The sequence below is a fragment of the Ammospiza nelsoni genome, chromosome 3 (genome assembly GCF_027579445.1).
Source record: "Ammospiza nelsoni isolate bAmmNel1 chromosome 3, bAmmNel1.pri, whole genome shotgun sequence".
Classification (NCBI taxonomy): domain Eukaryota; kingdom Metazoa; phylum Chordata; class Aves; order Passeriformes; family Passerellidae; genus Ammospiza; species Ammospiza nelsoni.
Genome location: NC_080635.1, coordinates 25997922 through 26070010, shown reverse-complemented (window position 1 = coordinate 26070010; position 72089 = coordinate 25997922).

The window sequence follows — 72089 nt, the reverse complement described above, 5'->3', positions numbered from 1 at the left end:
CTCAGAAATTAAAAAAAGATTATATTTCATAATCTCTGCTGTTTTGGGTTTTCTCATGCTGCTTGCTTTGTTGGTATTGATAACATTTGTCAAATTTCTTGAAAGTTGAAAAAGTGAGTTGAGGAAACACTGAAGAAAATTTGGTAATAACTGTAACTCTCTATAAGCATAAATGACAGCAAGTCTAAATATTCTTCACTTTTAAGTGGTCATTCTTACACCTGGTTCTTTGGTGGCATATTGTAAAGACGGGTTGACTGTCAGTCATTTGGGACCCTTGTTTTGGAGCAACTAATAGGAAAAGAAAATACATTATAGTTGAAGACTCTGGGGACAGGGGTACCAGAGAAGGTACCATAGCTGATGCCTTCAGGAAGTACAAGGTTTCTGTTGCCGTCTCTGCTCTGATGAGAGTTAAGAAATGCCATGTGTTAATGTCAGAACCCATGTTTACATTGGTGTCTACATTTTCCCTGACTCTTTATCCTAGATGTAAATATTTTAGGAATCCTTAGGGTCTTTGCTAATCAGAGTGCAGTCCATGAAACTGAGAAATGGTCTTGCTTCACTAACAAACCCAGGGAAAGGGGCAATTTGATCTCCTGGAGCAGGGGGTAGAATGCTGGTCACCCCTGGGGCAGAAACTCCTGTGTTGGTGGAAGGCAGTCCTTGCTGCCAATGTTTGTACTGGGCAACTCTGCTGCTTTTTGTTTTATCAGCTCGTTTTCTGACTTCCCTGCTTATTGAGATGTCTTCCTGAAAACTACTGCATTCAAATGGAATAATTTACAAGAATATTTGTAAAGATTCCCTCTGAGCCATCGCTCAGCGTGGGCAATAACAGCTCTTTCTATTAATATGGGGGAGTTTCCCCAAGGCAGCTATTCATACTTTACAGAAATGTTTTTGCAAAGTCCTGCACAGTCCCTTTTTTATATTGCAGTAAAAGTTTGTGGTTTGAACCTCTTAGAGGATGCTTACATACAGCAAGATGGAAGTTCCCCTCATGTGAGTGCTGTTAGTGGCCTGACAGGTTCTTTGTATTTTTCTTGTAAGGTCAAAGAAGTACAATGAGGTGCTATTTGGCAAAGGTGCTAGTTAAGAAAAAGGTTTATAAAGTGTTATGTAATCCATTCAGAAGCAGTATTTCCTTAGCTGTCTTCTCTAGATCTAGGAGTAACTCTGTTTAAAATCTTATGAAGCCTCATACTACACAAGTATGACTGCTCAAGTTATTAATGAGCTGTTGAACCCAGGTACTACTCTATTTCAATAGGCAGTCTAGAACACATCCCCTCATCTCCTTTGGTTCTAAATGAGTGCAAACTTTGGTTCTAAATTAGTCCAGTTTATCTCTAACAGATCAAAAATAATGCTCAGGCACAAACTTTAGACAATTGTCTGTTACTTTGTGGAATGACTCCTTAAGAGAAAAAAACCCCAATACTAAACCTGCTTTTCCTAACACTTGCTTCCAATGGATGTCCCTCTGATTTCAGCAAATGTGGTCCTTATTTCTCTTTATGTTGTAATCAGATTGTCTTGTAAATCAGATAGTAAATATAAAGTCAAAAGGCTCATTTGGAACAGTGTGTCCCAGAAATGCAACTGCAAAACCAAGATAGTGCAAACCTGAGTACTAGTTGTGACTGTGATAGTGATCATCTCTGATCTTGGTTGATAAATTTCAACTCTTACCCCTTTCCTGTCTTCTAACTGACTTGTATACATCAGCCTTTTTCCTAAGATTAACCTAAATGTACCTAAGGAATGAAACAATTTTAAGAAAAAGTTGCAAACTATGTGAAAAAGCACTAAATCTCTTTTAATCCATCTGGCTGTCATTTGTTTAATGTTTTCTTCCTGTCTTCTCCTATGCCCTCTCACTTTTTTCATGTATCAGCAAAAGAAGTGTAAAGCTGAGACGAAGCCTCGAGGTTGCCCCTTGCACTGCTACAAATTTCCTCTGAAAAAGGAGAGTTGTCTTGAGATTTCCACAGTGAATCTTCTGGGTACATGTATCTGTCTGCCCTCTGAATTTAATACTAAGTGAACTGAGAAAGAGCTCACAAAATCGGGAGCAGAATCACTGTGTCTGTTATGACCAACAACAATCATCTGACCCCAAAATCAACCAGTTCCTTTTCATAGCACCTTGATCCCTCCAAGGTTTCCTGCTATGGTTTCTACCTAATTACCTTGAATCCTGCCTTCTTACAGGAAAGGATGGCAGAGGCAGCTTGGCCAGCACCAGCAGATCCTGCTGGAACTCTGCATTGTCTGAGCAACTTGGCTGTGGAAACACTGGACTGGGAAATTAAAGGAACACTAGTGTTCCCTTGGTGCTGTGCTGGTGGGGATTGTGTCACAGTTCAGAGGGGATGTATCTGCACTCTGCTCTCTGTGCATACCTAAGAAATAGCACTGCCTGAGATTTGACTGTAGAGCTGCCTATTGAGAGGTATCAGCTGGTTAAAATGCCATTTCCTCAATATATTCTCAACAGCTCTTTTTTTGTCTGTTCTGGTAATATATTTACAGCATATTTCTGCTAGGATGAATGACTCTTGGTTTTGAAACAGCACATTATTACAACCAACTTATTTTGCTGAAAATGTTTTTTTCTGAAGTTCCTACTCCTGTGAAATATTAACTTTTTAAGGTGGCCTAATTTGCCTCCTGTCACAGTAGATTTTACTCCAGGACTGCTAATTTGGCATTTGGGGGTTCATTTGGACTGTCACTTGTAAAAATGAGAGACAAATGAGGCCTTTGAGTCTATTCCAATTTTAATTTTTATATAAGTGCCGCAAAAGCCCATAGCAACCAACTCCCATCTCAGGTTTTGTACTCAACAAAATATTTCTAACATTATATGTACCCACTTATCAGCTGTATGCTGTGAAATCAGGCATAGCTTAACTGGTTTTGCAAGGTGAATAATTGCCATATCAGAATCTTAACTCTGTAAGACATAAATAAGATAAAAAAGACAGTTAAAAATTTATATAGATTTTCATTTCAAATGCCTCACGAGAGGTCTGGGCCGCTTCTGTCAGCCTCTCATAGCAACAGCAGTGAGAGAGAGCATTTGGCTCTAACAACAAGATGATCTCATTACATAGGACAGCAATATAGAGAGAAGAGACAAAACACTCTGTACTAATTTTAGGTTCCACTTGAATCTGTGACATGTATTTAAACTTGTCTTCACAGCATCCTCATTTGGGTTGAATCTCTTCAACAACATCTGATTTGAACAGATCCTCAGTGAACAGCATAACTTCTTGCTGCTGCTTTAGCTTCCTGTTTGCTAGTGGAAGGCTTTTACATTTATTTTGGTACTTTTCTCTTGCAGATTTTTGCATCAGTATCCGAAAGAACACAGTTTTGTCTGAAACCAGTATTTGAGAAACCGTGTGTTCAAGCTGCCAGAGTTAGATGACATTTCAAGTGACCTTATCTTCAGTATTTTAGTCCTGTGTGTTAAAAAAAAAAGTCATTCGGAATCCACAAGAAGTACCCCCTTAAAATGCTACTGATTTATATTGGGAATTTGATTTTATCCTTTTTAAAAAAAATCATCTTAAGTCACTTCTAGACAATTTGTACACAGTCAGTGAAGTGATTTGAACTCTGTAGCATATTTTGTGTTAGCACTGGAAATTCTGAGGCACCATCCCCAAAGCTGCTCTAGCAGAGCTCGAAGCTGACTGCTTTTCCTGGCGGGGGATTCCCCATGCCCAGGGAGCTCAGCAGCTGTGCTGTCTGTGCATGGCTGCTCTCTGCGTGAGCACAGGGCTGCAGCTGCTCAGGGCGCCCCTGGGAGCAGCCCCAGCCCCAGCACAGCCCTGGCTGCTCTGACACCCACTCAGCAGTCTGCTCCACTCCTAAAGGTACTGCAAATCCTGCTTCAAAAATCAGAAAAGGGGAAAAAAACCCCCTTCCCTCTACAAAATTTTGACTGCAACGATCCACAGGTGGTTTGGATTACTTGACTATAATCTGAACTGTTGGAGTTGTATATGAAATATCTCCCTCTCATGCTCTACTGCATAAGCCCAACATAAAAGCTTAGGACTTAGGATGTTAGGCACATAAATCCTATCGAATTTTAGTGGAATTTAGGGTATTATTTGGTCTCTCTTGAAAAATTAATTCTAAATCTGTGCAGGATTAGAGGAAACTCCCACTGTGAACAAAACTTTTTCCCAATAATGCACACCTTTTCCTGAAGCCTCTAGCCACTGTTACAATGTTCAAAATATCACTTCATGCCTGAGGAATCTGGCAGAAATCTTTTAAAGTTCTCCTCAGTACAGTAGGCTGCAGACTGGTCTAATTTGCAGCAGCAATTTCTACTGCCCCATGAAACTTTGGATTTTCCTTTCATTTAAGTTAATAGAATTTATATAACTATGTTAAGAGTTGCTTGAGGCAAAGAATATATTAGATAAAGGCTACAACAGAGGGTTTTCATTTTTTTTTTTAATAGTGAATTAGGTGGTTTCTGGTGTTGTTTTAATTGAAATTCTGTAAAATGCATGTTTTTCTTAAAAAGTGAACTTCCCCTCTGTTTGTGACAGCCTTTCAGGCTTTAAAAATGTAAAGGAGTTGCAATAGCCATCTTAAGCAATATTGCCAATATTTCTTCATCCTAAGGCTCTGTTACCCCACTCAACAGGACGGTTCTGCCCTGCAGAGTCTGCCTTTGGGCCCTTATGGTCTGCCCTATCCTCTGCTTTCAAGATAGGGCAGTTCACAGGTAGTGTTAAGTACTGTAAAGGTAGTTGGCAGGCATCTCTCAGGGGCAGGAGATTTCTGTCTGAGACAGTTTTATGTTACTATTAGCTGTCAACTATCAGCCTGCAGCTCTTGCCCTGTTCCTCTCCTAGCTGAGCTAGCTGCATTCCCAACTCCCAGAGGAGGAATCTCCTGGTGCTGTTTGGCTTCCAGATTATTTACACTGAAACATCCTTGTAGGAATAGAAAGAAGCAAAGGTCATGTTAACAGCCCCATGTTAAAGGTCAGCAATGCCATGGTAACAGTGGAAATCCATCCAGCTGCCTGCAGAAAAGTTGAACCCCTTACGAAGAGGAAACAACCCAAATAAACAGGGAGATAGATAAAAAGCAATATCTCAGCCCTGAGCCACGTGTCGAGTGGAAAGGCAACATTGGTGAGCTCCTTGGGTATTTCCTATGCTGAACCTTGAACTGCCTCACTCAAAATAAAAGCCGCAGCAAATATTTCGAAAAATAAGCTCCTTGCAAATGTCCTGCCTCTCAACCCGAGGCTTTCTTTTCACTGCAAGTGTGTAACGCAGCCAAGTGTTGTTTAGTATCCTTCCTGTGCCTTCAAGTGTGACTTTTATGGGTGACGTTATGTTTATGGGGCTTTGTTCATCCTCGGCCTCGCGTACCCCAGCGCCGCTTCCTCTGAGGCGCTGCCGCCGCACCGCAGGGTGTTAATTTCCTGTTTTGAGTCTGTCACAGGCAAATCCAGAGCCTCGATTAAAACACAACACACAGATACATGCTGCTGACAAAGGCACTAATAAAACCTAAAAGTTTAAAGGTGGCCCTGGTGTTTCCTCACCAAGCAGCACGAGGACCTTTCACCTCTTGAAGACATGCTGTTTGCAAGGGTTTCTTTTCTTTTTAATTAGGGCTCGCCTGAATGACTCTTAGCAAGCTGTTCTAGCATTTGGTGTGTTTGGTTTATGGATGTATTGACTATAAAACATGCACGGCTTACTTGAGCTTTTCTTTCAAAACAAACCCCAAACCTCAACAAACCCCAAACAAGACTTATCAAACTTACAGGAACTGCAAAGAGGGGGAAAAAAAAAGAGGAAAAAAACCCCCAAAAAACCAAAAAAAGGCTTAAGCAGTAAGTGTGTTGATTAGGGTGATGGGTCTGGTATGTGAGTCCCTGCACGACACATGCATGGGCATCTGTATTTCCTGACCTCTTATCTTGGTCACTGAGCAGGAGGGGCCGGGAAAAGAGTCAGCTTTTTCTTGCTTTAGTGAAAGTTCTTCCTTTTCCACTCACATTCACAAGTGGAAAACTTAAAAATGTCATCACTTTGGCATGAATTTTTAGAGTTTTGCCTTGCTTGTTTAGCAATGTTTCAGCATGCTTATTTTTTACTATCCTGTAGAGTTACAGATCTAAGAAAAAAGGAACTTTTCCTATTACCAATCACAGATCTAAGAAAAAAGGAACTTTTCCTATTTCCCAGCACATGTTTTTTTTCCTGCTCTTTAGTGGGATGTGTTGTTACTAGCATCACTGTAAGAGCCCTTCCCCCCTGCATAAATTCTGCACGTGTTTACAAGACTGCATTTTAAACTTGGATTTGTTCTAATGGAGCCCTTGCTATTTTTCTACAGTGTTGGGACCATTTTTTTTTTTTCTATTTCCAGTAAAATATTACTTATTTCTGTATCCTAATTAATTTTAACCTTTATAAGTATATTTGGAATCTGAAGTTTCTTACCTAGTCATTCTGATGTATGACTGCTAGTTTGCACCTCTACTACATCTACTCAGAAACCCAAATACCTCATCAGAGTTCCCTCATAATCAAGAGGGAAATTCTAGAGTTTCTCTAGCAGTCTTAGAGATCCCTCTTGCAATATGTTTAACAAAACTTATGTTACTTATATATGGTGAACAAATTCTGTAGCCTGATTTCTTGCAGATATGGCTGTGCCCCTCTCCCTCATATTTAAGGAAATACCAGCTCTTCAGAGCCTTCAGACAGAAATGGCATTTAAAATCCTGTAGCCTCTGCCTCTGACCATCTCTCAGTGGCTGTCTTTAAGAGTGCCTTAGACTGCCATGTCTTCTTTCTTCCTTGTCCTCCACTGTTCTCTGTTTGAGCTAACCTCAATGATTTCTCACCTCTCTTGTGTACTTCAGTGGTGCCCTCTGCTCACACCCAAATTCTTTTTCCCTGTGAAATCAAGTCCCAGTGTGGCTGCAAGGATAACAGCAGCCCTGTTCCATGGAGAGGGCACCTGGAGGGGCAAGCCTCACACATGCTGGAGTTGATGTGTGTCAGCCTATGTGCTTTGCTGGTATTGGATGGACAAAGTCAGCTTCCAACCCCACATTTCATCTGCTTTTCTGCTGCAGTATTTCCTACAGCTCAGGTTCATAGCCTTTTGCTGTGCCTGTGGGCTCCTGGACCATCTGTTTATGCTGTGTGATAGTAGAAGGAAGAAACTGCAAATTAACTACTCCCTGTGATGTGACCACTGAGGCCACAGTGCTTAGGTGGGATAGCAGGGAAGGTGGTCTGGTCACACCCTCAGTGGCTCAGAAAGTGACACTGTGTGCCTATAAGGACACTTTGCCAGGCCCTGTGGGGCAAGACCAAACAAATTTTTTGTTGTTTTAAAGCAGTGTCCTGCAGCAAATAAACTGCTGCAGGCTTTTGTGTGGGCCTGACTGAATCTTATCTGATCTATTTGAGCAGTTTTATTTAATTTTCTCCTTCCTTTACTTTTCTATCAGTTGTGTTTTTTTCCCAAGATTTTATCTGCATCTTTGTCCAGTTTGCTTTTCTCTTTCAGGGCTGTTTCCACGTATCTCCATATAGCTTGTGCTATTCCATCTAAATCCTCACCAAAGAGGGAGAAGAAAACCCGTACCAAAATGTTACTAAGAACTGTTGTGCTGTGTGTTGTTTCTGCAAACTGTTGTTTTCCTAGACTGTGTTGCCTATTTAGATGGCAGTGTGGGCAATCCATGGATAGGAAACAACTCCTGCAAAAGGTGAGTTTATCAGACTTCCTCAGAATAGGTAGATTTTTTTTAGGCAACAAATGTGATTATTCCTTGTAAGGAGTGGGCATATTTCTTAGTACAGACCATGCTCTGTATGTTCAACAAGAAAAGGAGCTAGAACGCACTATTTCTTACAGGGTTTCAGGCTTCATTGTTCAAACAAGCTCTAAAATTCGAATTCCCACTAAGAAAATTTTGGCCTACAAGTAAGCCTAAAGCTTTACTTGTGTGCAGACAAACCTTTTGTGCTACTAGTCCTTTACACAAAAAAAAAAAGAAAAAAAAAAAAGAAAAATCAAACAAAAAAAACCTGCAAAAGATGGCATAATCAGATATATATGCATTCCCTTTGTACTGGCAGTATACCTAAGATGCAAAGGGATGAGATGACTCTGTGCTCCTAAGGTTTAGCTGGAAAGGGTAGGGAATGAAAAACTACTACAAAACTTCCAGCTAAATTAGAGCATTCATAAAGCCTTCTTAACTCTCCCTGAGGCTGGATTCAGTCTATTTTGAAATATTGTGATACCTTTAAAGAAGTCCATTTCTGCTTTCAGAATGTGTCATTGTTACTTGTATGGCTGAGTTGACGTAAGGATTGGTAGGAGAATTAAGCGGTAAGTCTTCTGAGGCAGCAATTCTTTGTTTGAATCTGCACTATATAAACATCAATATGGGTGGCAGCCCATAAATGAGATCTAGGCACACTGCTATACATGTATGATACAAGTGTTGGATGAGTGTTCTGCATTGTTCAGTTGTTTTCTGTTCTAAAATGGTACATTCTTCATTGGTCATGCCTTCAAAGTTTCATCTATGGGGAATTGTACTTCGTAGTGATAAGTTCTTTATTTTTTAATTTTTTTAAAGCTGGATGTTAACAGTGTGATAGCAGCCATTATATAGCTGGGATGAACTGTGCAAGAATGAGAAATTTGATTCGTGTTTTAAATGAGTTAAATGTGATGCTTTCCATATGCATATATATCCTTCTCTCTGAATAAGACACAGGTCTCATGCAAGTCATGGGTTCTATGTTTTTTTACAAAACATCTGTGAGTTCTGACCTTTCAGGCTTGTGTGCATATGAGCGAAGCACTGCTGTACTCACACACTGTGGAACAAACTTCACAGAGCATAGGAGAGTAAATCTTGGAATGCATGAGTAAAGCCAGTGGAGCTGGAGGCCAGTGGCAACACGGGGTGACACAAAGGGCCAGTCCAACTTCCCAAGGCACTGAGTTGTTTCAGCCTGTCCAACTGCAATGGAGGCGTTGTCAGGGTTTCTCAATTTTCTGAGTTATGCAGCTGCTGTTCCTAAAGTAATTCAAGTGCAAGAATGGTATGAAAGCAAAGCACTGGGGCTGTTCCAAACTGTTTTATGTTAAAGTCATAGCTAGCGCAAGCTGTGTCTGCAGTGCCTGCACTACTATCTAATGAAACAGACCTGTGAGTGCTGGCTGTCTGTGTGAGTGACACAGAATGAAGCAGCATCATCACAGTGGGACATTAGCAAATTCCCTAAGTGTCAAAGGTGTTTATCTGATCTGACCCTGTTTTAAATTGGACTATTGCCTTACTTGTCTCCTGGCTACTCAGGGCTGCATTTTTCCTCTTGTTGTCCAAGAGTGCACATTCTTTCTCTTTAATGCCTTCCCTGTATTACTAGATTTTCTTTGTTAAAGCTCTTTCAAACTTTGTTCACTTCTGTTTCTGCTCTCCCTTCACTTTATAATCAAGCCCAACTACCTCTTTCACAGCCACCCTTTGTGCTTCTATTTGTAGCACTTTACCTGTATCTGGTGGTCATGATTGCCCACTAAATTATTTCCTGATATTGTCCTCTCCCCTCCTCCACCCCCTTCCCCCCCATACCCTGAAGCCTACAGTATGGGTCTGTTGAAGGGAAACTGCTACCATTCTTCCAGTTTAAAAAGAATGAATGGAGAAAACCCCACTAAACAACCCAAATGTCTTGAGATGGCATCTCCCTCAGATCTGCCTCAAAACCCCTGAAGGCAGAAAGTGTCCATTGTAGTGTATAGAGAAAGTTGCTGATTGCCAAATGCCTCAGACTGGATCACAGCTCCATCACAATTGCATTGAGATGGTCACAGTCCTGACTTGCTGTATCTGCAATGAGTTAGATGACAGACAGAGTTTTTCTGTCATTTTGAGAAGAATAGTTTCAGCATGTCTCTAGCAAAGTTTGGCTAATGTGCTGGAAATGTAGCACAGCTGTAGAATATTTTTGCTTGCATGCTATGAGGATATTCTTTCAATTTATTTGCACCTTGCAAGTTGAATTTAACAAAAATTCCATCATTCATTTTTTTTGTTGAAGTCCAAGTAGGTGATGCAAGATAAGAGCCTAGTGCCAGGAAAGTGACTGAATTTATGGAATAAATCTGTTGAGCTGTAAGATTCTGAGGGTCATCAGCTTGATCATGAACAGGCTGAAGAAGGGCTGTAACAGCTTTTCTAGAAGCTAGAGTCAAAGACAGACCCAAAACTACTTGATTGTTAGAACAGACTGTGATAGGAAAGAGGTTGCAAACTTACATGCTGTGGACCTTCAGATTGGTGAGAACCGTATATTTGCTGAGGATACTTGTACAGCCCAATGAAAATCTTGCCAATATTGCTATGACAGGAGTCACTAGATGGCAATATTACCTGTACTCTTACAAATCCAAGCATATGGGTATTGTCCAGCCCTTGGAAAAGGTGTGCCTTGCTGTGTAGAGGTCTTCTGTCGTGTCATCTGTAGTGGGAGCTCAGGAGAGCCATAGACGCTTTCCAATCCTTTCTGAATGGGGAGATTCCTTCAATGCTGGTAACTGCATTCAGAGTGTCCAACAAGCCACGCCAATGGTGTACCCACCAATTTCTTTGCACATAACTGTGCCAGAAGCACAGAGTGATTTAGTGTGAATGTGTCCCACTCAGCTGTGGGACACATTCACACTAAATGGCAGCAGGGAAGATGTAGTGGGGGGCAGATGGGAGGTAGCAGTCAACTGGAGGTGTTTCTGCTGCCCCGCTCACCTCACTCTGCCAGCAAATGTGAGTTAAGACCCCTTTTAATCTTTTGACTGGAGGCTGTACTGCCAGGGCTTCACATCTGCTACTACTCAGAGAAGCTGAGAGTATCCCTCTTCATTCAGGGCTTGGCAGGTTTTGCACATGGTTCTGATTTTGTGTGAAGTTGATTTTAGGTATGTGCCTAAAGAGGTTGTGCTAATCTACCAAAAAAATTTTGTAGGATTTCAATTTAGGATTTTAGTACCTCTGTGAGAAGTATGGTTAAGAATAATGCTCTAGATTTAGCTGTTTGCAGTTGATTGAGAAACTGTCTAGATAGGGTATGTGATATTAATAACTGTGGGTGCTGGACTTGGCTCATTTTGTTGAAGTTTTCTTGTTAAAAATCTGAAGCCATGTTTTAGTAACATTTGCATTCTTTTTTAAGTTCAAATTTTCATTGACAAATTTATGCCTAGTTCACACAGGTTATCTGGAAATCACAGAACTGTCAAAGTATGCAAAATATCTGCCTTTCTGCCCCTTTTGCTGCAGATGTTGTTTCTATTACTAACTATTTCAACTAAAAGTTTCATTGAAAAAATCTTAAGGGGACCCCAACTCAGAAAAGTCCCAATGCAATGAATAATTTCTTCTTAATTTACATGTGAATGCAAAATAATAAGTAATAACATAATTGCTACAATAAAGGATATTATTTGGAATAGATTAGTAGTTTTCCTTCTATCAATATTGTTCAAAGTTTCCCACTGTGATGAGGACATTGTACTTTTTGTTCTTGCAGCCACATATCCTATCAGGAAAACCCATCCCAGGCTCACATGTGGGACATCCTTTTCTCAACTCTATAGCCAGTAGAGTAAGTCTGAGAAACATTAGTTTTTCCTTACCTGCATCGTATTTTCTATTTGGCAACTAATTCTTGAAGAAAATTCAAAAGCCTGTTGTAAGTAACACATCCTTGAAATGTGAAATACTGTTAGGAGCAGCTTCATCTTGCAACTAAGCAATAGAAATACAGACATTTATTTTTTTCCCCCCCACTAAGGAGAAAATAACTCACACGAGCCCTTTGGAGGTCATTGCAATTTCTCTTATCATCCTGGAAAAAAAAAAGGGCCTTGTGGAATATGAGCTATTGAGCAATAGTCAAGATGGGAAGCCCCACAGCTGTGCTGCCAATCTGTCCTCCTCTCATCAGTTCCATAATCTCTTGTGTTGGTGCTCATCTCCCAGGATGGATTTCATACATAGACATTTAGGTATAACATCTTACAGGATTCAGTGTAATATTCTACTAGTAAAGATTCATCAAAGCAGTACAACAGCTGATGGAGAAGACATCTGTTTATCAATTGGAATTATTTCTCTAGCAAGTACTAACACAAAAAAGAGGGGAAATCTAGTAAATCTTTCTTCTTAAGGTCTGAACACATTCTTGAAATACTAAAATTGTATGTACTAACAACAGCCCCCATATGGGCTACTTGCCCTGTACGCACTAAGCTGATGGATCCAAGTGGTGTTCCTGAAAGCCCAGGCTGAGAATTGCCAGGCCAACTTGCTTTGCAGAGCACCAGGGTTTTTCCTGACTCTTATTTGCCTTGGTGAGGGTCTCTGGCGAGCAGTAATGCTGCTGCTCCTCATATCAAGTGAGGAAATTGAAATGTACTTGAATTAGAAACAGATGACTGGAATTTAGAGATGAGTTAAAACTGCTATAAGCAAAGGGCAAGAGTGATATAATTATTCTGTCTTGAGACTGGTTTGCTTATGTTACTTATTAGAGTCCTTTCTTATGGCTTTAAAAAGTAACCAAAGAGAAATTAAATCAGTGAAGATACAAACAGACCTCTTGGATCTGAGCTCTACAGTTCACATTTAGATCCAAAATATCTCAAAGCAATGCCAGAGCCTGATTTTCTGCTGGTCCAGATCTTGCACAGGTATGATTTCAGTGGAATCAGTAAGACTGGTTCAAACTGAGATGGGAAGTAATAGATGACATTGGAATTATTTCCTCTCTGCTTGCTGAAAATTTGGCTAGGCCCCTTGATTAATAACAAGAAAATTAAAATAGGTAGCAGAATCTGTCTCCTTAATTTTGTACAAGTTTGAGTCACTATTTCATCTATAGGACTTGGATCCATCTGTTTGACAAGCTTGAATTTGATGATGAACTTCTTTCTCTCTGTGGTGATCTCAGCATCCCAAAAGGGTATTAAAATGAAACCTTCCAAGGAGAAAAGTAGTCCCCATTACTTTTTGGATGCTTTGTCCAGTGCTGGCTGTGCTCCAGGAGTGGGGTGCTGTTGACATCCACTGCACTGATGTGTTGGTTGATGTAACACTGCTGAATGACTCGGAGAGCCTTGGTTTTCCAAAGACATAGAGCAAGTGAAAACAAAAAAGTGAAACAAATCCAGTGACAGATTAGTTCAGATGCTGAAGGCAAACTAGGCTCTCTGTACGTAACGCTTGGTTCTCGCCCTGTCCTTCAGAGCCCTCAGCTGTTAGCTGAGACTCTAAGTACTATCAATGGGTGCACTAAAGCCTCTGAGCAAATGAACACAGAGCTGCAGATAATTAATTCCTGTTACAGCTGCAGGAGTTGAAGAATAACTAGTGCCAAAGTGGAGCAGAAGGGCAGAACAGTTTTATTGCTGCAAACAGCAGAATGTTCGGCATGTTCATGCTGCTTGTCTCAGGAAAGCCTGGGTGAAAGGGGTGGTGGAAACACCCCCTGTAGTGCCACAGACTCACCTTGTTTGGCCAGCATCAGTCTAAGGTAATGGAGGGAGCTCTGACCTCAGAAGTGGTTATGATGGAAGCAGTCAAATTGCTTTGTGCACAGGATGTGAGATTATCACAGAATTTTGACAAAATTCATGGAAACTCGTATTTTCAGCGCCAGCACCTTTTTATGCTGTACAATGATCTGTGCCAAGGACCTTCATCTGAAGCTCTGTAATCCTTTATAATTGTAATGGATTATTTGAACTAGAAATATAAAATTATTCATTTCAAGCATTCTTTTTTCCCCCAAAATGTAAATTTGTACGTTTTCCTGTGTTTCACAGGAACATAAAGGTTGTAAGTATTTGTTTTAGTTTTTTTTCACTGGGGAAAAACTATTCCTTTCCATCCTTTGAGATGCCTTAATTTAGACCTTAAATGCTAGAGAATATTTTAAATTACTTACTGTTTTAATGAACAATACATGCATTTAGCAGTGTAATCTATTTTTTATGTCTATAAGTTAACTTTATTCAGATTGTTCTAGAAAGTTCCAAACTGTAGCCTATCACTTGGGATGTCTTTTTTTTTCTCTGCTTATGAAACCAATTCTGATTTCTGACCTCCCCTCCATATAACAAAGGGCCATAGAGCATCTAGTCTGCTGCTTTTGATGTTCCTTTGCTCTAGGAGGGGTGTGTGGCTACATGGGGGAAGAAAAGAAGAGCTGCTTTTCCCATTAAAGGTATAGGATATTTTTGGTAGCGAGTTTAAGGCTTGTTGGCACTAATGCTCAGTGAACAGTCACGGTACCAACCTGCCTGGAGAAAAGGCGTTTGGCTGGCTGGTGTGCAGCACAGTCCAGTGGGATCACTTGTTTTCCAGCCTTTCTGTCTGCTTTCCAGCCCATTCAGCCACAGAAGCTGCCAGGTTATCCTGACCCAAGTGCAGCCTAGACTCCTTGTTGGTGAAGGCTGGTGTTCACTGTGCTTTTCCTTTTTTTTGCTTGGTGCCCAGGCTGGCGTGCCAGGCAGCTGGTGTGGTCTGACACAGCTGAACTCACACTGCCCCCTCTTAAGGAAATGCTTGAGGCATTGTCAGCTTTAGGACAGATTTAAGTGTCTGTTGTGCTAATTAAGTTGTGCAAAGGAAAAACGCTGAAGATCTGCATGTCTGGCTATTATGACTTTCCCAAGTAATTACTAATGTTTGACATGCAGGAACTGCCAGTTTTTGAATTGCTATTTTGTTATTGTTAAATTATAGTAAGAAATTACTTTGTCTCCATAACATTCTCTAAAATTGAAAGTACAATTAACAAAAAATCAAATTTTCCAGTTTGTTGCAAAGAAGCATCTGCAAAAAATACTCTAGAGGACATGATGATAACCATGGTCTGCAGCTGTTGTGTTTCTGAGAGCTGTTTCTCAGATCTGGGGTCAATGTTGATTTCAGTTTTGCACTTCATGTAGGAATTCAACTTGTATTTATAAAGTCTTGCTCCAAAGTGTTGTATCCACTCTTTGAATAGGGGATGGATTTGACAGTCTAGTTTCTTGTTATAAATTAGGTCATTTACTGAACAATTCTTAATCAGAAATTTCATCACCGTGCATTACTTTTTGGAGAGCACAGGATCTCCAAGGCAGAAGAGCAGTTAAAATCATATTTTACCATGGTTAAAATTAATTTGAGAGCTCAGGGGCAGGCTGTGTTTGAAGAAACATTTTTAGAAGAAAGGATGACTTGTTACCATTACTTATCAGACTGGAACGTGTTGGCGGGGTGCTTTCCACCTGAGAAATTACCCTCTTCAGGGTTTAGTGAGGCCTTTTGTGATGGTGGAGTTCAGACTTAAGGATCCTGGAACAAAGACAGCTTTAACTCAAGATTGTACAATTAGGATTCTGGTTTTGTAGCATTACTAATGATGATTACAGTGTTACAGTTTATCATGGAAGGGCACCCAGTGATTATTTGGCTCCTTTGGAGAATCTCAATCCTCATGCATAGCTTTCCACTAGGAAACATCTGTTCCTGAGTGGTCTGACTTTGAACCTCAACTTCCTATCACGTCCAATGCAAAGATGTCTCCTGCTGGTGCTTATTAAAGAAGAAAAAAAGAGAAAAGTATGCTTGGTTAGTAGTGCCATGCTTTGGGGATTTCACTTGTCATCTCTGGGGTCACGAAAGAAAAACTTCCCCACAGTAAGTCATAATTTGATGTGTGTGTTTTGGGTTCTCTGGTCTTTCTCCAGAGCACAGGAGACTAAATCCCTTTTTACTGTGGTTAGGCAGGGTACAATCTTTGAGCAGCATTACATTCTCAGGGATCTGGTTCATGTTTTCTTGCAGACCTGTTTGGGGCTAAGACTGCTGGCTTTTAGGTCAAATCTCTTTTGATTGTCAGAGTCTATTGGATTTTTTTTTCTTCTATATAGATTCACTGGACTATTAATTTGTCGAATAGGCAGAAGGCTGTTTCAATTCAGACTGAGATGAACTAGGTGCCTCTGCAATTAAACTACAAATCTAATCTGAGGTTACATACTAATAAAATACTTTGCTACAACATGTGTTCAGCATACTGGAAGCTCCTAAGTCTGATGTGCTCTTATTCTTTCTGCAAAAATGTTATGAAAATGTCCTTGCAATTTCTAATCTGACTGGCAACAATATGCAATCATGCTTCAAGCTTCCAAGCATCTCCCTCAACATGTGCCAAAAAGTCCAAAAGCTGCATTTAAAGCTGTGATTAAAATCTTTCATTAGACTTTAAAAAACTTCTTCCTCAAAGAAATTGCATTATGATTTTATGGAACCATCAGCTACATCATAATAGATAAGGAAAAAACCACAGATTTCCACTGCAAAGGTGGTATTGTAGCACAGTTTAGAGAACCTGATAGCAAAAAGCTAGATTTGATGGTTTTGTGAGTCGTTGTGTACCACTGTTCCTCTACAAGAAGTCTTTCCTGTCAGAAATCCAGTGAATTTTGCTACACTTTCTTAGGCTATAGCTATATGACAGGCTACACAACATCTATTTGAACTCCTCTGACTTAGAAGATATCTTCAGTATAAAGCTTAAAAGTGGTCTAATTTAAATGGGTACTGAAATGAGGTTGGTGCCTAAAGTCTAATCAAAGTTACTGTAATGAATCCTTTAGAGGGAACTATTTTACTACTGATTTATTTGAAAGGCATTTTGAAAGATGTAAGAGAAATAACTGCATTAAATTAAATGATACAATTAAATTTGTATCATTGAGCCTGATGCATAAAATATGAAGATTAGAGGCAAAACCAGATTCTTTGAACTTTGTGGTTAGAAGTGGAGTCCTTATTTTTTTTTCTGTTTAATACAAGCAGTAAAGAACAGCTGCTGCTCCAATAAATCAGAGCTCCATCAAGAATTGAGAAGGTGAATATACGGTACTAAAGGAATGCAGGACGAGAAAACAAGAAGAATAGGAATTGTTTGCCTTTTACTCAGAACCACAGTGGTGGTGGGAATGGAGCAGAATAAAGGAGGGGTGGAGCAGAAGAGACCCAGAGAAGAAAGACCCTGAAATTGGAGGAAAACTCCTTTGCAATGTTCAATGTAGATGGACTGCAGAGAAACAAAGGCTATGAAGGTATTCTTGCTTTTATCTCTTTCCTGAGTGATGGATGTCAGGGCCTTTTTTCCACCAGCCCAGCTTCTGTGCTGTCTTCACACCTGAGGGAATTTGGTCCCCTGCTATCTGCAGATGGAAGTAGCTGATAAGGGCTGTGTGAGCACCTGCATGTAGCATGCAGCTGAGGCAGACCCCAGTGGTCATTGCATTATTTCAAAGCTCAGAGTGACAAAATTTCCCTCTCTGTGTAATTGTTACTGAAACTCCCAATTTTTTTTTTTCTAATGACATGGAGTGTAGAGGAGGTTAAGTTACTCATACTGCCACCCTGTTCTCTGAGCATGTTTAACCTGGGGGTCACTCCAGGTATGTGGATTGGGTAGGGATAAGGTTTGCTGCTTTGAATACAGTTGCTAGTATTCAGTTTCCTAACACTTTGCTGGAGGCCTTCAGAGATTAATGGCTAAACACAAACCCACTCGTGCTTGTACAACAAAACCTGCTCCCTAAAAATGCTCTCCAAATTCTACATAATATCAACCTTGGAAGGCAGAGGGACTGAAAATTGCTAATTCTCCAGTCAGTAATAGTATTTTTAAAAATAATTTCTTTATGCTCTCTATGAACAATATTTGAATATTACTTTGTTTACAGGTCACTCTGGATTAAAGGTGACTGCTCATGTCTTTGCTCTGTGCTATACACCATGCAGGTCTATGTATCTGCAGGGGGTTGTATAAAGTATATAATGGAAGAGAGATTGACTCTGTAATTTTACTGTCTAGGAGCTTCTGTGTAAGTACTTACATGAGAGGTGGCACTATGTCCTGTTTTCTAAGAATAATAAATAAAAAAATGAATGAGTATTTCTCATTTTAGATTTCTTTTTTTTCTGGAGATAGAAAGAATCTCCAGGATTTATTCAAAATTTGTTTTATGTAGTTAAGAGGTTAGATTTTAATGCAGTTGTAGCATGAGGAGCTGTAGCTCCCTTATGTTTTGAAGTTTACATTTGCAAACATTTGTTTTCAAACAACCACCATTCATGTTTTGTACTTTTCAGTATAAATTTTGTTCTGCTATCAGCCTGTCATTGTTGCTACAGTAATATCTCATGGATTACTGTGAGTATTTCAAGAGTCTGTCAACTAGGAGATCAAAGTCTATTTTGAAAGCCACTACTCTCTCCAGACTAGTGAGTAATCGGTACAATTGTTACAGAAAAAGGGTAACTATAATAGGGGAGGTGTAAGACACAGCTCACTGGGCTATGGTCAACACTTGAGTTGCTTGCAATGTATGCTTAAGTTGATTGTCCACTGTGTGGCATAGTAGGGTTCAAAGGTTTTGCCCCAAGAAATAGTTCTTGATGTGTGTACACCACGTACATCCCTCTTCTTTGCTTTGTGCTCAAAGCTATGCCATACCACATTGCTTGGGACCTTAGGGTGAAATAGCAAAAGGCAAAGATTGTGAGTAACTTTCATTCTTGTTGACTATGTTAGTCCGAAATGGCTAAACCTCTTTGTCTTTGCAGTAGAAATCAAATCCAGGAGGGGCCCTCACTTAAGGAAAATTAGTAATTTTAAGTCATTGAGCTGGACCCTGAATTTCGTGAGAGACAGCTCTTGTTTTGGTTTGTAGGACTGTGCTGGAATTGAAAAGACTCTTGGCACAACACAGAGCTAAATAACAGCTTTGAGATTTGGCCCCTAGGAATTTCCTGTTTAAAAAATGCTGGGCTTGGCCATGAACTTTGCGTATGCAGTGCACACAACGCCAGATGCATGTTCTCTCTTTTGCAAAGCTGAGAGAACTGAAGGCACTCCTGGATTTTAGCAGGATCTGCAGAAGCTCTGACAGCTGATACATACCATTGTTGTAGCCACAACTCATGAGTTGCCATAATAACATATATAGTAATGCATAGCAATCAAGTAAGATCTGTAGCTTTACTTAAGATATCCAGAGCTTAAATAGAATGCAGTGTACAAAACTTTTTTTATATTTCCTGTTTTATTTCATACTTACATAACTTTTAGTATATGGGACAGCAAAACATGATTTAAAATTTTAATTTGGAGACAGGTATGTAAGGTTTCTGTAGTTCTTTGAAATAAAGTAAAAAGAATAATTGATTGCAGGATAATCTCTCTAAAACTGGTTCACCCTAAGTTGTTCCAGAAGCTGCTTCAGGATCATCACCTGAGCATCTGTTCTTAAAACAAAGCTTTGATTTGATTACAAACAATGCCTCAGACATTTAAAAGCACATCTGGTATAGTCCTGAATCCAATAAATATTTAAGGAGACTTAAAAAAAACCCCAGCAAAACAAAAAATCAACAAAACCACCAAGGAGAAAATGTAACTGAGTTGGATGATTCAGCCCCTGAGACAGCTAATGACCAAAGAGTCAGCATAGAGAATTTGGGCAGGATTTTGAATGCTTCTCTTTTGAGGTCCTTGCAAATGCCCAAATGTGGAACTTCACAAGATAACACATAAAGTTCTGTACAAATCTACATCAGATGCTGTTTTGCACCAGCACAGTACAGTCTGGGAGAGGAAAGCTGCTTCTGTTGAATCAGTTCAGTTTCCTTGGTACGGGGATGTTAAGGCTTCAGGTGAACAGCTTCTCTGTTGGCCTGGTTCACATTTTCAGTAGTAGTGGCTTTTTTTATTCCTAACCAGTTTTGTGTCTGTCTCATAATTATTTCCCCAGTCTCTTTGGGAGAATATTAGCAGGCTCAAGTAAGATTTCACAAAACCCAAAAAGTGTTTGTGTATGGGTACAGAAGGTGCACATGCTTTAATTTCCTTAAGAGTATATCCTGTTTGTCAGCAGAAGAATTTAGATTTACATTTTTTTGTTTCTTCATGGCAAGTCTCTGCCAATATTTCATATCCCATTGCATGCTTTTGGGTTGTGGTACCTCCTGGTGTTTTGAGCAACAGTTTCCAAGCAGTCCTCTGCTGGACTCCTACCTGAGCAAATGAAAATATAACATTTGGAAATGATCTGATATGTAGGGTTATATTACTTAGAGGGTTCCTGATGGCCTTATTAGTTCAAGACCTGAGACATGACTCTTGTATATCTGCTTACAAATTGTTTCATGACCTAAATGATACACAGATCCTAACAGGCCATAGTTCCTCATGTCATTCAATGCTGTCACATTTCTACTTCATGGATTCCTTTTCTCACCTGGAGGCTTTGTTCTCTTTTGAAGACTGAAATTGCTGAAACTTTCTCAATAAAACTCCATCAGTCCCTGCTGACTATAATTAATCTTGTCTAAATAGTTTTAAGGCGTTCTGGCTGATATTTCTTCTCCCCTTAAGTATCATGAATGTTTTAAGCATCTTTTCACTGTTAACCCTTTGTGGTAGGAGGAGGAAAGCTTCATCTTTGTTGGGCCCTAGCAATACAAAAAGTTGTAGTTGTGATGGAGAGCAGGTGTAGTTTCCTATTGCCTGGAGGTGTTTCAGGACTGTGAACCCCTTTACAAGTGGTCATCTTGTTCAGCATCTCTTCTTTTTTATCAGTTCTTCTTGAGTAACTTGGATGGTTTCTTGCCTTGCTTTTGTCTCAGTTGCCATCTTTGACACTGATTTATTCTGATGTGCTCTGCAGTGGACATTGGGATCTAATTGAGGATTTTGGATTTCACTAGACACCAATCAATATTTAAGCACAGGGCTGAGGATGAGCTCCCTCACTTTTGAGTCAGACAGCCTTAAAAACTACAAAACTATTGAACTAAAAGTTCTTCATTCTATGTTTGTGCTTAAACTGGCAAAACCTCATGACTATTAAAAAAAAAAAAGGGGAAAAAATAATCTTACCCAACTAGAGGATGAAAAGCACTCTATTTATTTAACAAATAATCAATTTGGGCTAGACTGGGTTTACTTTTCCTGACAGTATCTTCTCCTAAAGTTTTACTGAGGCCTCGTCCATGTTTTCAAGCTTTGCCAACACTGGCTGAGAGCTGTAAAAAACAAAAACAACAATAATAATAAAAAAAGAAAAATAATCCAGGAAGTGTTCTAGGCAAATTTACATCAAAAGATGGTTAAAAAGTCCTTTTGCCACTACTGTTTACTTTGTTCAAGCAGTGATATATGTACAGATAGGGGCAATTTAACAGATTTCCCTCCATCTAAGGTATTTGGTAGTAGCCATATAGGAGATCTGCTTAAAACATCTGCATATAAATTATGGATTACGAAAGGCTTCAAAATGGGTCCACTAACTTGGTTGAAAACAGCCTCCTCCTTCCATCTATGGGTGCACATTCTGGATCTGAATATGAAATAACAGAGCAGCATGGGATCCAGTGTCCTGCCAGACAAGCTTGTACATTCCACAAGAAAAACAGCTGAAAGCAGGAGCATTTTAAAGGAGAAAAGGGAAAAAAATCAGTTCTTTGACCTTTATTGCATCTTCAGGTGATTTTGGAGGTGGACTAATGTTGTTACCAGGTTTTCTTGTTCCTCTACTTATCATCAAATACATTGGTATGGACAGAAAACATAAGAAATGAGAAAGTTTTTAAAGTGTGTCCAAATAGGTCAGTTTCTCAAGCCTCTTGAAATATGATAGATAGAGAAGGATTAGGGAATTTAAGAAGGAAAATGAGGAAAAAATAAAAAATGGCAGAAAAAATGAAGGATAAATTACAATGGAAGTGAAAAAATGTTAAAGGTTGAAAAAATTGATGACTAAGAAAGGTCCACATAAGTATTTTATACATCCTTCACAGTGAATGAAGGAATTCATTGAGTACTGTATCCTCCTCCAGAGTTGTATGCTATTGAAGTATTATAATTTCTTTTGGCTTTCTCCCCCTTCACCTCATAAGAAAAAAGCAGTTTTAGTGTGACTGTGAATAAAATATTGGCTTTTGTTCTTTTTTTCCGGTTCAGATTTTAGCAACGTGAGACCTCTATGCTGTGAATGTCAGACTGGGCAGCTGAGTCATACAGAATTAAATGGAAGTATAGTTGACCTGCCATTGTTAGTGTATTTTATCACAGCTGGTTTTGTTGCCCATAAAAGAGTTTTTATTTTGACAAATATTCCTCTTTATCTCTGCCCACTTGACTGTGTGGAAACTTGGTCCTTTTATGTAAGCCATGTAAAATTCATGGTAGAGAAAGCTACATGCAGACTGAAAGCATACTTGCAGATCCTAAAAGGTACCAGACACCCAACTTCTACTTATGTGAATTTCACTGAGGCTGGAGAAGCCTCATTATGCAACTAAATAATCATGAGAGGCTGGGATGTGAGGCCAATATATGTAATTTATGTGCAGCTGGCAGGGAGGAGTTGAGGAAGACTGAAGGTAGGCAACATGAATCCAAATGTTCCTTTTTCTTGTGTGCTGTTCATCATGTAGCAGTGCCTGTAAAGTATTGGGTAGGCAGAAAACTGCCACCCTGAAAGGAACAGAGCGTTATAGAGAAAGATAAGTCATGCTCTTGCTAGCCAATATTATTTGGTTTGTGTTTCCTTGCATTAACAAGTGGAGATTTGGTTCAAAATGCAAAAAGTGCTGTGAGGAATTAGGGTGTGATGTTATATAAGAAAATAATTATTAGAATGATATTTGCAAGCTAACAATCTTACTTTAGAGGCTCAACATTGCAGGTGCTTTGCAACAAAAGGGTAATGGATATAAACTGTTTACTAAGTTTTTAGAACCTTTTGCTGTTGTTGTTCACTCTTTGTAAACAATTTAATTCCCTTCCACCTGCCTTTTCCTAAGACCTTATGGGTGCAATGGTGTAAAATTAGCTGCTGAAGCTTTGGAAAGAAGCTCCAGGAAACAGACGATGTGCTTTCAGGCTAGACTGTCAAAACACTTCCCCACCAGATCAGATTTATTCTGTATTGGATATTCAAAAGGGAAATAGTAAATTATTTTGCTGTGTCCCTTGGCTGAGGAACAAACCAATTTGAATTGAATACATTATGCTGGAACAGGGAATCCAGTATTTCTCTGGGGTGGGCTGTGGCTGAAGTTGTTCACTTTGTCCTAGATTCTGGAGTGAGTGTCCAGAGAGATGATTTCACGTAGCTCTATAATGAATGACATTTGGAAGAAGCTCCTTCAGGAATGCTAAAAATATCTTGCTCTATTTAGTCTTTTTTTTTTTTTTTTTTCCTGTTTTAAACAGGTCAGATGGCTTGACAGGAAGAATTTTTTGAAATTAAGAAAAATAAAATGGAGGTGTGCATCCTTGCATCTACACCAGGGGTATGGGAAATTACTGTCAAGAAAAATTCCTACTCTTTTTACTGTAATGGTATCTTTGGGACTTGATGTACAGTAGCCTTTGTCCTATCCTTAAGTAGGCATATTAAGAACAAGGTTTTTCTGTCTCGTGTTTTTCCAAGCATCACTAACATCCATGCTCATTTGCAATATATTTCCCTTCCATGTACAGCAGCAGAGTGTGGATACACTGAACTATGGCATCTTTACCAGGAAAAAGGTGGGGGTCACACTCTCCCTGACCTTACACCTCTCAGTGCAAGAGGCTGCTGTAACTACATGTTCTGGTCAGAGTTCATATGGAAAGAAAGAATTTATTCCTCCTGTGAAAGAACAGATGGTGTGTGAATACTGACATACAGCTCACAGTGGACCCTCTTAGGCCCTGCTCAGGAGGTCAGACTGTATGTGAACATTGTCTAAAGTTCACTGCAAAGGACAGGTACAGGTGTGGGGGGGGTATGTTGGCTTAAGGGAGTGGTAGCCTGGTTATAAGTAAAGACAACCAAGAGGATTATTGGAAAAATTTGGAGGCCTACACATCTACCCTCTCAGAATGTGAATTTATCTCCACTCTTTTAATATTGATGTTTAAATTGGAATCTCTCAGTTGTTTCGTATTTGCACTTTCTTTTTAAGTATGTGTTTTGACTTAGAAAAATGAAAGCTGGTTTTCCTTTGGTAAGAATCCTCAAGATTTTTTTATGAGACTCAGTTTCTTGATTTTTATGCTGTGTCTGAAAATGGACTCATACATTTTGAAGACAGAGAGGACTGTTGGGATCACCTAATCAGATCACTTATGTAAGACTTCCTTGAATTATTTCTGTTTGGGACTAGAGGAAATCTTTCAAAAACAATAAAGGCAAAAATAGTCCAGTCTTGATTTTAAGTAGAGATTTCCTTTATTAAAAATAAAAACAAGTTACTTTGATTTGTAGTGCTTCACTCAATCAATAGCATTTTAAGGTAGTTGGACTTAATCTCATTTTCATATTTTTAAATTATGAACTTGCAAAAAAATTTGATTCATGAGCAATAGGGTTAGGAGAGCCAATATTTGCTATGTTTGTGTAACCTTTCACTACCTTTGGTTCTTCTCTCCTCCCTAGGTATTCCTAGTTAGCCCAGCTGAGCAAGGCACTACTGTGCCATGCTAATTCAGAAGGGTGTGTGTGTTGACTGCCCCATGTCAAGTGGACTTGCTGTTGCTGCTTTCTGCCTGCTTTCCCACAAGTAGAGAGCACTAAATGAAATCTCTTAGCCATGGCTGTTTTTACAAAACTGAAATTTCTATCCAGTGTCTAAACTTGAAAATGCCTAGCCAATTCCAAGCTGAATGGGGAGGGGTACATGCAGTAGAGGAACAGCCACATTGGCTAAGCCCCATTCCCTTCCATGTCTAAGTGGCTCCTGGTAAAATACTGAGAGCTGGAGGAGTGAAAGATGTAATACTTCTAATTATAGCTTTGAATCAACCCTACAGATTCAGATCTTTGCTATTTCTACCTCATGAGGGTTGTAAACTTTGCAGCTGGCTCCCACTCATGGAGGGTGTAATCCCTGATTGTCTTTGGGAAGTTTGAAGCTGGATTATGCATATTGTGTTCTCTCTAAATATGCTGTCCATATCTTTCTCTGCCAGTAAAGCATGATTTTTCTCTCCAGTCTTTTGCATGGCAACTGGAATATTCCATCTCCCAAACTTGTTTTCAAAAGCCAAATCTATTGTATCATTTAATTTAGTAAATCTAACATTAATCAAGAATTCAGTACCACATGCTCATTGTGGACACAGAATTTCACAGATGTTAGGATGTTCTATGACTTTTGGATTTGCTGAGAACTATAATTGTAAGAGACATCAGGCACTAACGAGTATGGAAACTGAGCTGCTGCTATGTTGGCAAAGGAGAAATTATTCCTCCAGGTCATGGGTGAAGTGATGAAGCAACAAACTGCAGGGAGTCAACAGCACACTGCCCATGAGCAATTACTTTTGGACTGCGACTGTAATGGCTTTCCATATGTTACTGAAAAGACCTTCCATCTTTATTATAGACAGAACTGGCAATAACAGTAAGAATTAATCTCATTACTGAAGGTAGAGTCTATTTGGGCAGTTATCAACATTCATTTAAATTCCTCTGTTGGAGATTTAAACTGGCACAGGCAACTATTGCTGAGGTCATAAGAGCTGCATTTCCCTTGTCCTAAGATGGCCAGCTGGTCTGTTGTGCTGCATGTGTACATGCTATTTTTACAGCATTGTCTATTGTTGCCAGTGGTGATGCTCCAGAGCACTCCTGCCCAATGGCAACAGGCTTTAGGAATGCAAGCTATTTCATGATTCTTTGCCTTTTCACACACAGAAATAAAAATAATAATAGCCTTGGCTGGCTTGTATAAGGGACCATTAAAATAATCAAATGGAGAACATTGAACTCACATGTTGGAAGCCTGATTATGAATGGGAATGTAATTAAACATAGTTGCTGTCATGTCCAAAATAGCAGAAGGCAAATTAATGTTTCTGTCTCTGCTGTTTGATGTGACAGCATGTTTAAAGATTTACCATTAAATCCAGCAACAGGGAGGACAGTCACATTAACAAAAAACAAGTACTGTCATCCTCTTTTTGACACTGACTTTAAATTCACTTGTGAAATTGTCACATGGCTTGAAAGGGAAGGTGCTTGCATTGACAGTCTGTGAAGATAGCATCTGAATTGGGTCCTATATACATGCTATATGAGTAATAAGATATGTGGAAGACGCATTATGTTCTGAAGCATATATGCAAGCTCATTGCTCTTTTTAGAAATTTACATTAATGTAGGGAGGAATTGTTTATACATTATAAATTTTATAATTCCAACTTTCTTTAAAATTGAAGTAATTTATGAATTTCCCATCTTGGTCAAATTCAGGAGAATCACAAAAACTATAAAAAGGTTGGCTTTTTTCAGTCTAGCATCTAACCATGTTGACTGAAGACAGGTTCCTAATGCTTCAGCATGGCCTCTGGTTGCTGCTTGCAGTGTGCATAGCTCTTCACTGGCACATGGAAAGAAACTGTCTGAATTTCCTTGCACCTCTGCTCTCATGAGTCTTAGGTTAGTGACTGCTAGCATGCAGATGGTGAGGGGCACCACAAGATGCTTCCATTTTTATCTTGCCTGGTTCTTGACAAAATTAATACCTTTATATAGCTTAAACAGCTCTGTATTTCTTTTTTGAAACCTGTAACTAGTTAGTTCATGAGAAATTAAGTCTCAGAAGCTTAGGTTTGACTTTCATGTTCTAATTAAAATGCTAGTATAGTTTAGGAAACTTTTATTTTTCAGCACTAACCCTAATGTTGCCTCTTTCCTGTCATGCACAGGCATTTGGGTTGTTTGGTTTTCAGATTCCGTTTGCCACACAGAAGTGTGGTGCATGCAGTTAGTTCCTAGCAGTACAAGGTGTGAATGAGTGGCTGAGAGCAGAGATGGATTAAGATTACTTGTGCAGTATTGTTGCTGAAAGTGTAACCACAAGCTCCAGCTCTTGCTGCTTCTGGTAACAAGTCCAGTTTCAGTGTCTCTGGTTTCCCCTTGGGTGGTGACTGCGGGAGGGAAGGCTAAAAGCAGATATAAGGCATTACGTAACTTAAAATGCTTTATGTCTTGAGTTTGCTGGAGTTATGACTCTGGTTTATATGATGGCTTCATAATGAAGTGAGGGATACAGAAGATGAGATTCTTGCAGGCAGTGACAAACTCATGGAAACAAGGACATTATCAATGATAGATTGTTATAATAGTGTGCCCCTGTGCAGGGTTCTGGGGAGGTTTCTCTGCACCTTGGTTTTGTTGAAAATTTGCACAATCTGGATGATGACACATTTCAAGTTTGTAGGTAACAACCAAACTTAGGAACATCTAAAATTTGAAAAGAAATTGAAGAACCATTCTGAAGAAGTAGGATGTATTTCTATATGATTAAGTGCAGAGGAGGATGATGTAAATAGGCAGCAGTACAGCTGCAGGACAGAGAACATTTAATAGAAAAGACATTGGTACAGTCGTGGCTAAGCAGCTGAACAGGCATCAACAGGGTTGTGTGATTGCAAGGAGGATGAAGGCAAGTGCTTTGGAAGGCTCTAAAAGGTCACAGCTTTTCAAGCCGCATAAAATGAACCTTCAGATCTCACGTTATTCTCTTGGGTTTAAGTTTTTGTTGCAGGTAGAATCAGTTAGGTTGAAGAACTGAAATAAAGGTTTAAGGGATTGAAGAAACATCTGCATGGAATATTGAAATCAGATTTTCTTAACTTACATGAGAAAGAATAGATTTTGAAATATGTATGTACCAAGCAGCTGCAAAGAAGTCAGTTTGGTAACCATGGCCCTGGCAGGTAGGAGAGGACGTTAATGGGCATAAACCAGCACAAGAAAGGCTTAGGGTGGTTCTACTGGTAAGGACAGCTAGATGGTAAAGAACTGGTAAAAATTGTCTGGGGTAGCTGTAAAGGACCTTCAGTAATAGACATTCCAGTAGATTAGACAGCCATCAGGCAGGAAAGACATAGGTAGATTTTGTCTTGCCTTGGGGCAACAGCAAATTGGTGGAATAATCTCAACAACATTTTGAAGACTTTTGCAGGCTAATTTTTCTATTAATCTATAACCAGTTGCCCATGCTTTTTGAGCAGTAGTGTAACACAGCTGAACTCTGGAAAAAAGTGCTTCCTTTTATGCATTTTACTCTAGACATGATCTACTACCCTTTGCAAGTTACAGCTGATGCCTCCCAGGTATACTGACTCACTGGCCATGGCCAGGAGCTGTGCCCACTGGCACCATGTTTTCAGTTGAGAAAATCAATGACATTACAGAGAGGGAGAGGCAAGCAAAGTGTTAGTGTAATGCTTTCTTTCAAGGCCAAATTAACAAAAAATTAGTTTGCTACTTAAATTGCTAATAAAAACATCATTAGGCTTTGGGTGTCAGCTTGAGGAAAAGATCCATAAATATCTGTCTACTAAAACATTTCCATATAGCCTCTTTATAAAGCTAATAAGATGTCAAGCCAACTGTAATCCTTTTAAAATTTGAGATAAGAGGTGTTAAACAGAGTGAGAATTGTCTCAAATATTCTATTTCTGACATGGGCCAAACAAATTTAATTTGTAGGATTATCCGATTACTTTTCTTTCATTGTATATTACATTATGCCTTTGCTAAACCTGTATTTGTTGGAGATAGCTATGATTACCTCTGTGTGAAGACCTGATGCTGATTTGAATAAAAATGCAAGATAAATGCTGCAAGATGACATGGAGTATTTGTTGTTGAACCTGGAGCTTTACTGATGCCACAGCTGGTCTTCTCTGTGGTATTGTGTCCAGGAAAATGTGGAGAATGTTGGAAAAGCTAGACACAACAAAAATCAGTGCATATGTTCTGTCTTGAAATGAAGAGGCACAAAATATCAGAAAGATTTGGGAATGAACTCCAAATAAAGCACCCGAGCCTTTCACAAACCAAAGTATGTCTCTTGAGCTCCTTCCAAATTCCCCACATTTTCCATCTATGCAGAGCAAAGTTGTCTAGTTATAGCGCCTGCAGCAAAATTCTGTCACTTTTTTCTGCAAAGCTGTGTATTCAGGATAGAGTCACTATACCAAACCACAAGTACAGCTGCCTGTGGTATTCCAGCTCATGAAGGCATCAAGTGCTGGAAGGGAAAGAGTTTGTACTTAAACCTGGTGTTTGTGGTGGTGTGTGTGCTGTGAGAAATGGTTTTCTGGAATACAGTTCCTCATTCATGAACTCTCACATAATGCTTTTAGGGAAAATGACCTTTGCATCTGTTGATGTCTTATAAATATCTGCAGATTTAGAGGAATGAAGGATACTTTACTCTTTTCAGATATGCTGTCTTTTCTTCCCTGCATCTAAAGTATTTACATTTAAGAGGAAAGATAGAATTGTATAGGCTAATTAAATAGCTTAGTATGTGTATCCTGAGCTTGCAAGCTGTCTATCACTGATCTCCCAGCCTTACACTAGAAACCACATGGTCTTTTTAAGAGTACAGATTTCAGATTTGTGGAAAACTGATGCTCATTTTTCTTGTGGCTGCCTAATAATTGTAGGGTACTTTCTAAGGCAAAGCCAACATTTAGCTAGTTTAATGAGTCTGAATGAATAAACAAATCCATCTTTTTGAGCTGGCAGTATAGGACTACTTAGGAAATTGTTTGTGCTAATGCTGTTGAAATAGCAAAGATGCCTGATGTGGCTGGTGCAAGAGTCTGAAAATGTTACATGAGAAAGCTGCTATCACTAGACCTCAAAAGAAAATGACAGTTACCCTGCTGACTTTATGAGGCGTGTCAATGCTTGCAATGACAGCTGCAGGAAACTGTAGTGGGGCTTTCCTCATCCCTTCAGATAGTCTTCTGACCCCTGAGTTGGAGTCTGTTTGCTCCTGTCTGTTGCAAGTTGGTGAAAATAAATTTTCCTAGCAGGGCAGTATGGTTTGGAAGTGCTAGAGAACACGCTGTGTGCTTGGTGCAGTCTGAAGCCACGTGCTCTTTCCTGCCTTGCACTGAGCCAAAGCACATGGGATGTGATCCTGGTACTGGGGGTGGGAAATGGTCCTTGCAAATAGCCATGAACTAGCACTGCAGTTTTGTCCAACCAAAGCCATTAGAGCTGATGAATGTCTTCCAAAGGACAGCAATAAAGGACTGGATCCTTAGCCATCATAAGCAACTGAGAAGCTCTAAACAGAAGGAGGATCAGGTCCCTTTCCCTTTCCCTTTCCCTTTCCCTTTCCCTTTCCCTTTCCCTTTCCCTTTCCCTTTCCCTTTCCCTTTCCCTTCCCTCTTCCCTCTTCCCTCTTTCCTTTCCTCTTTCTATCATAAATATCATAAAATTTGCTGTCGAACACAGATTCTAGAGAACTGTAATTCTGGAGACCTGTAAGGGGCTCTGCCTCAGTGGTGACCCACAGTGTATTTTTATATGATGAAAGACACAAGACCTGTACCATAATTAGGGAACCACCAGCATTTGAAAAGTGGAAGACAGAAGGGTCCAAAGTCACTACAGAGTGTGGTCAGGTGCTCTGGACTTGTAGCATGGCCGGGGTGGCTGGGCCTCCTAAATCCAGGTACTGAGGTTGTTCTGCAGCTTCTGCCTCAGGAAGGTGTTGGCTCTACACAGAGTCCCTGCTTGAGCTGCTTGGAAACTACAGGCTGTGCCTGCCTGTGTCATGATTTGCTGAAGTCTTAGTGAGCAGCCTTTCAACTGACCTTGATCTATGGATCTCTCCAACAGTTCTGTTCTTCCTCTGCCTACTGCCTTCATCATACAAGAAATCTTATTTTCTCTTCTCATGCATGTGGATTAAATCTCTGTGGGAACTTGTCTTCAAACAGAGCAGTGTTTGTTGATCTAATTATTTAGATGGTCCTGTAATGAAAGTAAGACCTTATGGCTGTTGATCCTGGGTAGGGGTTTGCAAATCTGTTCTTCAGAGGTTTGTAATCCAGTCCATTTCCATCTTCAGTCGTAGGGCAGTTACCAAGAAGTTTTGAAATTCAGGGGGAAGTCCCCTGTGGTTCTTATGCTATTGTCATACTCTAATATCAGCCTTTATTTTCTTCCTCTGAATTTTGCTTACTCGATGGACTATATGATTACATCTATGGGAGATATTATATTTCATAATGAAACACACAAATGGGATGATATTATTCATTAATTTAGTAATAACAAATAGAGCTGAGCAAGGTTTTAAATGCACAGCACATGTTTTCTGATTTAAAGATCTGTGTCATTCTGAGTCTTTTGGCAGATGCAGCAGAAACCAATGCAAGTTTGTGTTCCCTGCTGTGAAATGGGGACATAGACTGGGAACATACTTCTGATGATACCTATTCAGCAGTGCATAGCTGATATGTGCATCTAATATTGAACTACAAAAAAGAAAAATAGTTTTGTCACTTGTTTAGTAGGTGCTTGATGCACAGTACTCTTGACATCTAAAGGCAGATCATATTTTGAGATGTACCTGACCATATCACAAATAACTTACACAAATTGTGGTTTTTAAAAGATGTTTCCAAACTGCAGATTAGTTAGGGTATTTCTTCTCTTTATGGCTTTTCTGGCAAATTGAAGAATTTGACAGGTATCTAAAACCTCATTAATAAAGTGTGGTATAATATTATTTTGTTATTTTATTATTTATTTTTTTTAGATCCTAACAGTCAGGGACAACTAATAACTGTTTGCAAACAACCAAATCCAAGTCATGCATGCATTTTAACCTCCCACTATGGGTCCTGTGGGACAAAATAAAAAGCATCTCTTTGCATACAGACTATCCTTTTTTGTTTTATCCTCAGTCTCTTGAAAAGCAAAGAATTTAGTATATTTTGTGTGAAAAGGAAATGTGTCCTTCCTTGTGAGAATTCTAGCTGATCAATGTGAAGACAAATGAATGTTCACATGGCACCATCCCTGCCAAATTTAATGCATTTAGGTAGTCCATTGATCTCCATGGGACTATGCCTGTGCTGTATTTTTGCTCCAGTACTTACCAGTTTGTTCATTTGGAAAGCGATTGTAATTGTTACTGGAGACTTAGAAGGGCTGAGAGAGCATCTGAAACCAAGAAATTTGCCATCATCAATTTTTAAAATGGCTTTTTAGAATAAATGTAGAAGCCTGGAGCACCTATGACTGTGCATCTGCAATGGTGAGTGAAGTTTTTCAAGCTTTTATTACTAGCAATAGTTGTGAGTGGTTGTTGCTGTGGTTTGACACAGGAAACAGACAGTACCAGAGTCATCCCTGCTATCAAGGTACTATAGGGCAGTGCAGCTTCCTTGGATCACTGTTACAACTTGCATCCTGGAATTTGGCAAGCTGGAGCAGTTCTGAGGTTGCATGGTTCAGCCTGTATGTTCTGAGCATGCAAAAAGATATTTGAGTTCATATAATGATAATTCTATGCAATCTGTCATGTAGGCTTTTCTATTTATTAAAAGGAGAGTGCTAGAAATAAATCTTTTCTTGCTGGTAGTACTTATCTCCAAACTGGGAGAGGCATAAAGAAAAGTCAGAGCAAGATTTTTCTTTATTTAAACTTAAGTTACTTTTCTCTGCATTGCTGGTGGTTTATCTAAAATGATACCACTTACTGAATTCTTGTGGCTGAAAATAAAGTTTAAAAAATTGTTGATAAGTGATTTTATGCATATATGTATGCACATGTAAACATATAAAGACACCATTGAGACAAGTTTAATGCAGGCAGTTTTGCAAATGATATACATGGAGGTTTCATTTCATATTTTGCCATAGTTATCAGACTAATCTGTTAGATTTGTAGGTTGCTGTTTACAGATGGACCCTTTGTTGTGACATCCAGATTTATTGTTCTGATCCTTTCACTTTCAAATGTTGTCCAAAGGCAGACTAAAGACTAAGAAACTACACAGCTGCCTAAATTCAAAAATCTTGCTGGAGTGCAAAGCCAACCTTTCCTATCCTTTTTTAGAAAGATCCTGATATGTGACAGTGATGGCACTCAGTCACCGTCATGTTGGGGAAAGTATGCCATGCTGTGGGCATACTCATGTGTGGGCATGATGTTGTTAACGTTACACTATTACAATCACTTTGGTAAGTCTCTGCCTCCTCTGTAATGACTCCTCTGTGAAGGTGTTGATTTGCTGGGTTTATATCAGCTCCTGGTCCTGGAGGTGGTGGTGTGTGCCTCTGCCATGGGGTGTGGTGACAGCTATCCCACTGCTCCAGTCAAACGTGGGCTGCATTTGCTCTTACATCATACAGAGTATGGTAATGTGGGCTTTGTGCACCTCTCTCAAATCTCAGCCCTGCAGCAGAAATTGAAAACGAGTTCTGCATCTGATCTCTTCTTTCCAATGCTTGTACACTGACAGTGCAGGGGAAAATTAGGAGCAGGAGAGCTTTTGGCATATTGAGAGGAGAACCAAAAGAGAGGGATCTTGGGGATACATTTCCCTCGTGTGCCTCTGGCAAACGTGAAAAATGCTGTGCTCCTGCAGAAATGTGCTTTGCTTTTTATATGTTTTACATATGCATAACCTATGGGTTCTGCATGTGAAATTTCTTTCTGGAGTATTTGTATATTGAGTTTTTTTAGGAATGCTGCAAAAGATCAGGGTATTAGCGATGTTTGTGAAACACATTTATTTGAACCTGACATAATCAAGATGCCAACAGGATTTTGTTAATGCCAGGTGACTGACTTCTCTGGGTACCAAGGATTCAGCCCACTTCTGCTTTCTGCTGGGAATTTTGACAATAGGGATTACATCTGATAAAGGTTAGGAATCTTTCTATAACACAGGCCCTTTCCCTGTTAGGATGATGTGGAGAGGGCTGGATTTGGAAAAACCCTTCTTGTACTTTTTCTTTAATTCAGTTCTTGAATGTGAAGTCACAGTCTGTCCCTCTGCATTTAACTAATGGACAGCATCAATGCAATACTGAAAACTTTTGTGTCTCCATGATTCTTTACAAGATCAGAACTCCAAAGTTTTGACTGCCTATCTTCCAAAAACTTTTTTTATTTCTTTTCAAAGCAAGATAAATGATTATGGCCACAGATGCAGACCTGAATGATACTAGAGAAACATTTGCCACAATAAAAGGTTGACAGGATCAAAACAACAAAAGGCTAAATTTAGATCTGCATTGCATTATTTAACTGGGTTTTGAAACATTTACCAGCACCTTTGAAATTATCTCATGGTCTGTTAAAAAAATAGTGAAAAAGAATTTCTCACTTAACATTTATATAAATAATAGCAAAAAGAAACCCATTTTTGGATGAAATGTTCTCTAGCATTTATGTTTTCCCCATCCTGGCAGCAGCAAACCTACTGTCTTCTTTCTCATCAATAACTGCATTTTCCCCCATTATTCATTGTGCTTCCTGCTTGAAGTCTTCTATTTTGGGAAAACAAAGAGCTTTGAAGATAATTGTTTTATTAAATGTACGTAAAAATGTGGTGGGTCAGCTCTGTAGTACACCACCCTTGACAGTCTCTCTTGACACTTCCTTCTGTGCTAAAAATAGAATTACTTGGTAGTGTGGTGAGGAATGAGTGGGGGCAGGGGGAAGAAAAGACTTTTTATGAGGTAAAGCCAGCCTGTTCAGCATGGCAGAAAAGATTCATTCTAGATGCTTCTTGAAATAGAAATAGTGGTCAAGGCTGCAGGGTGACTTAGCTATGGCAGCCAGGGGACTTAAAGACATTTCCAAAGTACCTTGAAGCCATTACTTGAAAAAAAAGAAACAAAAGAAAAAAAAGCTGACGACAGATTTTGAGGGGCTTTTTTTTGTACCTGTTTGCTGCCAAATGAGTTATGTAGCTCTTGGCTGATGTCCTGTAGCTCTGAGACTCGGAGTGCATAATTATGAAGCTCACACCAAGTGCATAGTTTTAGCTTGCATATTCATCTTTCTTTGACGTGTCATATAGCCTGTTCTTCTGGAGTCTATCAACTGTAATTACAATAATATAAAATCGTCCTCTGTGTTTTGTTTTTTGTGATCATTTATATACATAAAACATATGCAGCTCTGGTTGGCCTTTGGTGCTTTAGACTTATTCATTCCCTTCCAAAAATAAAAAGGGGGAGAGTTAAAAATGGCCACACCAAGAAGACCTAAGGCCTTTTAAAATCTGGGGGACAAAGTCTGAGTTTATTGGGTGAAGCCTGAATCTCCAGAATTTGCTGATAAAACTAGTTCATTAAAATTTGGATGCGATCCCTGTGTCAGGGTTTTGGCTCCCTTTGGCCACTTTACATTTGTGCCTAGCTTATGACTCTCAAACAGTCTGTTTAGCCTGTCTGCTCTTGAATTTGCCTTGAGAAACTCTAGCTGTTGTTGCCAAGTGCCCATCATCTCAAGGAAGAGTTATTTATTTTTGATTGTCTCTATGACATTCCGTGCGTGTAGAAAAAGAAAATTGCACAGGGATTTTGTGAGGCTTAGATGTTTAAGGAAACACTGCAGATTTATTGAAACAGTTTAGAAAAGCAGTGACTGCTGACAGCACCCCTTTACTTGATACCTCATTTGACAGAATCACGTGCCTTCAATTCAGGGTGTGATATAAATGGTTTTACAGTAGGTCACTCTGAGACTTTGCTTTATTCCAGAACCAGAATCTCTGTTCTTTGGGCATTAACAACATCCTCCTCAGTTCAGGTGATATCTGTGAGGCTCACCTGATATCCTGCACAGAATAAAGCAAGGGGAAGAATTAAAGCAATTCCTCATACAAGGACAGAGAGTTTTCCACAAGGTGCCAAGAGACAAACTGCTTGGAGCATATCTACCAGCTGTTGCTGGGGTGATACAATGGAGAAGTGAATCAGGACAGGCGGTGACCCTGGCTCAGGTTTAAAATGAAATTTAGGCATCATTTAAAGTTGTGACGCCCAAGTGACTGCAGGGTCTGTCTGCTTTTGGAGCTGATTTATACTGAGTGCAGAGCACACGTCCACACCATGCTGAAGGGGACAGGGCTGGGGGGGCTACAAGATGCTTGTGTTAGCAGAGATGGGGCTCAACATGGAAAATACGTTGCTGGATTAAAATGGTGCTATAGGGGATCTCACAGGACCTGCTAAGCAGCTGAAGAGATGTTCTTGGTGTGACTCTCTGCAGAAGCAGAGTGTGGGGAGGCCCACTTTGAGCTCACACTACCCCAGACTTTAGATCTGCAATGCGGCTATTGCTCTGGTTTTCCAAAATGCTTCTGGACAATAATGTCCCTCTCTTAACTGGTTTAGACCTTTGTGCTGGTTTAAATAGTGTCAGAAGAAACTGTTGTGTATTTTATAATCTGGGCCAAGTGATCTTTCCATTTGGGGAATTCAACCTTTTAACGTTTTTTAACTTAGGGACCAAAATTAGTCAGAAAATACTTCTTAGCTGTGTAATTTTCTAAATAGTCCTTGTCACTGGGATTTTCTAATATTGTCCACTTTTGAATGTAATATTGCTGGCAGAGCCTACTCTATTCCAGGAATAAATTACTCTCAAAGGAGAGTGACTCTTAATGTTTCCATCGTTACTTCACATGGTGGAGGTTAAAAGCCATGTTTTCACTATAAAATGGAGAATTTTTTTTTCTGACATAAGACTACGGATCTTGAGATAACTACTGATTGTAAAACCAAAGCAAACTAGAAAATAATTCCTTTCATTCTGTAAAAAAAAAATCCCCTTCTGCTCCCCCCCTCCTCGCCAGTAGTGTGTTGACAGTTTATACATCTGACTGTAATTATGCACACAGAGATAAAAATAAACCATGCTTCTTCTGTTACTTATCTCAATGTAAAATCCTACTTTGACATAAAAAGCATACATTTTACTGTTATTTTTCTCTTCACTTAAGGGGAGCCTCTGGTTGTACAATATGTGGGAGGGTGTTTTGGTGACTCTGTATAAAGGAACACACTCAATACAATTTTTTGGGCAGCTATAGGGTTGCTAGATAATTTGTAGGCCAGTCTGATTGTGCATTAGAGTTTCCATCACTGATTATCCCCGGCAGGCTGAATTCAACTCAGTGATGTCAAAGCCCAGAATGACTCAATAAGGCAGAAGCATAAACATGGAAGCAAACTGCTTTAGAAAATACTGCATCAAATAGATGGCACCAGATGCTGATAGGGAGATGTGAGGATATCCAAATGATTGACTAACTGCATGTGGAGCCTATCTGAGTGATATGCTCAGAGGATGTGCAAAGTGAGACTGGTGAGACTCCATTTGGCTTTGGAGTTAAATGGGCTGCTTGAAACAGGTGTGTGTGTGTATGTGATTGGCTCTGCATGCAGAAGCAGATCTGAGTGAGAGGAAGGATGTTTAGATGAGAATTAACTTCACAGTCAAGCTTTATTGCTCACGTGTAACCATTGTACCTCATTTTCTTACCTACAACACAGAACTGGGGGTGCCCCCTGCCCTGTCCCTCAACATGAGTTGTGAGCATGAGAACAGCTTTTATTCTGACTGGCTTCCTTAGAGCAAGATTAACCTTTTAAAAATTGTTATGATTTTAGGCAGCACATAGTCATTAGTCTTCACCTGTGCTTGTGCAGTCTGTGTTGCTATTACATTTGCCTCTGAAGTTTTACTTAAAATCTCATCAAAATTCAAAATGAAACTGTCAATTTTTTTTTCCCATTTCACCTAGTTTTGATGTGAAACTGTACATTTCTTTTAGTTCTTTAGATCATAAAGCTTTACTTGAGGCTGGGCCCCAGTTGACTGAATAGTTATGCAAACATTAGCAAATTTTCCCTTGAGCTAAGTTTCATGTTTGCAATGAAATCTGAACTCAGGCAAATTTTGTGTGGTTTTCATTGCAAACATGTAGGCAATGCATGAAAGCTGTGCATTTTCCTGTCTGCTCTCCAGAATGATCTAATTTTTCATTTTTCTGAAGTCTCCTTTGTTAATGTCATAGCAGAGTTGTCATTAATTTGCAGTTTAATATCTTCATATTAGCCATTAGGTAGAGTGTTTGCCGTAATTTTGCAAGGCATTTTTAGTAATTTAGTCAATTAGAGTTTGACTGATGGTTTGCGTACTAAGATTTTAGTCCATGCATTAAAAAAAAGCCTCCTTTTTCTTCTTTTTGTAGTCAGAAACCCCAAATGTACTTTTGTTTGTTTGTTTACAAGCACATGTCATTTGAAACAGAAGGCTGGCAGATTAGTGTGAATGTCTAGTCCCCTTCTGCCAGATTTTATATTTGGGCTGGAGTGGTGGATGGCTGTTGTTTTTGCAGGCTGGCAAGAAGTGTAATTACACAGAGCCCTCCCACCCCCTCACGGCACACTGGGAGTGTCTAGCACCGTGCTTCTCAGTCCATGGAATCTGCCCTTGGAGGGGAGCAGGAGCTGTGCCAGCTCTGAGCAGTGCTAACAGAACTTCTGCCATCAGCAACAATTATCTACACTTATACCTAAAATCCCCCAGTTGTACCACGTACATAACATGCAAGGTCTAGGTTCTTTAGGCTTTTTTGTTTGTTTTTAATAGGTTTTGGTTTTCTGCTCCACTTCAGTTCGTTTTTCAGCCAGTTAGGAAAAATTAATTGCTTATGCATATTAACAGCCTACGGGAAATCTTGCACCTTTCCCCCCCTTCCCTCCCTTTATAAGCTCAAAAAGGAATACTTCTAAGCTTGTGCATGAGTCAGTAATCTTGATTTATTGAGCTCAGATACCTTTGCCTGTATGTGATTAGAGACAAATTAGAAATTCTTGTTGGTGCTAGTTTGCAACCCCAGATGTCACATTTTTGAACAGAAAAGAGAGCAGAAAAGTTTGCAGCAGTCCTGAAGCTGCAGAAGCTGTGACTCTTCCTGCCTTATGCTTTCCCCTCTCAGCAGGGTTTGAGGAAAGCAGTGTGTGCCCTCAGTGATTTCCAGACAGTCAGATGTGTTAGCTTAAATTTCTAGTGGAAGTGGTGCATTTGCAGCCAAACACTGGCATTTGCAATGAAATAGGAGAGCTGCAGGCAGTTTTCTTTTACAGATCTGTGGTAAGGGAGTAACCTTGTGCAGGGGGATATGCTGGGAGGATGGGGTTTCTTTCTGGGCCCCATTAAAAAGAGTTAACTGAAATTACTGGTGTAGTACTAGTTATCTAACAGGACAGTTAATAGGATATTTGTCTCTGAATTCTTTTATCCTTTGCTAGCTAAGGACACATCACAGAAACACAGGAGCTGTGGTTTTCCAAATCCAGCAATTTGTGTCCTAGTACCCAAGTGGCAATGGATATCTAGTGCTTTGCAGCAAGAGAGGCTCTGTATGAGCAACTGGTCATTGCATAATGTGGTATGGAGGATATAAATTAGACTGACTACTGATGGGAATCTGTTAGTGTCCTGAAACAGTATTTAGAGACTTTTTTAGACACAAAACTTTCCTATTCTCTTCATTTATAATGTACATAATGTTACTAACTCTTAAATGCATTAAAGAGTTCTCATTCCTCCAAGCATGTGCACAGCAGCCCTCAGCAGGGATTTTGTTGGTTATCCTTATGCTCCAGGAGGCAGAAAGAAGGCTGCTTGGACTGGGAGAAAAACAAAGCTCACAGGGCATGGTCCTTTACAAATGTATTATAGTTTTCCAAACAACCAAATCCTCTTGTTTTGCTAAAATTGTTTTGTTACCTCATCCCTCTTCCTCACTTGTCTTTACAGCTGAATGACCTTTCATGTGCATAGGGTCAGTCTTTGAGATAAATGTCCATCTAACGAAAGAGAAACAGAAGGTATCACAGTAATAAAGCAACAAGTTTGAAGTTCCTTTTGAGTGGGAAACAAATGTGTAAACACATTCAAATGCATAAATTTATGCTTATTACAACTTGATATGGTTACATGACTTTGTACACTAGCTTCTGCCCAAACATTTTATGATGAAGAGCACACTAGTTCAAACAGCAACACACCCCTTCCCTCCTCTCTTTGTATGTTTGTGCAAGTGTTTGGGTGAATTAAGTGGCATGAAATGTAAAAAGAAGAGGGAAATGTAAGAAAATAGTGTAAATATTAATGGAAAAGCTTGTTTATTGGTAGTCATGATGAAAAGCACAGCAGCCCAGAGTATGACAATTAAATACATCTAGAGCATGTAGGTACTTGGGCTTCAGCTATTTAATGAAAATTGATTATGCCTTTGCCCTCTGGTGTGGCCACGCAGGCGCTGTGTGGGAGGAACTGTAACAGGCAGTGGATGCCACTGCAGGCACGCTGTCTCCCAAACTTCCCTTCAGTACAGAACCTTGTTCTCTCTGTAAGCTTGCAGTTAGTGACAGCTGGTTATATTGGGAAAACAAGGCTCTGCCATTTTTCACCTCTCTTGTTGCTCAGCTAATATTGACACCTTTTCACATGTGTGTTTTTGGTTGGTATAATTTTTTAGCAGGTCTTTCCCCATTCCCTTTCTTTGGCTCAGAACTCTGAACCCTGTTCCTGCTGCCTCACTTCCAAAACTCACACCTCCACTATTTTTATGGCAATGGAAAAATCAGGAGTGACACAGAGCAATTCTGGATGATTGCTGAACCACCCCTGGATTGTCTGCATTCCATGGCAGTGTTCACCACTCTGCAACAGAGAAAGCAGCAGCCTTTCATTGCTATCACTTTAGAGGGGGTTTCATGAAGAAGCTAGAGAACCAAGAGCATGAGAGACTTCTTCTGTTAGGGTACATAACGCTTTCCTGCTTTTATTCATCCTAGTTTGTATTTTGCTTTGAGTTCTTAGAAAGACTTGTAATTTTTAAATTTTTTATGTACTCCCACAGCTGTGTACACAGAATTTAGCTGAAGTTTGTGTACTTCCACTGAATGACACAAGCTGCAGGCAATTGCTGTCTGTAGTTTTTCTCCTTTTCCTTCTAGGTTTTCCTTCTAGCTGCTCAAGTACGAGGGGAACCTCAGCTCTGACTTGTTTGTTAACGAGTAATAAGGGTTCAAATATCTCTGGTGCAAACATGTTTGTTCACAGGATACAGCTTTGTTTCTATTAGAATTACAGATGAAAGAGATTCTAACACTTGCAAGATATTTAGTGTTTCAGATGAATCTTATTAGCTCAACTTAATTCAGGCTCATCAAATCACTTGCTTTCTATGAATCTGTTCCTTCCTACACCCATCTGTTGGTTCCTATGTTTTTTTATCTGTATTTTTTGTTTCATCTACATACATTTTTGCTATTCTTTGTTGCTTAAACCAGAATTTTGCCTGATTCAACACAGCAAACAAAACCAAGGACAACATGGAAAACATCTGAAAAGATTAGTGCCAGCTGCAATCATGTCAGCAGTGCAGTTTATATTTAGAGGGGAAGCGTGCTGGAGAGGAGGTGAAGAGTTCAGGGTGGGATTCAACCTGACTGCTTGGATCTGAGTGAGGAAGGACTGGCTGCTGCTAGCAGTGAGCTGGCCTTCCCAGCTCTAGTACATAGTGCTGATTTCAGTCTGTTATCAGGGCTTTTTCCACTGCAGCCTTAGAAAAGCTGTTTGGAAGGAGAAAGGTACACGAACACCCACTCTTTTGTTGAGAAGCCACAAGGAGCTTTCAGTGTTGTCAATTCTTGCAAGTTATCTGGCATAAACCTGACTTAATTCTGTATCCTTCTCAGTGGACCACAAGTCCTGATACTTACCGTGAGTTTTTCTGTCTTGATAATTGCATGTTGTCTTTCCATGCTTGTTTTTCACTTATCCCAAAATTCATGGCTCTATTCCTACAGTCCTCTTGTCATGGAGGGAACTATTTATGGATCCCCATGTTACACATGAGGCAGTGATGCTGACAGAGTGGTCACAAAATAAAATTCTGGAAGAGCAAGAATACAGTCAGCCTCTGTTGACAGAAATATAGCTGACATTTGACCCATTGATAGATTTTGGACCTGATTACTGTATCAGTAGGCATTGTTGCAATATTTCCTCCATTTCTTGTGATCAATTTCAGGAGAAAAAAAATACAAGGTTTTTTTTCAAATATTACACTATATCTACTTCTTGTACAAATACAAAAAGGAATTTATTAAAAACCCACAGTCAAGCACACAATAAAGCATTTCTTAACAGATCTTATTTAATGTCTTTTTGAAATAGGAAATTAAATGAGATGTCTTGGTGATGGAATGTTCTTTCCTCTGTATTGTCTTCACTAATGTACTGTTGAAAGCAAAGATTAGAGGTTCCAGCTAGCATAAACCCGAAAATTTGAAATAATTGTTTTGTAATATAATAATTCAGAAAGATAAGAAAATAGTAGCTGCTGCCTGTTAACACTGTAGATAGCAGGGTATCTGGAAACTGGAAAAGAAAGCCATTACCTCAAATGATGTCCTTTATTAGTTGGAGGAAGTGGAATCTTTCAAAAAATGGCCTGGAAGAAGTATAAACAAACATTTAAAAAATTATTACTTTAATTTTTAATTTGTAGAGACTGGGATAAGCAGGTCTTATGCCTCAGTATGTGAGGAAAATAACCAACTTAATCACATCAGTATGGTTTAATGGCAAAGTACTTCGTAACCACAGCAGTATCCATTACCTCTTAAATAAGACTTTAAATTTCTAGAAAGATTAAACCTGAGTGATAGCAGATGTATCACTGTCAGCCAGAAGAAACAGCCCTTCCTGAGATTCCATAGCATTCACTCTCTGCACTCCCCCCACTGCCACGTGTGAAGGCATCCTGCAGTGAAAGGGTTAAGAATGCACAAGGGTGAGTCTTGTAGCTGAATTTATCTTGGTAACCCAAGATCTTCATGAATGTGGAACACTGTTACTACTGCAGCTATTCCTGTATTGGCTTCCCCACCAAGCCCTGACATGCTTTTGTCCATGTATGCTTCTTGAGTTTCACTCCAGGGGGAAGCTCGGGCAGATCTGGTGACAAACAGGCCTCAATCCCTTGCATGCTTACTGAATCAAGTTGTTTATATTTTCCACACATCCTGTGTTTTTTATGCTGGAATTTTTATTTCCCTGTACTTTACTAAACTCTTGTGTACTAACTAAGATTGCAAATTATTTAAGAATTTTCCTTTGAGAGGAGAAAGCAAGTGTAATTCTGGAATTCTTAGTGGTTGTTTTTTGAAATTTTTATAATAGAATTTTAAAAACCAAGTAGACAAAGGAAAACTGTTCATTGTGCTCACAAAAGTCAAGTGGACTGATGCATTTAGACATGGACTCCTTGCATATGGCAAGTATAGACGTGTGTTGTAGGAGAATCATGACAGAAGGCTGAACTTTTTCTCAAGATTTGGCAGTTCCTGTACTTTTTGATCTTTCCAAGGGAATGCTTCTACAAAGACAGCAATTTCTGATCTTTTTAACATGAAAAAAAATTAATTTGTTCTATTTGCTGTGGATATTGGCTTATATCAAAACTTGAATTAGATATTGTTGCGGTCTTGGGAGAAAATTGATTTGCATTTTTGCAAACAATTTCCCTATCCTGTTCATTTTGCTGTATATTGAGCTGAGTTCTAGATCCAGCTATGTCCACCAAGGCAGTATTAGATTATCAAGTCCAGCTGGTCAGGCATGGGCTCTAGCTCTGCCTTGTCAGGGTGCTGGGAGATAGGTGTTTTAATATCACTGTTAGAGTGATCATTACATATGGGAACGTTTCATTGCATTTGCCTTACCCCACAGTATTGCATTCAAATGCAATTCCACTAATGTCTAGGAGCACAGTGTTTATGAGGTAAAATGAAGAACACTGCATATGCTCAGGCTGGGTTTCAACCCTTTAATTCTTCCAAGCCTGGAAGCTCAGGAAGCAGCCAAAGCTGCTGGATCAAGCTTTATTGGAACAATAAAATGAAAGGTTGGGTTTATAGATGAAACTGATATTTATAATTTGTGGGATTGGGATTGTAACAGTGCTGTTACTGCTCTGATACCTGAAGCACAATTCTGATAAATCATTTGAAATCTTCTCTGGTAAGAGAACTTTAAACCACACTTTATTTGGATGTAATTCCTTTGCAATTTACTAGCTTAATTAAAAGGCTTTGGAGAGCAATCTTTGGAATTAGCTAGATAGGAGTAGTTGTCCTTGGTGCCTTTCCTAAAAATGTGTGTGCACAAGTGTGTCTTTGTGTCTGTAGATCATCTTGCTTCTTTTGGGGTACCTTTGTTTATATAGATTTAAGATTCAGTTGTAGAGAGTGGTAATTAGTCTCCCTATTATCAGTGCAAATCACTACATCTCTATTTGCAGACATGAACAAATACTTAGTTAATGTTTATGCCTAAATAAATAACTTGTATCAGAAATTATCTTTTCATTTAACTGGATGACTCTCTGAAAAAGATATGAGTGTTAATATTTTAAAAATTAACCTTAATACTGAAAAAAGTGCTGAAATTCAGAGATGTTGAATATCCATTTTTGAAAATGCATAATGGAAGTTTTCTGTCTCTGGAAAAGCAAACAATAAGCCTAGAAGTCCAACTCTAGGCTACCAGTTTTAAAAAGAATTGATACATATTTCTTCACTTCCAAAACTGGTTATCTATTCAGAAGGGGAATTGTGAAATTACATATACTCTCACCCTGAGAGTGAGGTCCTTTGAGATCAGTGGGTGTAAAGTGCTGAGGAGCTGTAGCATAGACTTGCTCCAAACGGGCAGAACATTTTTTTGAGTAGGAGACAGTATTTTTAACCTGTTCCCTCCAAACTGGAATGATGTTTGCTCAGCTGCTAGCGTGATTGTGGTGAAAGATACAAATAACATAAAAAGGAAAAGCAAGTGCCTTGGTGATCTTGATAGTAAATACATCCAACAATGTTACTATTATGAGGACACTTCCTTTTTTGGGAAAAATAATGCTACTCAGCACAACATCAGCAGAAGTTCCTTTCCTTCCCAATTCTGTGTGGGACTAAACTTGACAATTTACAAGTCTGTGGTCTTTACAGTAAGTTGATATAAGCAATGCTGACTACATGCCTTGCCCAACAGTGTGTGGTCAAGTGCATGTTAGTAAAGATGAAAACTCTTAGTGGTTTGGCCCAAATTCTTTTGGTTCCATAGGCATTCTTGTGCTGCATGTCAGAATGGAAATTGAAATCCTCTGAAATCCTACTGCAGCTGAGATTATAACACCACGAGTGAGAAAGGAAGCTCTCACTCTGCAGGCACACCTCTCTACTGATTTCTCAGCAACTTGATGTTGCTTGGGATCTCCTGTCAATAACAGTGTCCTTCTTAGGGTAAAATGTGGCAGACTGATTTGAAAAAGTCCACTAGAGGACAGTGAGATGGGGGAATGCCTAAACTCCAGTGCATTTCTCAAGATCAGTTTCAGAGGGTGGCATTGATCTCACTCTTTTGCCTGTGTAAATTTCTGCCATCTGAGAACTCTGGTGGGATGTTGCTGAGATAAGAGCCTCAGCTTTGATTTAACTGCTTGCTGAGCTGTGATGCATTGCTGAGATGCCAAGCTCATGGATGATAATATGGTCTCAGTGGTATAAATGCCAGCTGAAAATAACAAGAAGAGTGAAAATTGCACAATTTTTTTTCCATCCTCTTTTCCTCAGAACCAAAGATCTGAGATTTGTTCTTTATCTTATAATTTAAAAATAAAGTCTAACGCAGGCAAGATTCCTTACTTAGTATGATCCTTGTGGTTAATGAATTGAAGGGGAAGCTCCTCAAAGGAATCTTTCAGCTTTATATCTTTGCTGACTCTATTAGGCATGGAGGTCCCAAGAACTTCAATGAATCTGTGTCTAGATGGACTTAACTCGTGCTGAAGTGGGGGTCTGAGAGCAAAATCCCAGTGAACTTGAGTGGAGTTTATCAGAAGATGGGGACATCTTTTGATAACTGAGGGGCTGGGCTAACCTCAGTGAACAGCTGTGGAGGTTTCAGTGTCTCAACCCCTTTGAAAAAGAAATTCTAGGGAGAGTAATGCCCTATGGGCTGATCTTTCCCAGGTTAGAAAAATCTGACAACTGCTGTTGTAGAATTGTAAAAGTTAGCTTAAAATTTGCATCTTCACCACTCTGGACCAGCACTTTCCTTGTGTTGCTTGGGACGGGACAGAGGCTCCCCTGTTCTGGAGATTGCTAGCAGCTTTGTCCTCCATCATCACGTGCCTAAGTACGGGAGTGAATGTGAAACACTGGCCCTCAGGAACATGAAATCAAAGGGTGCACTGAAGTGGTGAATGTGAGGGGAGAGAAAGCTGCTCTGGGAGGATGGTGCACAAACTGTAAAAGAAACTGTTGTGAAATTAGGGAGGCTTGTGTATAAATCCATGGGACAACTAGCATTCTTTTAGTACATTGAGTTGGGTAGTTTAAGTCATTTGTGGAATCCTAGTTGCAGCACAGTATATTTGAAGACCTTTGTAGGACAAAAAATTAACTTGTATTTTAAGTAAATTTGAGAACATGTAGTGTGGTGCCTGATACTTCCTTCAGACTCTGGATCTACAGGGAGTGCTTTTCAGCCAGCCCATGTCACCCACACTCCAAGTGCTAACTCCTTTAGAAAATTTTCTCTATTAAAAAAACAAAAAACAAAAAAAAAACAAAAAAAAAAAAACCAAAGCCAAAAAGCAACAGCCCACATCCCCAAACAGATAACTCTTTAAAATATGAAAGCTGTTTTGAAAAAGTTGACTACTGATATGTTTTCTCAAAAGCATTTTAAAAGTATCTGGCTCTTCCCAGGTATACAGAGCCTGAACTTAAGAGTAGTTGGAACAGATCTTCAGGTACTGTGACTCAAAGTGGCTCTCCTGACAGAAATGTAGTAGTGCCAGCTTCTGCTGTCTTAGGATTTGTGTAAAGCAGATCCCTTTAATAGAAGTAAAAATCATGTTCTAATAGAGTAATTGCCTTTTGAACCTCGGCTAATAGTTGTGATTTTTTTTCCATTTGTTTGTTGTTTTGACCTCTTATGTGAACTTGAGTAATGGTGCTGTGGAGGGGGGAAAAAAACTTTTGAAAAGAGGAAAGTAACCCAAGCTCATCTATTTTGAAATGATATGAAACAGCTGACTTAGTATTGCCAAATTCTTGTTTTAGGGCTGATAAACCATTTGTCTGTCCCTAATTCCTTATTTTTTTATAATTTCTTTCAAAATGTTCTTTTACTATTGCAACCTATGAGAACATGTAAATTCCTATAAGCCTGTCCTTTCCTGGATATGCTGTTCCTTTAAGAGATGCTGCTTAGACCCTGATGCAGGACTTCTCTGAGCATGCACCTCTCTGCTGTTCCCCCTCTGCCTCCCAGCCAATACTTTTTATTCTCTTCTGACCCTTTTGCTATTGTAAAGGAGCAGAACTGGGTTACAGTTTGGCCACTTACACCTCCTTAGGTGTAAAGTAGTGGAGTAAGGACTACAATCTCTCTCTTTCCTCACAGCCAAGGAAGCAGGAGGGTCTGCTTTGGAAATGTTTCAGAGACAACAGCAGTTATATAGTTTTCTGCCAGCTGTCAGCTGGTGTGCAGTTCTGGAGATGCACAAGTTCTTTCATGGCAGGAGCTTAAACAGCTGAAGGAGCAATGTAGCAGTCCTTTCTCTCCCCTCAGCATAAACAAATCTGGTGTCACACGCTTACAGCACTGATGGAAATACCAAAACTGTGTGTGATGACTTTTGCCATACTGCTGTGTATGGCAAGGTAGAACTACAAATACCCTAAACTACATGTCCTCTTTCATTTTGTTCCTAGGATCTCAAATCTTGGCATTGCTGCTCTGCCTCCCAGAGAAAAGAAAAAGTAATTTTCCCCCTCCCCTTCCCCCTTGTCACCTATTTTGGAGAGTGTTGTAAAAACCCTCTCTTTCACCTGCCTCCATTCCCTCTCAGGAATAAAACTGCACTTAAAGCTTGCTTGCTTTTCTGAGCTGGCTATTTTCTCTCTACCTTTCATTAGCTAGCTGTTAACATTTCTTAGTAGTGAACAGTTGCTTCAGGAGTATTCTCCTAGAAGCATAAGGGACTGCATCTAATACTTCTTTGGCTGTACCAAAAGAATTTACAGTTTGAGCCTCTTAAAATGATTACATCACTTGTTTTTGTGTTCTGCAGAGAACTACTGAAACAATAAAAATAATCTGGGTGCTCTAATTTGCTATTCACTATTTGACATTTCTGTTTCTGTTATAAACCCTGGCCAACCAGGCTTTAATCACATTCATGTTTGATTGCTACATCTCACAGATCCAGTAGCTGTTACACAGATGTTAATGGTAGACTTTCTGCAGTAGGCCTTCACACAGGCAGAGGAAAATCTTCAGCATCTGGCCTTTTGATTCCTTCTGTTTGTAACATCTTCCTGGGCTTTTCTTCAAAACTTCCAATCTCGTTTTCCATTTCTTTAAATGAGAATTAAATCACTAAACTTTTTGAGTAGAGTTAATTACACTGATAGTGTTTTTGGCATAATTTTTGCACCGATTAGTCTGTTCTCACTTGCTTGGGCTAGCATGGGGGAGTGCTGTGCAGGCTGGGATAAGTGGATGCAGATTGTTCTTACCTGGCTCAGCTTTCCTGCCCTGGAATGCCTCTTCACTGCAGCCAGTCTGAACAAGATCCCAGCCCCTGTGGGCAACTGAAGTGTAAGCACAGTTCCTGTGAGCTGCTCTTGACACCACTGGCTGGGCTCTCTGCAGTCCAGGGGAGCACACAGGACTGAACAAAACTTTCTGACCTTGTTTGTTTCTAAATTTAAAATAGCAACAAGCAAAACATGGTTGGACTGTCAGAATTTTTGATTTTGGTCTTGTTCCTTAAAACTTTTAGTAAGACATCCTCATTTCAACTGAAATGAATTAAAATATTGTCACACCCATAGCACTGACATTTTTGGGGGCTACAAAGAATTGGAAGGATGTCTCCATATGCTGGAAGGAATCACATGATTCTCTCCAGGGTAGCCTGTAGCTTGAAAATCTTTAGCATGTAGGACACAACAGCTAGACATAGACCCATAACTATGATGTATTTTAGAGTGTGTTTAGAAGTTGATAGCAGTATTTTGAGACTCTTCCAGGCTTTCTCAGAAAATGTACCTTGTTAACGAATTGCTTTTTAAGTAAGTTCTACTGGTGTCACTGCTAAACATAGCTGTAGAGTCAGGAATTGGAGGGAAAACCAGGATGATGGTATCCCTTAGCTGAAATAGCAGATGTATTATGCATATCAGCTCCAAGAAGGGTAAACATGTGTCCAAGGTCATGGTTTCACCTTGGCTGACTGAGGTCCTTAGGGGAATTTTGGTTTTGCCAGAGTGTATTTAGTCTCTGAGAGTTGCACATCATTTCCCAGGTGCCTCTTGTTTTCTAAAGTCCAGCTTTAGAAAGCTCCATGTTCCAAGTTGCCTCTTTCATAATCAGCTTTTGCAGACTGTGCTGCAGAAGTATTCTGTGTTTTAGTGGACCCTCCACACAGGAAAAACCAACTTGCATTCCTGAAAAGAGACTGCAATTGAGAGGGGTGCTACAGCAAGTACAGATGTGCATTGTCAAGTATTGACAAACTTCTACTGATTTCTGTTTAGATGGGGAGATAAATGCATATCTAAAAGGTCAATAAAAGGAAAAAGCTGTCCCATTTTAAGAAGAGAATCAGCTGTTGCACAATTTCAGCTTCTCCTGATTATGGGTGAGAAGAATCTCACTGTAGTTTCAGAAACTGCCTTGAAGCATTGCAATGTGTTTTTTTTTTTTTTTTCCTCCTTTGTCACTTCCTATCTTTCTGAATAAGCTGTTTCCTGCTACCCCAGAACAGCCAGTGCCACCCCCTAATTTACAGTTAAGAATGCAGACACGAGGGAAGGCGAGGGGATGAAATATGGTGTCAAGTTTGTATCTGCTCACATTTCACACACTAAGGAGACAAGCCCCTTTGGCCAGTTGCCATGGGGAATTTTCTTGCAGAAGTAAATAAGTCAGAACAGAAAGAACTCAGATTCATACTACCCCAGCTGCAGAATGTCATTAAGTCTCAAAGGGTGCTATGTGCATTGTGTGAAAGGAATTTTGTAATCTGGCTGTAACTGTAGTTGCAAAACTATGTTTGAGTTTAAACCTTTATTTTGAACTTTTAATTATTGGCTTGTTTCTTGCATTCTGATTAAAGCACGCATTGTCTTATAAATAGTTTCTATTTTTAAACCAGAAGAAAGTTTAGATTAAAGGTTTCAATAGCAGATGAGTGGTTGATTTTGTTTTGTTTTCTTGTTTCTTCCCGTGCCAACTTTGATCTAACCTCCATTTCCTAATTCACTTTTTAAGGGTGCTTGAAAAGGGAATTAAATCTACCAGGGCACACAAAATATCATCTAGATGGCTTTTCATTTTAAAGTGTCATTCATTATCAAACTTTGTGATCCCAGTAATCAGAAACTTTGGCATAGGAAGGGCTATTTTCTTTCTTCCCCCTCCCCTTTCCCCCCCTTTTTTGGTTTGGTTTGGGATTTTTGGTTATTTTTTTTTTCCTTAAAACATGTAAGAGTTTCACTAGTAGGTTTTTTTTCTTCAGTTCTTTTTCAGTGTGATTTACATGAGTATGGCATCCATGAAGTTGGTCCTGGTACAGGAGGAGTCTCATGCTGTGGCTTCAGAGTTCCAGAGGAGAAAATAGGTTCTGTTTTGGTGGGGTGTCTTCTGGTGCTAGTGCTTCTACAATTTGGTGAAGGAATGGGAAACATGTATGCCTTTTAGCACTGATTTTTGAGATAAAACCCATTATCTGGATGAAACAAATATTTACTAGAAAAAGGCATTTTAAAAGTTGCCATTTAATCAGTTTATATGTATCTGGAATGATACACAATGGCACAACTTACATTACAGCTTTTCTTTAAATGTTTTGGATGTTGTAGGCACCATGAATTGCCTGGACAAAGGTTGATGCCTGCAGAGCTGCAGTCATTAAACCACAGGTTCATACAGAGCTTTAGTGCACTGAGCAGCCCACGCAAGGCTGCTCTAGCTGGGGTGGTCTCTGAACCAACTGATCACCAAGACTGCTGTAGTGACTGCAGCCTGCTTGGATGGCAGCAGGGCCGGGGATGTGTCTGCTGGGACACAGAGCCCTGGGACCCGGGCCCACATGGCCCCCTCAAACCTTCCTCTTGCAGAGTGTCATTGCTGGCAGGTCTGACTTAGATTCGTCACGTCAGAGGAACCAAGGCTTGGCTTCATCACATGCTCCCAGTCCCATGTCCCCCATCTATAATGACATCTCGTTAACAAAAACTTCAACCTAAGCTTTAAACTGCTTTCTACTTTGTGGTCAGTGGGTAAAATTCAGACCAGAGCCGGCCAGCTCCTAAGCATCCCATGTGACACTCGCTGGCCGTGTCTAACTTCCCTGCAACCCAGGGAAAGGGAGGTTAGAAATAAAAATACCACCTGGGTGGGAGGCAGAGCACACGTGTGTGTTTGTGTCATCGCCCATTAGCTCCCGGGGCTGCAGTTTGGTGGAACGTGTACCGAGCACCACGCCAGGAGACAGTACATCCTGCTCCCAGCTCTTTCCCCCGACTATTTTTGTGCTCTCCACAACTGCTATTAAGCAAGACCACAGAGTATTTTTACAGCATAAGCAGAAGAGGTCTATGCTGCATTTTAGGGCTGTGAACTGTCAATAACCCACGCTGAAATATAGGGATATGTAATGCCTTTATGCAATCTGAAGAACATGTCCTGGGATAAAAAGGAATTTGGGTGTTGATAATATTTTGCAATGTTTGATCAAACAGATTAGTTTGCCTTTGGACCCACCTCTTCTCCCTCTTATATTTAAAATGCTGTCTGTAAAGTTTTTAAAGGGCTTATTATCTACTTTTATGATAACAGAGTTTTTATTTCACTTCAATCTTGGTGCAGCAAGAGTTGCATGGGACATCCTAGACTGGGCACAAAGCAGTAATACAACAGATTGTTCTACCTAGGCTAATAGAGCCAAGCAAATGGAAATCTTCTGACCTAAGCATGGTGTGTCTGAGACTGGGCTGGGATCTCTGGGCCTGGATCTCTGTTCTCCTGAGCCTCTGCAATGTCCCCCTTATTAGAGCTGACAAGCCAAAATATTTATTCTGGATATTATTGCTCTTACTATAATACTGGACACTTGCAAAATGGACACATTTTAAGAATGCTTTTGCCCAAAATTTAAGCCAGCATTACATTTACACCACTGTCTTCCTGGTTTGTTTTCTAAAGAACTTTTTTTTTATGCTTAAAATTCATGGCTCTATCTATTGCATATTTCAGCAATAGATCTGTTGAACTTTAAAGTTAGAAATTTATATCCCAAGTTATTTCCTGTTCACAACTAATTGTTATAGCTGAGCAAGTTTTTTTTTTCATTTTTGTAGTCCACTTAAGCACGATTTTGAAGTTTTGATACCCAGTTTAAACCCTTTCGATGACATTAAGTAACTGCATTTACTAGACTCAAACTTTTGAAAGATTACATTTCAACAGGGACATTAGGACAAAGTGGCATAGGTGGGTCACTGCACTCTGTAAATTATGAAGGAGGCAGCTGAAAACAAGAGGGGTTACATAGAGTGCATGCTCAGTACTGTGGTCCCAAGGATGTCCATGGGATTGTAACCAGGTGTGCTCTGGAATATTTCTGTTCATCATGCTGTGGCAGTCCCTCCATTGAAATTTCTTGAGCTATTTAGATCTGGAATTCATATAGAAGACAGACTCCTGCCTCCTCTTGAGAATGTAACAGTAAAATTTCTCAAATTTGTTTTTAGAATTTTTTTTTAAACCCAAGGTGATATCAGAGTAAGTGCTGGGAAAATTTGGCCTTTCATTCCTCAATTTTTTCAGGCCCTTTTGAATTGTGCTCAGGCCATTTTGAATTGCGCTCTTATTTTGTACTGGAGATTACTGTCAATTAAAGCCCAAGGTTTGGAAGAAGAGGAGTGGAGGGAAAGAAGGAACTAAATTATCTCTGAGTTATTTGAGTACACTTTTAAAACATGTAGTAAGCACTAAGAGAAAGGAAGTTAATGACCTATTTTTGCAAGATGAGGCAGACAGTAGATTTTGAGGAGTGGAGCTGAAGTGCCCCATAGCAAGACAAAGTTACTGCTGCTTCCTCTTTTGATATTAATTTATCCCATTTTAAGAGTGTTTTTTGGGTGGAATTTCAATGCGGCAGCTGATGCAGAGTTAACAAAACCGAGCTAAAATTTCCCCTGGTGTTTATGGTGGATGGGAACGCAGCGTGTCAGGGCTGTGGGGGCAGAGGTGGCTGAGGGGCAGCCGGGGCTGAGGGGGCAGAGGTGTCTCGGTGCCACCCTCGGGAAGGGACAGCCGGGGCTGTGGGGTCTGAGGTGGCTGGGTGCCACCCTCGGGAAGGGGCTGAGCGGTCTGAGGTGGCTGGGTGCCATCCTCGGGAAGGGGCTGAGGGGTCTGAGGCGGCTGGGTGCCACCCTCGGGAAGGGGCTGAGGGGGCAGAGGTGGCTGAGGGGCAGCCAGGGCTGTGGGGTCTGAGGGGGTGGTTGTCACCCTCGGGAAGGGGCTGAGGGGGCAGAGGTGGCTGGGTGCCACCCTCGGGAAGGGGCTGAGGGAGCAGAGGTGGCTGGGTGCCAGCCTCGGGAAGGGGCTCTGGGGCAGAGATGGCTGGGCGCCAGCCTCGGGAAGGGCCGGCCGGGGCTGTGGGGACCCCGCAGTGCCCGCGGGGTTGGGCTGGGCTGGGCCCGGCTGCTTCCCTCGCGGGGCTCAGAGTGAGTCAGATTGCCGCCGTGTTCCGTGGCTGATCTGCTTCAGCTGCTGGCTGGAGTATTTATCCGCAGATGAGTGTGTGTGTGTGTGTGTGTGTGTGTGTGAGTGAGTGTATCAAGCCAGGGAGAACTGCAGAGTGGCTCGGCTGGCAGATGCAGGGTGAGGCAGGGGCTGGGCAGAGCTTCACCCGGGTGTGGGAGCAGGGAGAGCGGCAGCATGTCTGGTTAGCTTCCTAGCATTGCACAAATGCATAGGGAACTTTCAGGTTCCTCTTTGACCCTTTCTGTCAGATGCAGGATTCTGAAATCCTGCTTCTTGTCAAGCCTTGGTTTTCTTCTCTAAGGAGGAAATGCTCTTGGAGGTGCATGAATGAAAGCCTTGACCCATGCTGCACTCCTCTGTGGTGTGGCTGGGGGCAAGGGCCTTCTTCCTCAGGAGGCAGACAAGCTCTGCTCTATGCCCTCTCCGCCTTTAGCACAGGAGTAGGAATAGCAAATCCCAGTCTCTTCTGCTTTCCTTTCCAGCCACACCCTCTTCCCTTTCTTGCAGGAGGTGCAAGCCTCAGCCCCTCTGCAGAAATCTGCAGCCTTGCCAGACTCCCCTTTTCCCCTCCATCACCTGCCCAGTGTTGCTGCCAAACTTCTGTCATCCTTGCAGAGGGAACAAGTTATTTTTTTCACTGAAGCAGCAGATTTGGGTCTTGCCTGCACACTCATAATGGTTTCTCTGGCTCTGCTCCTGTCCTGGGTGCACTTCAGAATTTCTACAGGCTCCCCATGTGCTGCCAGCTCCATGGGTGGCCTGTAGAAGATGGGTCAAGTGTGGGAGTGAGGCAGGCTGCTTGTGCAGCGCTAGGAAAGGTCCTGACCGTGGTGGGCAAGCCCCTGTGGAGAATCTGCCAGCAGATGCTCAGTGTGATATCAAGCTCAGAGCAGTGCAATGCAGAGTCCAGCGTGTGGGGATGGGATTCAACACTGACTTTTTCTACCCTGGCTTGGACTGTCTGTCCTTTGCTCTTTGCAGTCTTCACTGCCAATTTTGAGACCTTGAGATTTTTTGTCAGTTGAGAAAAGTCAGGGCTAATTTAGGGTGGATCTTTTACTAAGTGGTGTTAGCACTACTCAGGATGTGCTTATCCAAATGATGATTTTAAAATTTTTTTATTTTATTTTTTTACCTCCACCAGGCTTTCACTTTCACAGATGTGAAACCTTTCACTGTCCCTTTCAAGAAATGCCACAGTGTTGTTCAGAGTTGTTAGATTAAGTTTGTGAGTAAGGATTTTTGATGCAATGCCTCAATATGGATTTGACAATATCCAACCTCTTGTGATACAACAGTTGCACACAATCCAAAGTGGCTCATTATGTTGGCTGGGAAAGAAAGAGTGGTGATGTTGTCTTGCTTTCCCTGCACCCCAGGAATTAAAGAAACTGGAAAGGGGCTGTATGGATTTTATATAACAACTTAATGTTTTAAACATATCTCTGTTTGTCTGGAATATGACCTACCAGTACTTTTGTTGTTGCTGTTGCTAAGTTACATACAAGTGTTTCTTTATGAAGTGACACCCTTAAAAAAGCCTCCACTGCTTTGAAAGATTTTGCTGAATCTTGTTTTCTCCTTTTCAAAAAATTTATTTAATCCTGCTCCCTTCTTTCCTCCCTGCACTTCCTCCCCAGGGCAAAGGGAGATCATAGAAAATGATTCTGTGACAATAAGTCTAGAAATAGCAAATTATGATAATGAAAAAACACAAACGTTTGGTTTTGGATAGGACTGATTAGGATTGCTCTGATGTGTTGTAATTTTTGTGCACCCATATTTACACATGCATCATCCAGCAGGGTGCATTTTTCATTGTGCATGTTAATCTCTTCAGTGCCTGCCAGACCTCAGGAAAGTACCACAGTTTTCACTTTATAACAACATGTGAGTTCTAAGTAGATGAACTTTTAGGGAATATTTTTGTTCCTTTTGACCACGGAGAAGTCGCTGCTGCTGTTAGTAAGGGCTGCCCATTTAAATATGGGGAGTGTTGGTAGGGTGGCTAAAAGATCCGACTTCTGCAAATATTTCTGCAGGTAGTGAGCCAAGTTTTGTCCTGGCTAAGCCCACATAACTTCACAGCAGCAGGAGCAGAGAGCCTGCAAGCAGCTGGTCCCTGTCAGGGGGACAGCAGAGCCAGCCAGAGGAGACAGAGACGAAAGCATCTTTTCCTCCAGGCACCCACTCTCCCAGCAGGGCTGTGAGCTTTTTCCACCTTGTCTTCTAAAAGGTCTGCTGGGAAATGGGGCAATATTCCTGAGCATGTGCCTGCTAAAAATATTGTGAAAAGTGTGAGAGATGGCCAGGTGATCTGGGCAGAGTCACTGACACACTTTGGAGGATGAGCTTGAGGGGAATGAAAGCAGGGTGCTGGCTCTCTATACAAGACTTAAGTTGTTTTTCCATAGCCCTTTGAAATCCTTCTAAGCAGAGGCTTTTAATTGCAATATGCTTTGGAGGAAACTTTAAAACAGCTGATAGTTAGGTTACATTATAGGTTCAAACAGGATATGTATCAAATACCTGGAAGGAAAGTATGACTATTTTGGGTTGCAGGGAAGCCCAGATTTTGCATAGAAATGCCATTTCAAAGCTTCAAGGCAGACACAACAGTTTTCCTGAAATAATACCAGCAGTAATCCCTTCAAATATCCCCAAGTGTATTGGCTCACGCAGGCTTTAAAATTCTTTCTCAGTTTTGTTATAAAAACTTGCATATTTCTCTCCCCTTCACCATATGAAAATCTTCTAAGAATTTTTTATGAGCTTTTGTAGACTTCAGAATAAGCCCTTCTTCCCCTCCCCTTCCTTACTTTCTAATCCAATTTAGTCAGATAGTTACTTCAAATCCCTTGGAGGCCTGTAGTTTGTTCATTCTCCCACAGTGCTGAGATTTCCCTCCAGCCCAGCTGGCAGGAGTTTTTAGAAATAACAATATCTCAGGGGGAAGGAGCTGAAGATTGAATGGGGTCTTTTGTCCAGGTCTCTATGAAGCCAGATTAATTATGCATTGCAGAACACAGTTTAAAGCTCTGAATTTGGTCCTCATTGCAATGAAAGGAGAGCACAGGCTTGAAAACTGAAAGAATTCCCATTTCTATCACAGGGACAGACATATAATGACTGAAAGCAGGAAGAATTTTTGAAAATTGCAATTAAACAGTATTTTGTATTTACCACTCAGTAGCAGTTGTCTTAAGCGTTTACAAAAGTGATTCTTTGACATTTTTTCACATGATCACTCCATAGGTGGCTGGACTTTGAGGATTTTCAAGTCTTTTCTGTGTTACTAGGCTACTCTTGAAAGTACTTGTGCTTTGATGAATGAGAGGGTTTTTTTTTTGGCCAGCACTTACCTGAATAGAGGTCTTTAAAACCTCAGCAGTACAATTAGCAGTTGGTCAGATGATACTGATGGTACAGGAAAAAAGGGAATGGTTTTCTCCTTTACTGCTGGGGATTTTCTAAAGCTGCCTGACCCAGTGTGATGTGCAATAACAACATTTTTCTTGGTTTTCTAATGCACTTTAATTCCAGTTTGAGGAAAGTAAAACTCTTTCGTGGATAATAAGTCCATAATGCTATACAGCCGCCAAATAAAAAGTTGTCCACAGGCATTTGTATTCATAAGAGTTCTTTCTGTCAGTGGGGGAGATTGTGTTTTCATAGGGGACTGGAGCCAAAGAGGGATAAGGAAAAGGTTAGCTATGAAACCTCTTACTCTAGAAAATCTTAGTGCTTCTAGATAGGAGCAAAATGGGATGGATGGAGTGTGAGCAAAATGAACTGATTATTTTCCTTTTTATCATATCCTTGAAATCCCATGTTTGGAATAACATGCTGCAAAATAGCTGTACCATAATGAACTCTGCAGTTCAATTCTTTTATTCAAAGATTACAAACTGTAAACATCCAAAAAGATAGCCAAATGAATACTTAGAAAGATAGCAGTGTTTTGGGACTGAGTAAATAATTTACTGAATCACACTAGAAAATCTATAAGTAGAAGCTTAGTGTGGAAGTAACTTGATCCACATATTATGCAGGAGAAACATTTTTACAGAAGAAGCGCACATTAAAAAAATTAATAATGTATTTGGTCAGTATCTGAGGCACATGGCTCATCCCAGATTGTCTCCATATTGCTTCTCTGGATGTTCAAGGGTTAATTGAGAGCTGTGTTGACCCACAGCAATTGCTGCTGGCAGGGAGGGGAGGAATGGGCGCCTCTGGCAGTGGCCTCCGAGAGTTTGCCTTGACGGGGGCAGAGTGGACATGGCTGTGTAAGAGCAGTTCCTAGCTGGTGTGCAGCTATGGAGGAGCTGCCTGCAGCTGGCCCAACCCAGGGTCACCTCAAGTTGCTCTGCTTTATCCCATCATGCCAGAATGGGGCTGCTTGAGAGACAGAGAGAGTGAGAAGTGCGCTGTAATGTCTGGTGAAGGCACATCCAAGGAGTTTACCTCATACCTCTGCTTCTCTATGCCTCTGCTTTGGGTCTGCTTTGCTCTTTTGCAACAAAAGCTGAAGAGCCTTGTTTTTCTCTTCTCTTTGCTTGTCCTGGAATGAACTAGCTGGAGTAATTAGTACTTCCCAAGTTTTTTTCCAAAATTCAAATTGAAATAAGGTTTCTGTGATTTCAAAGAAATGTGAATGTTTCCTATAATTTCATTTGCAAGCATCTATACCAAGGAAGAATGAAAATAGCTCCCATGGACTTGAAGTGCTTGATGAAAAAATGCTTCAGAGAAAGTACTGGGAAGGTTGGAAAAAACCAGATCTGCATAAGTGTTCTAGCTCTTAATATATGCTATTTGAGCCTTCTCATTTCAGGTTGCAGATCATACACCAACTCTGTCCAGGTGGTCTCTAGGAAATAAGAAGAAAAGTCAGTTTTTCCTGGTAACTTACAGAGTAAGAGTAGGGCTCACCACACTAATTACAATGCTGTCTGCAGGAAGTCTTTTCCATGTCACTGATCTTGCAACAAAACCAAAAGTTCTTTCAAAGGTAAGAATATGTGGACATCTAGAGCTGTCCAGAGCTTTTCCCAACAAAACACCTTCTTCTCTAAAGCTGATCAGAATGAAACAAAATGTAGGACAAAGGGTCAGCTTTGATCTGATAGAGGTGAGAAAGGCTTGCTGAGGAAATGGGCCCCTTTTTAAGGAGACCCTTCTAAAGGTCTGCAACGCAGCCTGCCTCATGCCAGTCTGCTTGGGAGCTGCTGTAGTTAGGAGCCTGGGAGCCTCACTTGGAGCCAGGAGGTCTCAGGGCTTCCGTGTCTCTGCTGGTGAGTCTGCAGGCTTGGCCTTAACTTCCTGAGGCCACAGGATTGTTGGGCTGCCAGCTGCTGGGCTGAGAGCAAAAGAAAGGATTTTACAGTCTTCCAGAAGAGTGTGTTGCTTAGTGAATCTCAATTTGAAAGTCCGTGCATGAAAGAAGAATTTTCATTAAAATAAAAATAAATGCATTAATCATTCTGCCTTGAACTTAGCATTAATAAAAATTGGAAAGATGATGGAGTTAATGCCAGCTAGGTGTACAGTGTCAGATTTTCAGTTTTGGATCCTCATTATCTAAACATTCTGAACAATTCTGTCAAAAACACTCAAGTGACTACATTTAATTTATTTAATTCCTTTCCTCCTCAGACTTCAGCTCTTACATGTTTGGAGAAATGTTGAGTTTTTCCAGCAGAAGATCAGACCTGTTTTAGGGTTCATAAAAACATTACTTAAAAAAAAATCAACTGTTTATTTTGAAAACCCTGTTTATCTAGTTTGAACTTCTGTTCAGATGTTTTTCTGTCATTCTTCTTGTTGTCCAATGAAAATGAAAATTAAGTAGAAAAAACTTTTTAATGTCTGAAAGTGATCAATATAAATCCTTAACATCAGTAATATTAAAGATAAGAATTCTGTACATTAAAATTACACAACATTAAAAGCAGACCAGTATTGTCATGATGACTGATACATAGTTGTCTGTGTTAGTGGGAGATAAGGAAAGTTTATAATAATAGTTGTTTTTTTCCTCCTCTTTCTAAGTGGAACTTGAAATTATTTCCCTGAGCCCTGCCAGGGCAGTTTCGGGTGATCTAAAAATGCCATATTTTGTCCAGTTTAACTGTAAAATCTGGGATCTTCAGCACTTGAAAAGCTGACATATCCCTATTTGTGGAAGTAGAGGCTCAGCTGCAGTTCAGCAGTTTTGGCCCAAATAATCCTTGTGTCTTAGCTGGAGTATTTGCTTTCATGTCAAGAGCCATGCTGCTACCACTCAAACCTTTCAGAGTTTTTTTTTTTGTTGTTGTTGGTTTTTTTTTGTTTTTTTTTTTTTTTGTTTTGTTTTGTTTTTTGAGCTGAGAGACTTTTATGCGTTTTTCTCTTACTGGAATAGTTTAGTTTCTGAGTTCTGCATATGTGCAGTTGTAAAGAAATCAAATATTACAGCTGGAAACTGTGAGATCAGCCTTGTCACTGCTCCGGCCTCCCATTTACCGTGAAAACAAACACAGCTCTCTTCTCATGTCTGCCAGCAGGAAGGGGGTGGGGAGGCAGGCAGAAAGGCAGAGGAAAGTTTTTTCTTCAAAAAGGAAGAAGGTCAACTATTTTAGGAAACCAAAAGCTCTCAGCAATTAGGAGAATTCTTTTCTCTGCTCAGTGATTAGAGAAGTCTGCAGGCAAGCAGCAATTGCTGCAAACAGTAGAGTCTTGAAGATGGACGATGAATGCCTTTGCAGAGGATGAAGTGAATAATGCAACATATTTTGCTGTGCCAACAGTTAAATCTTGACATGTAATCTATAAATCTTTTTGCTGGGTAAATCACTTCAGGTACAGTCAGTCAGCTGATGTGCTGAAGGCAAGGACTGTGTGGCTGATTTATACCGCCTGCTTTTGACATCTCTGTGGGACTCGCTGTGTTTCTTAAGGCTGTGTCCTCCTAAGATAGGAAAAGAAACAGACCTTGTAGAAATTCTTACCCGCAAGATGCAAAACAATGAAAAATTTTAATTCAAAACTTGAAAAAAATTAAATTCTAAAGCTGGGAAGTGCTGTTATTGCCTGAAGAAACTGCAGAATAACTTTTTAATGAGGCTTTGTTTTGGAGCCCTTGAGTTAGCCCCACATGTCTTACCATGAGTTCAGTGTCTCTGCACTCTTCTGGCAAGCAGATCCTCAAAGGAGTCCACACAGAAAATTGCAGACATGTTCCTCATTACTCTTTTGAATGTGTTTGTGAGTGTCCTTAATTTCTTTAGGTTTCACGTCATTCCAATCAATAGTTAGAAAACTAGTACAGAGTAAAATCTGAAAAGCATATTTTTGAAATGACTTATTAAGTCATCTGGTCTTCTGTTCTGCTAGTTTTCATGCAATGAAAATTCCCGCATAATTTTAAGACATTTTCCCAAAGCCTGATACTTTTTGTTCAATAGTTTTTTTCCTCTATAGATGCATTACTTTTCTTTGCCTAGAGTTGTAATTTGCTCTCTTCATTCTTAGTGTTTACATTTCAAATACTACCAGGCTGCTATTTACAGTCCTTTCTCTGAGACCTCTTAGATGTGCTAGAAATATGTTTATACAGCAAATTAAATAGTAATCTATTACAAAGCATTGCTTGGCTCAGAAACTGCACTAGTTTTCTTCATATGGTTCTGGTAATTTGATGCTCAGCTGACTGTAGTATTCCATGTAGGATCATATGAGAACTGTATTAGCTGTTAAAATGTCCAGTCTGCACTATCTCCAGATGCATATGTGCATTCAACACAGAGTTGTATTGATCTTTGCAGCTGTGTTGCAAGCTGTTGTTTATTGCCTGTCTGCAATCCCTCCTAGGTGTCCTTTGTTCTTCATTCTTTGAGTTTTTCATCTGATTTTGGGCATACATGAGGACATTCTTCCAGATGGCGTCAACCTTTGTGCAGTCTTCTAGTGGCTGTGCCTCTTTTTTGTTCACTAGTATCTGTGGAAAGAATGTTTCCACTTCCCCACGTCCTTTAGGAAGAACTATAACACAGAACAAACTCGGCTTTCCTCCTCTCCATACTTTCAATGAGGTTTTAGCAGAATATCTAGTGAAGAAATTCAGATCATGCTGCTCAAAGTATCTCTCCCCTGGATGCCAGAACTGGGTGCCTCCATGTAGGCACATTCTGGAAGGCACAGAGTCCACAACACCAGTAGGGACTTCATAGCCTTTGTCTTAACTGGAGCTCCTCTTGCAGTGTTTGTGAGTTTCTCAGCCCCTGGAGTAATTATTTCCTTTCTCCATCTCAAAGATAAAATAATTCCTACTCAGAATGCACTCTGATTGAGCTTTGTGCTGTCCTCTCTATTTCTCTGAAATACTGTGCCTGTTCACTGGCTTTACAGGCAGCTAATGCTGTGTTTGGAGAGGAGCACTGTGAGGAAGGGCCAGAAAGAATCCTGAGGGAAAGATCCTTTCCTAGTGTTGGGTGTGCATAGTCTTCTCAGGCCTAATCTGTAGTAGCCTTTTCTTCCCCAATTGACATTGTTATAACAATAATTCCTGTTTCAGACTTGGTGTTAAGTAAAAGATTTCTTTTGCTACAGATTTTGTTATAACATTTCCAACCTTTTCAGACCATGTTGAGATAACATTTGCAGCACCACTGTGTTAAAAGTTGTTTTTATGTTTTATTGTTTCCATTAAATATTTAAACATATATTGTATTTAAATTTTACTTTATTTTAATTAACAATTCATGTGTCTACTGTAGCATTTTGTTACCAGTAGTAACATAGAATGGAGGGGGCAAAATATGTATTTAGGAGATCTGATGTATCCATCTTCTGATATGGCTGTTTCATTTCTGTCAGGTCTCTTGGAGATCACATACCCTCATTGCAGAGAGCTAGAATACTTTGAATGCTACTAGGAGGGAAAGAGGAGGGGGAGATTTTGGCCAACAGTCAGAAAGTTGCCTCAGGTCTTTCATCTGACAATGCTTGTGCCTCTCCTGTGCTGATCACAAGATCATTAGATTGTCTAGGAAGACAGTTAATGAGGCTGATACTAGTTACAAAATTTTCTGCCACATGTTGAGATTACTGTGCATTTGTCAATTGCTACATAATGAGTTTAAATTGCCAGTTCATTGGGATGCATAATTATTCTGCTTTAAGATAATTCTCTTATTTCTTGGGTGTCTTTGTGGATGGGACTGGTACTTTCTGTGTCTTGGAGTACTAGTGGCCAGAGTATTGCACTGTAGTACTACTGGAAGTAATACTTTGGAGAAGATCTAGCCAAAGGTATAAAAATGGCTATTACTATAACCCAAAACATTTATTCTTTCATTGCTCATCCTCTCTTCTCAGATGTCATCCTATGAATGCAGTATGACACATCAAAAAAACCCAGTGAAGCTGTCCAACAAATATTTGTTCACAGTAGGTGCATGATTCATGAGGTGGTGTTCTGCCAGCATACGGACATGTTTTTTTTGTCCTGTTTATTATTAACTACTTGGAATCTTATAATTTTCCCTAATATTGCACTTCTGCAGTGTTTAGTTTGGATAATACAGATTTTTCTTTATTTTTGATGCTATAAACAATGCAGTATCGTGAATCACTATGCCATAGGGACCAGTATAATCTTTAATAGAAGTCAGTGGCATCCATAAATTTTTTTCTCACTTATGGGTTGAAATTTAGTGCAGGTTTTCTTATCATGGCCTAGGAAGGTTTGTGAGGTAAGTGTAAGATAGCTCAATCATAAGTGGAGTGCTAAGTAGTGAAGGTAAAATGCATTTCACCTACAGTTAATGGTCTAAATTTGACTTTAGATGCCTATGAGTAATTTTCTTTTTTAGCTTTCTTTTTTCATTCATAGAAAAAAACCTGTGTCCAGAGAGCGATTCATCTGAACTGTGTAAGCTACCTAAATTAAGATGGAATAATTCATCTCTGGAAGCCCCTAATCTGTTTCTGATGAATAGGATGCAGGAATCCTAGATGAGATTTAGAGGTTATACCCAGATTTTACATAGGTAAAAGCAGATGGGACAAATCTGCCAACAAAGACAGCTGTAGCATTCAAACAAATATCAACTCTACTGCTCAAATACCTTCTACTACTCTGACTCATAGAGTGAGACTTAAAGAGGAATGAACTGACATATACCACTGGCATGCTTTTTAGCACATATTTCTGAGGAGTGTAGAAGGATTTAATTAAATATATGGCTCTGAATGAAAAAGAAGTCTCTATTCAACAGAAGTACAAACACAACTATGCCCTATAACTCATTGACTAGTTGCACAAAATGAATGTGATTGACTTGGAATGTAGAATAACATAGGGCCACAAGTCTGGTGATAGTTCTTGTACTGCTACTTGCAGAATGTGCAGAAACTTTAGTTTAGAAGACATTTTAGGGAAAATTTCTGGTTTAGAAAACAAGACTGAAACTTTTTTTGTTCAAAATGTACTCCAGAACTTGTATTTGGGACTTGAAAAATTTGTTTGTCATACTCAATAACTGTGTTTTGTGTTTTCTTTTGCTTTACAAAGACAACAAAGTCTTTAGCAAATTGCTGTTTTATGTAGATTCATTGGCATTATTTTGCAAAGCCTATGCAACATAATGAGTCATTAAGATTTCAAAGTTTAATACACTGGAGGGAGAAAATTAGCTAAATTATATAGGACCTTGGAGCAATAATTATTTTATTTTCCTTATGCTGTGACGTTCAATGACTGTAAATTGCAAACCAGGATTCCTATTCTTATGCAGATGCTGCTTTTACATGTTTCATTCACAATGTTTTTCATGAAGCAGCAAGCTGACACTTGCCACGTTTTCAATTCAGTTTTCTCAGAGCTCTAGATTGGAATGACATAGGCTATGAGGAGTGTTTAAATCTGTGAGCTATGTTTGATTTCTGTAGGCATTGGTCCAAAATCAGTATAACTCTGTGTTGTTTTGATCTAAAAAAAACGCAAAGCATTTTTAAGAGAGTTTGGTGCCTATTTTACAGATATAAAAACTTAAGTAGGTCTTGTATAGCCTTGTGACCTGCAATTAGTTAAACAGCATTGCCTGGTTTTCACTGGGAACTCATGGAAACAGGACTTGTGAGGTTTTTGAAGTGGTTGTGGGATTTGAGGTCTGAATCATAATAGGCAGTTCTTGTTTTCTGTTTAATTTCTAAGGTATTCTTATAACTAGTTCTTAAACCTGTAGCACTTGACTGCTGTTGCTGATTCTCTCACTGATTTGGAAAGATGGTCAATGTTTCTGTGGCTCAAAGTGGTATAAATTAATTGATGTTAGCTTCACTACAAGAATTAATTGATGTTTGGAGCTACTAAAGTGAAAAGAACCTTGATTATAATTTATCCATCCATGTTTGATATTAGTAACTTTTAAGTGTTCTTTCTATTGAAACAAAGGGTAATCTTCCTCCACACATACAGATTAAGATTTGTTAGACCACAAATTAATGGAGCAGAAGTACTTGTGATCTTTGGTTAACAGAACTGAGGAATGAATTTTTAAAAACAAAATGTTCCTGATAACTTTTATTCCCTTCTTTCCAGAATTTATCATTTCAACCTGAGGAAAATAGAATTGACAAATCAACAAAATCCCTGAAATTTAAGGTAAAACAAAGAAAAAAATTCTTTGTACATGTAAGATAATTATTTGAAAATTAACTGATAGAATTATTCTCATAGAACAATTAAACTTTCTGTTCCTGTATTAGAAATAGCTTTTAAATTCTTCAATTTTCATCTTCTTTATTTCAATGTATGTGATGAAATGCATTGAGATTTATGTATGGATATTTTATCAGTCAATCTAATTGTGATTTGAAGGTTCTTATCAGTATACTTTTCCAGTATCTTACAAATCTTCACTTTAAAATTAAATATATTTTGCCCAGATATCTTGATTCCAAATGTCTGTGTTGAACTCTGATGAAGGACATAGGAATCTTTTACTTTGGTATCAAACATCCCAAATATACTTTGGCCTAAATTTTGTATTTACTTAGACACAATGATATAAATAATTTTTCATTCTTTCTTAAAGAATGAGCTGTTTGTTAAGTATATTAGCCACTACACTTGAAACAGAATCATAAGGAAGCACAATTTAATAGTGTTTTGACTTCAAGCCTCCACTTTGACAAGGTATTTGGTAGAGATATTTTACACTAATTCTAACTTAATTGCAATTTTATTTAAATTTATTTCTTCTATTTAAATTTGACCAAGAAAGTAGATTTTTGTTATTTACCTGATGAAATATATTGACTAATATGAATATATTCATGTACTGGCATAAAACTCCCAATGAATCCAGACTGAAAGAGCTGTCCTGCATTATTTCCTCGTTATGCACTCTAATTTAGATCCCTTAAATACTTACATGCTCTTATCCATATGCCTGATTGATTTTAATGATATAAAAGTGGCAGAGTGGCTGCAAATGAAATTCCTCACTCAGGAAGTGACCCAATAATTATTTCTGTGAAAAATTGCTGAATTTTCCTGAAAAGCACTCCAAATTATTTCATCAGGAATAAACACATTTCTGGGAGAAAGATTGCTCTGAAATGTAGGCCTTAACTCTCAAAATTAAGTCAGAAAAGCTATTCTGTCAATACTGCATTGTGATTACTATATTTTGATTGTAAACCCAGTGTTTCTTTTGGATTTGCCAAAGAAATAAGGTTTTTCAAATGATAAGCAAGGAAAACCAGCTTGTTTCAGAGGTATGGGAGGGACAAAACTATGTTTCCTCCTCTATTTTTCTTTTCCTCTAGCAAAAGCCAGTGAAGGGGCTTAGGGAAGAGTCCCCTTAAGAAAAAAGCAGAGATTGTTGTGAGGGAGGGAGAAGAGATTGAGGGAAAGCACAAAGTGCTGCCATTGGAGAGGGCCAAGACAGCTGAATCAGGGTGATACAGACTTTTCATTATCAGAAACAATTGCTCCAGCAAGAACAGCATGGGAGTTCATGAAATGTTTTTGAACTCGGATTCCTGATAGGAGCTCATTACATAACTTGTGCTTTGTGAGTGCTGGCAACTGGCAACTTACAGAAAGACACAGCCAGAAGCAATGTGCTCAGCTGCTTGCTTTAAAAAAAAAAATCAACTATATCTGGGCCAAGCATTAAATAGACAAGCCTATCTTTACCCCTCCCCCTGCCCCCTTCATCAACAGAAGTCTGGTTTTCATCACAGATTAATAAACGAAACCTTCCATCATTTTTCTCTGCTTCCCACAGCCTTTTGGTAGGAGTTAACAATGCTCCAAGTCAACATTGCCACAGTGCTTGAAATGTCTTTGCATGTTTGTGCACTTGAAAGAGTTGTGGCGATAGGATTAGAGAAAGGCTTTTAATCCATCAGTGCCTATAACCTCAAAAACTTTGGGATGGTTTTGATCGCATTTGGTTTGACAAAAATCTGTTGAACTGTCTTGCTTATTGTGTTTTATAATAACAATAATTTTTTAAAAAAGAGCCTGTGTTATATATTCAACTGTCTCCAGAAGTGATTATTTGTATCATATGCTGTTAAGGAAATAAGTCTAAATGCTGAGGAATTCCAATTAAGCAGGCTCAGCTGGAACAAATAGCTGTAGGATTTCACAATACTGTTCTGAAATTATTGGCAGGCTCAGAAGCTGGGGAAATTCTTGAATGTTGGGGTTTTACCATGGTGGACATAGCCACTAAATCTTATTTGTTTTCAAATCAGTGGGTTTGTAGACCGTGTGATTTCACAATTGCTGTCAGAGGTTGTTCCTCTTTCTTACTTTCTCTTCAATCTGCCCCAAAAAAAGAAGAAAAGAAGAAATTTTAGCCAAACAAGCAGAAACTCTTCCACATTTCTAAGAGAGATGTTTATGGGACTAAACACCATAGAATTTCCTTGGGTTCAGGTGGTTTATTTATAAGAAAAATCTTTGGTTATTTTCCTTGGAGGTAGAGGCAATTCTGTTGAGCCCTTGAGGGGAACCGCATTGTAGGTATTTACTGAATCTGTGAAAATTTAACAGTAAAATCACCTATTAAGTTCTGCTCTAATATATAATTTTCTGTGTAGTATGCTCATCAAAAAACAAGTTTAAACTTTTCTGTGTTGTGTAACTCTAATTCCCTGTTTATATGATAAACACTTCTCTGTTTTGCTTTCCAAGGGCCATCACTCCCTGCCTGCCTAATCTACTGTTGCTAACAAGAATGACAGTACCAGACCAGAGACGAACAGCCTTCCCTGGCCCTTTGTTTCATTCTGCCAGGTGAACGCATGTATTTTTTCCCCCTTTTTACCTTTCCTCTCTTCTCCTTTCAGAGGAAGGAAACCATTTTTATGTTGTGCTAAGGAAAAGTGATTGAAAAGTGGAAGCCCATAGTTTTCTCTTCAGCAAGCTGAGATCTGTTTTCAGTCTGATGTTTGGTGAAAGGAAGCTTCAGAGCTGCAGGCCAGCTGCCAGGAATGTCTGATTTCCTTTCCACCCGCTCCTATGATCCTCCCTTTTGGCAGTGATTACTGATGACCACAGCTGTCATGCTAGGTCATGGTAAGCTGTCAAGCAAGGTAGTACATGAGATATATGAGGCCCAGTCCTTGATCTGAAGAACAAGATCTTAAATTGAATCTGGTATCAGCCAGCATGTGAACATACCACAGCAAGAAGCGCTGGGCTGATGTCAACTTGTTGTTCTGGTTCCTGAGGAGGTGGGCAAGCTGTAGGTGCTTTTCTAACCTTTGCACAGCTCCTGATATCCTGAAGCATGAGGAGGGGTTGTAATTTAGTCAGAGCAGACGATTGTCAGGAATGGGCAAGTCCTTCCAGCTAGCTGAAATGAGAAATAAGCACTTTGCATGGCTCTCACCCAATGAGTGTGTAATGATAGAGGCCAAACTCCATAATTAGGGATCAGAACAACAGCATTCAGGTGGTTGTGCTGTGTACAGCACTTGTGGGTGACCAACTGTTGACATTATGGATGTGACTGAAAATCAGCACAGAAATGCAGACTTAAGAAAATGATGGATAATTTTGTCAGGGACAAAACTTCTATAAATAGGACTTGCACTCTGCGTAAGGCAGTATTTTGTTAAGCTTCGTGTGTTCAGTGCCAAGTGCATAAATATCTTCTGAAGGGGTAATATTTTACTATGTTTTATGCTTTTATGCTGGGTTCAGAATGCACTTTTTGCTGCAGCATCTGTTCTTCTTCTAGTGGCATATTAAATAACGTGACTAAAGTCCATTAGGTGTTTGCTCTGTATGCCTTCCTCCGGAGGGGGAGGCATTTGTGATGAAGTGTTTGTTTTTAAAACATTAAAGAAAAGGTTGCTTTCTGTTTCCCAGAGAAAAAAAGGTCAACACTAGAGGGACAGAAGGTCATAAGTGCTGTGACTGTCCATTGTTTTTGTGGGAGTTTATTGCTGCTTTAGGCTGGCACAGCCAAGGAACTTGCCTTCAAAATAGCGTCAGGGTATGTGTATGTAGGTAATGCTGATTTCCTTTGGTTCACATTTAAAATGACGGGGTCCGATACCTGTGGTCTTGCTCCAGTTGGAGGATGATGACCTTAGTGAGTTCCATGTGAATTTCATTTGGTATGATTTACTCCAGAACAGCAGACATAATTTCAGCCCTTTTGCTCTTTGTTCTCACAAAACACCTATGGCCTTCGAACAAATCTTACATAAAATTGAATTTGACTTTATGAAGCTCTTACACAAGGTTGGTAGAAAATTCCAGGAACCGTTTGGACAAGAGCCAGTTTCTTTACTGATTTCTCCTAGCCAAAAAAGGCAACTAATAACTGCTTTCACAAGGCAGGGGAATCCACAGTTACAGCTAAGAGGGGTAAAAAAAATGTCATAAATAAACAAGTCCGTCCACAAACCCTTCCTCAGGAAACCAGCATGGGAAGCACAGACATTTAGAATGACAATCCAGCAGGTTTTGCCAAAGAGAGACTTTCCAAAACAGCTGTAGCAATGGTTGCAGTTTCCTTGAATGTCCCTTTTAATAGCATTATAGCCGCCACTGTTTATATGTTAATCTAATTGTTTTCTTGCTGTCAGCTGTATTTATTGCCATAATATAAAGTTGTTAACCTTCATAAGTAACCCTTGAGAGGGAGTGACAGGCTTCAATAAATGCTGCTGTCTATGAACCCAGTTACCTTTCAGCCCCTGTTCATTCAGGTACAGTCAGTTTTGAGGCTGGGACAGAAGCTGGTGTTCCATGTCCCTGTAGGATACCAAATGCTTCATTTGTTCAGAAAACTTTTCTTAACTGTCCCATGTCTGGAGCACTCAGGAGTGAATATGCTTCCTCTCTTTGAATAATGGTTGAACTCCCTGTGGAAGAGGAGGTATTTAAATAACCGTGTTGCCATGTAGAGTATCTCATGATTTCAATCCTCAGAGTCCCTGAGCTATCTGAGCACATATTTATAATCAGCTTGGTGAATGCTCTCTCTGGCTATTTATCAGCTGTGAGCCTGTGTTTCCATTTTACAAGTGCAACTCTATAGCTTAAGAGTATGGTATGTCCAGTCGTTAGGAGAATTTTAATTTTTTTTTTGTCTCCAAGAACAGAAAGTTCCCAGCATAGGACAAACCTTCTTTGTGTAACAAATACACATATACTTTTTTCTCTTTGCTTTGCTGACTTGGACTGTGGGACATAGTTGCTGAGACACAAAAGGATTTCTTAAAGAAAAGGAACAATTTCTGTGTCTGGCCCTCACTGCCATGTTAGAGGGTTTAACTCTAAATATATTTGCAACTGACAGGATCTGTATCCATACTGTTGAACCCTTCCACACTTAAAATTACCAAATTGACTTTTGGAAGCAGTCTCTGGCCTATGCTAACTAACTTGTGAGCTGTGTCTAGGAATTATATGCAACCTGGCACTCTCCCAAATGCTAGCTGACCCACACTACATCTGTGTCAGGGCTGCTCCACCCCTTTGATAGGAAGGACATTTGACATTGCTTAACCTACAAGGCCATGTAGAGTTCTTAGCCATAAACAAACTCATCTGTACTGGGTTAGGGAGAGACTCAAGCCCCTTAAATGAGACTCAGATGCCTAAATTTCAGTTCAAGTTGAAAGTTTGCAAGGCTATCTGTAGTCATCATGGCTTCTGAAAGCCCAGAGACACAAGTTCATAAATAATTTCTTTTTAAGTAGTATTCAAAGTACTTAAGTACTCAGAAGTAATAGTATTTTGGCAAGATTGAATGTCCTGACATGGTGAAAGCACCATCAGAAGTCACAAATGGGCTTTCCTGATTTGACATCTCCTGAAAGTTTGGGTTTGGTAGTTCTGTTCATGGTGATAGAGGTGGTTTGAGCACAGAAATGAGCAGCTGTGGCTGCCTCCATTTAGGGATGTGGATAGTGCTGTGGTGCAACACTGAGAGCTGCCACCCAAATGTTCAGAGATGTATCTTTTCACCTCAGACAACAACTGAGGCTTACCTGGAAGAGCTCTGGGGTTTTCTGCTGAGTAAGGTATATATGGATTTGAGATCCTAAGAGCACTGTGGGTGTAAGGTTCTGATTGCCTGTTTCCTTCAGAAGTCTTCTGTCCTCTGTGCTAAACTTTAAAGTCAATGGTGACACTGGCTTCTTGGAACAAAGAAGTGAAATTGAACTGAACATCCTCACCCAAAAGGATGTGAGAAAGCCCTGAACACAAAAAGGGTTAATAAGTATTTCCTGTGATGAGCAGTGAGTTTAAAGACTATTTGTCGCTGGGAGAAATGATGATTTCCTGATACACTCCTCCACTTAGTGTTTCCTTCAGCAGCTTGGCCAGCTGAGGCAGCCCCTGGCTGCTGGGAACCCCATCCTCATGGCTCCTGTGTGGTCACACAGGCATGGCCACCTGGGCTGAAATTTGCCAGCCTGCCCTGGCAGCTGGGCCTGGCAGCAGAAGTGAACATAACATCACCATGAGTCCCACTGAAGTGCAGGTGTCTGGTGTCCTCAGGAGTGCCTGGATCATGAGGCTGTATGCTCCAGGGTACATCATGTGGCTGTAGATAAAAAATGGTGCTTCGAAGTGACAGTGGTTTTGTCTGTCTCAGTTGAACTTGTGCTAGCAAACAAGGAAATTCCAGAAAAATACTGCAGAGACCTTCATGTTCTCCATCTATTGACC